Source organism: Rattus norvegicus, chromosome 1, assembly GCF_021556685.1.
Source record: "Rattus norvegicus strain SHRSP/BbbUtx chromosome 1, alternate assembly SHRSP_T2T, whole genome shotgun sequence".
In the NCBI taxonomy this organism is placed as follows: Eukaryota; Metazoa; Chordata; class Mammalia; order Rodentia; family Muridae; genus Rattus; species Rattus norvegicus.
Genome location: NC_141534.1, coordinates 73,905,360 through 73,977,448, shown reverse-complemented (window position 1 = coordinate 73,977,448; position 72,089 = coordinate 73,905,360). Strand labels below are relative to the sequence as shown.

At 37.3% G+C, this 72,089-nt stretch overlaps 1 protein-coding gene and 1 pseudogene across 1 annotated transcript in view; both read right to left on the bottom strand.

The window, feature by feature from the left end:
* Vom2r16 (vomeronasal 2 receptor, 16) overlaps positions 1-1,602 on the bottom strand; it is an 18,125-nt gene extending 16,523 nt beyond the window's left edge. The window contains exon 1 of the mRNA NM_001099655.1: positions 1,406-1,602. Coding sequence (NP_001093125.1) covers positions 1,406-1,602 — 197 coding nt within the window. The remainder of the gene's footprint in view (positions 1-1,405) is intronic.
* A 15,353-nt stretch (positions 1,603-16,955) lies between these two features.
* Positions 16,956-41,785, bottom strand: Vmn2r116l-ps34 (vomeronasal 2, receptor 116 like, pseudogene 34; annotated as a pseudogene).
* Between the last annotated feature and the right edge of the window lie 30,304 nt (positions 41,786-72,089).

The window sequence follows — 72,089 nt, the reverse complement described above, 5'->3', positions numbered from 1 at the left end:
TAAAGTGTATAAAAAACATTCCTGGTTGGTTTTGGTATAAAAATGAGCTACAAGTCAGATGTAGTAGAATAATGCCATTTTGTATTTATTTTCATGAGAAAAGTAATAGCTTCTATCTCTTCCAAGTCATTTTAAATCATCTGAACAGGAAAATTCAGTCATGTTCCTTCATTCTCAAAGATTCACTCATAGATATTATCTGGTTATCCTTAGAAACTATACATATGTGGTATCTTTATATATAAAAAAGAAATACTTTTGAACGTTATTTTATCAACAAAGGAAAGTTATGCCTTTTAAATTTCAATAACCAGAAACACAAATTTGAGGCTAGAACCTCTAAAACTCAAACACTAACACATGCATACTAAATGTAGAAAAACATTGAATTATTTGAGCTGTCAGAATAACTTAGTCTTCAAAAGTGGTTGTTTGAAGACAACAATTCTGAATCCATAATATCAAAATTGTATAGTGCTCAGGTCAGCTATACTTAATGAAAGTTCTGAAGGAGAAATGTGTTAAATGTAACATGTGTAGGATTATAAATATCTTAGACTTATCTAGAAAAGACACATCCTTTTATATAATGGCAAGTATGAACTACTATGTATCTCCTGTATCCTTGTTTTCAAGTCTTGCCAGCTATCAAATGCCACAGCTTTCACCCTTGCAAGTGACAAGGAGAAGATAGTATGACACCTATTAAAAAAAACCAAACTGTCAAAGAATGTAAACCTCACATAAAGACCATACATTCCTTCTTTTTTCAGAAGAGACAGTAAGGTATTCATATTTGTAATACTTAAAAGATAGTGTTTATATATTTACAGCAATGAAGTATGGAGGGAACTATGATCCAAAGTGGAATTTGCAGTGCAGCATCTGAAGTGATAGAGTAATGACATACAGGGAATTTGATATAGTAAATGAATACCTAGATGAAACTTCCATTGAAAGGTTTTGTACCAACAATAGTATCCAATGGACATGCACTATAACCTATATACTGATTAAAGGATCACCATCACATTCAAAAACCATGTGGCTGCACACACCAAGAATAAAACTCATTAAATTTTTGTGGGGAAATTTTTGAGAAGATATCACTGGCTACCTTGCTATCAAACCTGTCAAGAGTAGAGATATATGTGAAAGATCAACAAAGATTTTTTTTTAATTCAGTTATGGTCTTGTCAGTGGGAGGTCAATTTGAAATATTCAAACTGGGTCACTTTAAAATGACAAAATATTATTGAGTCTCTAAAAGTATTTGGTGTTGTTTCCTGAGTAACAGGTATGATGAACATGACAGGAGACTCATAGCATTGCCCTGCTCACCATCCTTAGAACACTTGAGAAACAGGCATGATGACATTTACAAGGAAAATATAAAAGCACATACTGTGTACTGAGAATATTGTAGTAGTACTCTTTCTCCACCGGCCATTTCACAACTCCAAATGCAAAGATACAACCTGTTTTCAGGTTTCCATTCTTCTCTTCATTCTGCTTCATTCTCCAAAAGCACCTGGGATGAATCAAACTGACCACAAGGAGTGGAATATTCAAAAGCAAGAAGAATAAAATTAGAGTGTGCATAGTTTTTCTAAGCCTTGGCAGTAAGAATGGTGAAGTGTCTGGTAGGTCAGCAAATCAAATATTTCATATATTCCAATATTCTTTTCTTTCTGTGGCCAAAGAAGAGTCTGCCTGTATATTCATTCCTTCTTGTTACCAAGCATTTCCTCAACTCTGGGAGTATCTTTGACAGTTTTCCTAGGACTCTGCATCTGATGTCCACAGTGTATGTGAAAACTGGTTGATAAATGCAAATGAAGATGGTTTAGCTAGTTCCATGACATCACCATGTTTTTTAAAATTAAGGTCCCTGGAAGGATGGCTATTTGGGAAAATGTGGTCCCAGAACTAACTCAAAATACGTTTATATGAACTCCTTTAGAAATGATGTCAGTAGATTTTTTATAAGGCATGATTTAATGGTTCAAGAATATTCCACCAAGTCACCATTCATGGCTAAACACAATGTGACAATGTGGGCAAATTGTCACAAATTTCCTGTCAGTGAAAAATTCATCCTCATAGTTTGAAACATACCTTCTTCTAAGAACCTTATGGTACTTTCTCCAAAATTGAGCACATAATCGGTTATAAAAAGGTCTGAACAGACATCAGATGATTGAAATAATCCCATGCATCCTGTCAGATCACCACGAAATAAGAGTGGCCTTCAATAACAACAAAAACAACAGAAAACCCACATAAACAGGAACTTGAACAACTCAATAATAACTTGGTCAAGGAAGAAATAGAGAAAGTCTTTTCAGAATGTAATGAAAAATGAGGGCACAACATACCAAAATTTATGGGACACAAACAATGAAAGCAGTGCTAAGAGGAAAACTCATAGCTCTGAGTGCCTCCAAAAAGAAACTGGAGAGAGCATACATAATAAGCACTTTGACAGCACAAAGAGGTCTACTACAAAAAGAAGCAAATACACCCAAAAGGAATAGATTGCAGGAAATAATCAAATCCAGGGCTGAAACCAGCCAAGTAAATACCAAAAGAACTATTCAAAGAATAAAAAAAAAAAAAAAGAAGAAACCGATTCTTTGAGAAAATCAACAAGATCAATAAACTCTTAACCAGACTAATAATATGGCACCAAGACAGTACCTAAATGAAAAAAAAAAAAAGAAGAAGAAGAAGAAGAAGGAGGAGGAGGAGGAGGAGGAGGAGGAGGAGGAGGAGGAGGAGGAGGAGGAGGAGGAGGAGAAGAAGAAGAAGAAGAAGAAGAAGAAGAAGAAGAAGAAGAAGAAGAAGAAGAAGAAGAAGAAGAAGAAGAAGAAGAAGAAGAAGAAGAAGAAAAAAGATATGGAATGAGAGACATAACAACAGAATCTGAGGAATTTAAAAAATCTTCAGATTCTACTACAAAAGCTTATATTCCACAAAACTAGAAAATCAGGGTGAAATGGACAATTTTTTAGACAGATACCAGGTACCAAAGTTAAATCAGGATAGAAAAACCATCTAAACAATTCCTTAACTCCTCAAGAAAGAGAAGCAGCCCAGACCCCGTGAGAGAGAGACCCAACTGCCTGGTCAGGTGGGCACTCCTGAGGCTGCAGAGCGGAAGAGACCACCAACACTGCTCACCCCTGCCCACATCCCTGGCCCAAGAGGAAAATGTATAAGGCCTCTGGCCTCCCGTGGGGGAGAGCCCAGGAGCAGCAGGACCCCTGCCTGAGACACCACCTGAACCTGAAGGAAACAGACTGGATAAACAGTTCTCTGCACCCAAATCCCATGGGAAGAAGAGCTAAACCTTCAGAGAGGCAGACAAGCCTGGGAAACCAGAAGAGACTGCTCTCTGTACATACATCTCGGACGCCAGAGGAAAACACCAAAGGCCATCTGGAACCCTGGTATACTGAAGCTCCCGGAAGGGGCGGCACAGGTCTTCCTGGTTGCTGCCGCTGCAGAGAGCCCGTGGGCAGAACCCCACGAGCGAACTTGAGCCTCGGGACCACAGGTAAGACCAAATTTTCTGCTGCAAGAAAGCTGTCCGGTGAACTCAAGACACAGGCCCACAGGAACAGCTGAAGACCTGTAGAGAGGAAAAACTACACGCCCGAAAGCAGAACACTCTGTCCCCATAACTGACTGAAAGAGAAGAAAAGAGGTCTACAGCACTCCTGACACACAGGCTTATAGGACAGTCTAGCCACTGTCAGAAATAGCAGAACAAAGTAACACTAGAGATAATCTGATGGCGAGAGGCAAGCACAGGAACCCAAGCAACAGAAACCAAGACTACATGGCATCATCGGAGCCCAATTCTCCCATCAAAACAAACATGGAATATCCAAACACACCAGAAAAGCAAGATCTAGTTTCAAAATCATTTTTGATCATGATGATGGAGGACTTCAAGAAAGACGTGAAGAACTCCCTTAGAGAACAAGTAGAAGCCTACAGAGAGGAATCGCAAAAATGCCTGAAAGAATTCCAGGAAAACATAAATGAACAAGTAGAAGCCCATAGAGAGGAGACACAAAAATCCCTGAAAGAATTCCAGGAAAACATAAATAAACAAGTAGAAGCCCATAGAGAGGAGACACAAAAATCCCTGAAAGAATTCCAGGAAAACATAATCAAACAATTGAAGGAATTAAAAATGGAAATAGAAGCAATCAAGAAAGAACACATGGAAACAACCCAGGATATAGAAAACCAAAAGAAGAGACAAGGAGCTGTAGATACAAGCTTCACCAACAGAATACAAGAGATGGAAGAGAGAATCTCAGGAACAGAAGATTCCATAGAAATCATTGACTCAACTGTCAAAGATAATGTAAAGCAGAAAAAGCTACTGGTCCAAAACATACAGGAAATCCAGGACTCAATGAGAAGATCAAACCTAAGGATAATAGGTATAGAAGAGAGTGAAGACTCCCAGCTCAAAGGACCAGTAAATATCTTCAACAAAATCATTGAAGAAAACTTCCCTAACCTAAAAAAAGAGATACCCATAGACATACAAGAAGCCTACAGAACTCCAAATAGATTGGACCAGAAAAGAAACACCTCCCGTCACATAATTGTCAAAACACCAAACGCACAAAATAAAGAAAGAATATTAAAAGCGGTAAGGGAAAAAGGTCAAGTAACATATAAAGGCAGACCTATCAGAATCACACCAGACTTCTCGCCAGAAACTATGAAGGCCAGAAGATCCTGGACTGATGTCATACAGACCCTAAGAGAACACAAATGCCAGCCCAGGTTACTGTATCCAGCAAAACTCTCAATTAACATTGATGGAGAAACCAAGATATTCCATGACAAAACCAAATTTACACAATATCTTTCTACAAATCCAGCACTACAAAGGATAATAAATGGTAAAGCCCAACATAAGGAGGCAAGCTATACCCTAGAAGAAGCAAGAAACTAATCGTCTTGGCAACAAAACAAAGAGAATGAAAGCACACAAACATAACCTCACATCCAAATATGAATATAACGGGAAGCAATAATCACTATTCCTTAATATCTCTCAATATCAATGGCCTCAACTCCCCAATAAAAAGACATAGATTAACAAACTGGATACGCAACGAGGACCCTGCATTCTGCTGCCTACAGGAAACACACCTCAGAGACAAAGACAGACACTACCTCAGAGTGAAAGGCTGGAAAACAACTTTCCAAGCAAATGGTCAGAAGAAGCAAGCTGGAGTAGCCATTCTAATATCAAATAAAATCAATTTCCAACTAAAAGTCATCAAAAAAGATAATGAAGGACACTTCATATTCATCAAAGGAAAAATCCACCAAGATGAACTCTCAATCCTAAATATTTATGCCCCAAATACAAGGGCACCTACATACGTAAAAGAAACCTTACTAAAGCTCAAAACACACATTGCACCTCACACAATAACAGTGGGAGAATTCAACACCCCACTCTCATCAATGGACAGATCATGGAAACAGAAATTAAAGGTGATGTCGACAGACTAAGAGAAGTCATGAGCCAAATGGACTTAACGGATATTTATAGAACATTCTATCCTAAAGCAAAAGGATATACCTTCTTCTCAGCTCCTCATGGTACTTTCTCCAAAATTGACCATATAATTGGTCAAAAAACGGGCCTCAACAGGTACAGAAAGATAGAAATAATCCCATGCATGCTATCGGACCACCACGGCCTAAAACTGGTCTTCAATAACAATAAGGGAAGAATGCCCACATATACGTGGAAATTGAACAATGCTCTAGTCAATGATAACCTGGTCAAGGAAGAAATAAAGAAAGAAATTAAAAACTTTTTAGAATTTAATGAAAATGAAGGTACAACATACCCAAACTTATGGGACACAATGAAAGCTGTGCTAAGAGGAAAACTCATAGCGCTGAGTGCCTGCAGAAAGAACCAGGAAAGAGCATATGTCAGCAGCTTGACAGCACACCTAAAAGCTCTAGAACAAAAAGAAGCAAATACACCCAGGAGGAGTAGAAGGCAGGAAATAATCAAACTCAGAGCTGAAATCAACCAAGTAGAAACAAAAAGGACCATAGAAAGAATCAACAGAACCAAAAGTTGGTTCTTTGAGAAAATCAACAAGATAGATAAACCCTTAGCCAGACTAACGAGAGGACACAAAGAGTGCTTCAAATTAACAAAATCAGAAATGAAAAAGGAGACATAACTACAGATTCAGAGGAAATTCAAAAAATCATCAGATCTTACTATAAAAACCTATATTCAACAAAATTTGAAAATCTTCAGGAAATGGACAATTTCCTAGACAGATACCAGGTATCGAAGTTAAATCAGGAACAGATAAACCAGTTAAACAACCCCATAACTCCTAAGGAAATAGAAGCAGTCATTAAAGGTCTCCCAACCAAAAAGAGCCCAGGTCCAGACGGGTTTAGTGCAGAATTCTATCAAACCTTCATAGAAGACCTCATACCAATATTATCCAAACTATTCCACAAAATTGAAACAGATGGAGCACTACCGAATTCCTTCCACGAAGCCACAATTACTCTTATACCTAAACCACACAAAGACACAACAAAGAAAGAGAACTTCAGACCAATTTCCTTATGAATATCGACGCAAAAATACTCAATAAAATTCTGGCAAACCGAATTCAAGAGCACATCAAAACAATCATCCACCATGATCAAGTAGGCTTCATCCCAGGCATGCAGGGATGGTTTAATATATGGAAAACCATCAAAGTGATCCATTATATAAACAAACTGAAAGAACAGAACCACATGATCATTTCATTAGATGCTGAGAAAGCATTTGACAAAATTCAACACCCCTTCATGATAAAAGTCCTGGAAAGAATAGGAATTCAAGGCCCATACCTAATCATAGTAAAAGCCATATACAGCAAACCAGTTGCTAACATTAAACTAAATGGAGAGAAACTTGAAGCAATCCCACTAAAATCAGGGACTAGACAAGGCTGCTCACTCTCTCCCTACTTATTCAATATAGTTCTTGAAGTTCTAGCCAGAGCAATCAGACAACAATAGGAGATCAAGTGGATACAGATCGGAAAAGAAGAGGTCAAAATATCGCTATTTGCAGATGACATGATAGTATATTTAAGTGATCCCAAAAGTTCCACCAGAGAACTACTAAAGCTGATAAACAACTTCAGCAAAGTGGCTGGGTATAAAATTAACTCAAATAAATCATTTGCCTTCCTCTATACAAAAGAGAAACAAGCCAAGAAAGAAATTAGGGAAACGACACCCTTCATAATAGACCCAAATAATATAAAGTACCTCAGTGTGACTTTAACCAAGCAAGTAAAAGATCTGTACAATAATAACTTCAAGACACTGCGGAAAGAAATTGAAGAAGACCTCAGAAGATGGAAAGATCTCCCATGCTCATGGATTGGCAGGATTAATATAGTAAAAATGGCCATTTTACCAAAAGCAATCTACAGATTCAATGCAATCTCCATCAAAGTACCAATCCAATTCTTCAAAGAGTTAGATAGAACAATTTGCAAATTCATCTGGAATAACAAAAAACCCAGGATAGCTAAAGCTATCCTCAACAATAAAAGGACTTCAGGGGGAATCACTATCCCTGAACTCAAGCAGTATTACAGAACAATAGTGATAAAAACTGCATGGTATTGGTACAGAGACAGACAGATAGACCAATGGAATAGAATTGAAGACCCAGAAATGAACCCACACACCTATGGTCACTGGATTTTTGACAAAGGAGCCAAAACCATCCAATGGAAAAAAGATAGCATTTTCAGCAAATGGTGCTGGTTCAAGTGGAGGTCAACATGTAGAAGAATACAGATCGATCCATGCTTATCACCCTGTACAAAGCTTAAGTCCAAGTGGATCAAGGACCTCCACATCAAACCAGACACACTCAAACTAATAGAAGAAAAACTAGGGAAGCTTCTGGAACACATGGGCACTGGAAAAAATTTCCTGAACAAAACACCAATGGCTTATGCTCTAAGATCAAGAATCGACAAATGGGATCTCATAAAACTGCAAAGCTTCTGTAAGGCAAAGGACACTGTGGTTAGGACAAAACGGCAACCAACAGATTGCGAAAAGATCTTTACCAATCCTACAACAGATAGAGGCCTTATATCCAAAATATACAAAGAACTCAAGAAGTTAGACCGCAGGGAAACAAATAACCCTATTAAAAAATGGGGTTCAGAGCTAAACAAAGAATTCACAGCTGAGGAATGCTGAATGGCTGAGAAACACCTAAAGAAATGTTCAACATCTTTAATCATAAGGGAAATGCAAATCAAAACAACCCTGAGATTTCACCTCACACCAGTGAGAATGGCTAAGATCAAAAACTCAGGTGACAGCAGATGCTGGCGAGGATGTGGAGAAAGAGGAACACTCCTCCATTGTTGGTGGGATTGCAGACTGGTAAAACCATTCTGGAAATCAGTCTGGAGGTTCCTCAGAAAATTGGACATTGAACTGCCTGAGGATCCAGCTATACCTCTCTTGGGCATATACCCAAAAGATGCCTCAACATATAAAAGAGACACGTGCTCCACTATGTTCATCGCAGCCTTATTTATAATAGCCAGAAAATGGAAAGAACCCAGATGCCCTTCAACAGAGGAATGGATACAGAAAATGTGGTACATCTACACAATGGAATATTACTCAGCTATCAAAAACAACGAGTTTATGAAATTCGTAGGCAAATGGTTGGAACTGGAAAATATCATCCTGAGTGAGCTAACCCAATCACAGAAAGACATACATGGTATGCACTCATTGATAAGTGGCTATTAGCCCAAATGCTTGAATTACCCTAGATCCCTAGAACAAACGAAACTCAAGACGGATGATCAAATGTGAATGCTTCACTCCTTCTTTAAATGAGGAAAAAGAATACCCTTGGCAGGGAAGGTAGAGGCAAAGATTAAAACAGAGACTGAAGGAACACCCATTCAGAGCCTGTCCTACATTTGGCCCATACATATACAGCCACCCAATTAGACAAGATGGATGAAGCAAAGAAGTGCAGACCGACAGGAGCCGGATGTAGATCGCTCCTGAGAGACACAGCCAGAGTACAGCAAATACAGAGGCGAATGCCAGCAGCAAACCACTGAACTGAGAATAGGAACCCTATTGAAGGAATCAGAGAAAGAACTGGAAGAGCTTGAAGGGGCTCGAGACCCCAAAAGTACAACAATGCCAAGCAACCAGAGCTTCCAGGGACTAAGCCACTACCTAAAGACTATACCTGGACTGACCCTGGACTCTGACCCCATAGGTAGCAATGAATATCCTAGTAAGAGCACCAGTGGAAGGGGAAGCCCTGGGTCCTGCTAAGACTGAACCCCCAGTGAACTAGTCTATGGGGGGAGGGCGGCAATGGGGGGAGGGTTGGGAGGGGAACACCCATAAGGAAGGGGAGTGGGGAAGGGGATGTTTGCCCGGAAACCGGGAAAGGGAATAACACTCGAAATGTATATAAGAAATACTCAAGTTAATAAAAAAAATAAAAATAAAAGGAATACTACACAATTCTGTCTATGACCCATGAGTTGCACTGATACCTAACCACAGAAAGACCCAAAAAGAAAGAGAACTTCAAACCAATTTCCCTTATGAATAATGTTGCAAAAATACTCAATAAACTTCTTCCAAATTGAATTCAAGAACATATTAAAACAATCATTCACCATAATCAAGTAGCCTTCATTACAAGAATGCAAGGATGGTTTAATATAAAGAAAAGCATCAATATATATAAACAAACTCAATGGAAAAACCACGTGATCAGATCATTAGATGCTGAAAAGCCTTTGACAAAATACAACACTTCATGTTAAAAGTATTGGAGAGATCAGGAACACAAGGTGCATACCTAAGCACAATAAAATCAATATAAAGCAAACCAATAGACAATCAATGTCAAACTAAACAAAGAGACACTCAAAGCAATACTGCTAAAATCAGGGACAAAGCTACACACTCTCTGTCTACCTATTCAATATAGTACTCAAAGTTCTATCCAGAGCAATTAGACAATGAAAGGAGATCAAAGGGATACAAAGGACACTGTCAATGATACAAATTGTCAACCCACAGATTGTGAATGGATCTTTAATAACCCTACATCCATTAGAGTGCTACTATCTGAAATACATAAAGAACTCAAGAAGTTAGACTCCAGAGAACCAAATAACACTATTAAAAATGCACTACAAATTTAAACAGAGAATTTTCAGTGAGAAATCTCAAGTGGCTGAGAAGCACTTAAAGAAACGTTCAACATTCTTAGTCATCAGGGAAAATAAAAATCAAAACAAACCTGAGATTCCACACAGCAATCAGAATGGGTAAGACTAAAAATGCAGGTGACAGCAGGTGTTAGCAAGGACGTGGACAAAGGAACACTCCTCCACTGCTGGTATGAATTCATGCTCATATTACCACTTTAGAAATTAATCTGGCAGATCCTGAGAAAACTGGAACTAGTTCTACCTGAAGACTCAGATATACCATTACTAAGAATATAACCAAAAGATGTTTTAACATATAAAAAGGACATATTTTCTACTATGAACCTAGCAGCCCTATTTATAATAGCCAGAAGCTGGAACAAACCCAGATGTCCCATAACGGAAGAATTGATACAGAAGATGTGTCACATTTGCACAATGGAATACTACTCAATGATAAAAAACAATGACCTCATGAAATTTGCAGGCAAATGGATGAAGTTAGAAAATATCATCCGGAGTGAGTTAACCCAGTCACAAAAGAACATGCATTGTATGTACTCACTGAGAGGAAGATATTAGCCCTAAAGCTCACAATGCCCAGGATTCAACCCACAGACCATATCAGGAAGGAAGATGAGAGAGTAGAATCTTCAGTCCTGCCTTGACGAGGTAACAGGATCATCATGGGAGTTGGATAAAGGAGGGACCTGAAAGGAAGAGAGGAGTAGGAGGAAATAAGGGGACGGTATCAGGCACAGTAGGGGATGGTTGAGAAAGGTAAAGAGGGTCAGGAATCAAATAAAAATATGTAGCAGGGGTCCGGGGGATGAGGAACGAGGGAGCATCACTGGAGGTTCCCAAACACTGGGGAAATAAGAGGTTCCCAGGACCCAATGAGGATGACTTTAGCAGCAGTGCTCAGAGAAGAAGGAGATAAAAACTGTAGAGACCATCTCCAGGAGAAGCACATAACCCACGTAAAAGGGATCAGGCCACCTACCCATCTCAAAATTATTAACGCAGAAATGTTCCTGTCCAAGGAAGAAAAGGGACAAAAAATGAAACAGAGACTGAAGGAAGGACCATCTGGGAACTGTTCCACCTGGGGATCTAACCTGTCTGCAGACTCCAAACCTTATATACTTGCTATGCTCAAGAGGCAATGGCTGATAGGAACCTGGTGTGGCTGCTCACTAGTCAGCAACTAACCTATGCAAATTGGATGTTTGGAACCAACCATCAGACTGAGCCATGGAAGACTCATTGAGGAATTGATGGAAGAACTGGATATGAGAGAGGGATCGGCATCGGCACCACATAGGAAGAACAACATTAACTGACTGGTTCACTCAGTGCTTCCAGATAGTAGACAACTACCAAGGAGTGTACAAGGAGGCATCCAGGAATACATATCAGATGATGCCTTTGCCTGACAAAAATGGGATGGGTGGTCTTGGTCCTGGGGTAGTCTAAAGCCTCAGCATAGGGAGATGCTGAATTACTGGTGAGGAGCAACCTCATATAGGCAAAGTGGAAGGGGAGGGTGGATGTGGGATGGGTGGTATGTGGAGGGGTAAGTGGGATATGGAATATCATTTGAAATGTAAATGAATGAATGATTAATAGTGAAGGACAAACCATGAAATAACAAAAATAAATATGTATGTGTGTGTGTGTTCTGTGGGGGTTGTGTGTGTCATGTGTGTGTGTTGTGGGGGTTGTGTGTGTGTGTGTGTGTGCGTGTGTCTTGCCACAGTCATTACTGGTGCCTGTGAAATTCAAATATCCTAGAAGTAAATTTACACTGAGTTGTGAGCCATGATATAGGGTGCTGGAAAACAAACCTAATTGTTCTCCAAGAACAGCATGTGCAGTTAAATGGAAAACAATCTTAGTATCTCCAAGAGAATAATATAAATGAATAAAAATGCAACTAAGATCCCACAACCTTTGATTTGAGGTCATATACTTCATGAATTCTCTTTGGTGTGAGTACCTATGTGAAATTATTTGCAGAAAAGACTGAGCCTGTGTAGAAGGGAAGGTGACAACCTCTTACTAGAATTCACCTTTGTGGTCCCACAATTCCAGAGCAGTCACATAAAGATGCAAACATGCAGATAGCAAACTTTAAGGAACAATTGATGTCTAACAAGGGGCAATTAAGGAACTGGCTCTTTTTTGAGAGGACCCCAGTTCACTTCCCAGCATCCCCTTGGCAGATGAAAAAGTATCTCCATTCTAGGTCTTAACATTCAAAGCCTTATTCTTGACTATTAGGTTCCTACATATATATTATTAAAGAGCCTTATAGAGGAAAGTTAATTACTTTTTACAAAAGAAATTTACCATTTATAACACAGGCCCAAGGACATTTAAACCATAAATTTGTCATTACTAACAGTTTCTACATGATATAGTAGTATTGTCGCGAATATTTTACTTCAAAAATAATGTGACAAATGCAGAGGCTTTTGATAGCCAGAGTTGCACAGTGCTATGCAGCAGTTATGACAAATGGCTTTATAACACATAGAATATGTTCCACCTGTTAGTGGAAGTAATAGGCCAAAAAGACTGTTTCCTGAAGACTTCATGATATTTTAGAGTTCTGCTATTTTAGATCTCACCATTTCCTGCTCAATCTGAGAAATGTATGAAAACTCAAAATTGGCTTCCAATCACTCAGTGGGCAGTATCTCTGGCACTCTCAAAACTAATGTTTAATCTCTTTCAGGAATTGCTCCTGGAGCAGGAATGATTTCATCACTATCCTAGTTAAGAACTTAGAGATGTAGATCGGCAGCAGTAACCACCCCACTTAGAAACAATTTGACAAACTAAAATTGTTAGGGAAATTAGTTTAAGATGAATCTGCTACTGGCTCTGATGTAAAAGAAAAATCTAAGGGAATAATTTGAAGTTCATAAAGGCATACTTTGATTAGTGAATCTAGGGACTTTAAAGGTCATGCGACAAGAAAAATGGTAGCACTGCCTGATATAACTCTAACTGAGACTGACTGGTGATGATTGATTTCTCATTCCATTTTTTCCCTCAGGTTCCAGATATGATTTAATAAGAATTGACGATTCTTACTATTTAAAGCACTTAAAGTAAATATAATTGATTTTTATATAAAAGTAAAGCTTTTCAATTCTTATATGGTTACTTTTAAGATAAATCACATGAGAGCAGATGTTAGCAAGGATGTGGAGAAATAGGTACAGTCCTCTATGGCTGGTGCGATTTTAAACTGGTACAACCACTCTTAAAATCAATCTTGTGGTTCCTCAGAAAATTGGAAATAGTTCTACCTCAAGACACAGCTACACCACTCCTGCGCATATACCCAAAATTTAATCCAATATACCATAAGGAAACATGCTGAACTCTGTTCATAGAAGCCTTATTCAAAATAGTCAGAAGCTAGAAGAGCAGAGATGTCTCTCAATGGAAGAATGGATACAGAAAGTTTGGTTCATTTATACAATTCTTAGCTATTAAAAACAACGGCATCATGAAATTTGCCAGAACATGGATGGAACTATAAAATATCATTCTGAGCATGGTAACCCATACCTAAAATGACATACATGTCCTTTGTATGTACTCAATTATAGGTGCATATTATACAAAATATAAAGAATATCCCTGTTACAACTGCCAGATAATATGATGTTTAAGAAGGAAGGCTCAAGTCAGGGTATGTTAATTCTACTAAGAAGGGGGAGAAAGACAACAATGGAAGAACTTGTGTAGGAGTTGGAATGGTTAAGTGGAAAATGAAGCTCAGGTATGGGGAAAATAGGAGAGAAGAGTAGAGGGAAGAGCGAATGAACAAAACTCTGCAGTTGTTGGGGTATGGAGGCAGGAAACAGGAGGACTTCTAGAATATCCCAGATATCTGGGATGTGAGAGTCTTTCTGAACTCAAGATGATCTTAGCTGAAATGCCCCAAAATGGGGAGTTGGAACCTGAATAAAGCGTGTACGGTAGTTAGACAGGGCCCCAAATGGTGAAATGGGGCCACACACCCATCTTCAAAATTTTTGACCCAGGATTGTTAAAAAAAAGTCTAAAGGAAATGCATGGACAAAAAAGGAGCAGAGACTGAATGAAAGGCCACCTAGTGACCAGCCCAACTTGGGTTCCATTCCACATGCAGACACCAAACACTGACACTGTCATTGACGTCATGTTGTTCTTGTGGACAGGAGCCTAGCATAGCTGTCCTCCAACAGTTTTTACCAGCAGCTGGCTGAGACAGACAAAAGTCCTTACCACCAAACACTGGACTGAGGTCAGGGACCCACATGGAATAGTTAGGGGGCAAGATTGATGGAGCAGAAGAATATGGCAACCCCATAGGAAGAAAAACAGTGTCAATTAAACTGGACACCTCAGAGCTTCCAAAGACTCAACTACCAACCAAAGAGTATATATGGGCTGGACTGACTGACTTCAATAGTAGAAGGTGCACCTAAATTTTTAGAGATTTGATGTCCCAAAGAAAGGTAACGCTGGGTGGCTGGGAGTGGTAAGCATCCTTTGAGAGGCAAAGAGGAGGCGGTTGAGAAGAAGGGTTCTAGGAGTGAGGATGGGGAAGTGTAGCAGCATTTGGAATATAAATAAATAAAATAATTGAATCATAAAGAGAAGAAAGAAGATTAATAAAACAATTGCTCCTATGTTTGTAATTGCAGATTTCTGCCTGCCAGTAAAAGAAATTGGCTGAGAAATTTACCATGTTGCCTCACAATTTGCTAACCCATAACTACTTTCTTGTCTTTTCTATCTGTACTATGTAATATTTCTTGGGGAGGTATTCAGAACATACTGTTATTTCATAGTCATTCACTAGTAGAGAACTAAAGCATCATATTATATTACTTAAAAGATATTTCTGGCTACTTAAGCAATAGAAGAATAAAGGGATTGCAACATTGTTCTTTTCACCTGTCAACTCTGTGTATGTATGTAGATGTATAAGGTTTGTGTTAGAGTATTTTGGAAATTTGTACCTTCCAACTTGTTTGTTTGTTTGTATGTATGTATGTATGTATGTATGTTTTATATATATACATATTCGTATATATATATTCGTGTATGTGTATGTGTGTGTGTATAAAGTGTAAGAGTGTATTGGAACTGTGTTACATTCATCATGTCTTCAGATATTTATATATGTCTGGGTATGATTTGAAGCCTGCTTCTTCTACCAATTGCATATAAATATGTATGTGCATTATGTGAGAAATCTTAGGAGTCCCTCTGTTAAAATTTTGTCACATCCACCCACTGGTATGTGTATATGTATGTATGTACAACTATGCAAGTATGTAAATATGTTCCTATGCAAAATGCGTGGAGCCTACCTGTTGGAAATTTGCGGCATTCATCCACTAGTATGTGTATATGCTTATATGTGTATCTGTGTATATGTGTATATATGTGTTTATGTGAACTGCTTGAAACCTTCTTGAAGGATCCTGGCTTAAGCCATCAAATGTATGAATATGTATTTGTGTGTGTCTGTGTGTGTGTGTGTGTGTGTGTGTCTAGATGTATATATTTTTTGCATTATATTGCAGAAAGTTAACTTTGCTTCAACCATTGTGTGTGTGTCTGTGTCTGTGTGTGTGTGTGTTAATGTACATAGGTATGTCTGTTTCCATGTAACTGTGAATGTTTGATTTTTCTTTCTCCTCTTTCTCTTCTCTAACCTATGGATGTCATAGCCAGCAAGTCCTGTGAGTTTCTAGAACAACCCATATCAGCTCCTCTCAACACAACCTGGCTTCCTCCAGTAACTCTGTGGTGTCAATATTTATGTAGTCATCTAAATTCCTCAGATAGAAGAGATTATTTCAACAAGTTGTGCTTTTCCTGAAAATTTCACAAGTCTGTCCTTGATGATATACTTAAAATTGAGAATTCTTGTGTAAAGTATCTGAACATAAACACAGTCATCTCTAAACATATCCAATCCTTTCTCTAGGTTTCTGTAGTTCTGACACTATTGAAGAACATTGAAAAGCACACTTGCAGTGTAAACCTTTTGTAACATTCTTCTATAACTTTTCAATTTAATGTAATTTTAGGTGTGTGTATGTGTGTACGTGTGTGTGTGTGTGTGTGTGTGTGTGTGTGTGTGTGTGTGTGTGTGCTTCATTATGTGCATAAATAGCTTCAGGTAATTATGGAGCCCAGAAGAAAACATCTGTTTCTTTAGAGCTATTGTTACAGTTGTTTGGTAACAGCAGTTGTTGCGCTTCAGTATTGAATCAGTTTCTCTATAAAAGAAGGCCATGATTATGTCTGCAAAGACATTAGTTCATCTTTGGAAATATTCTAACAACATGTTGATAAAAATATTTCTGTCAACTCTAAACTTATAGAAGAATTCATCTAACTCTTAGAATAGATCAGGATTCTATTATCTCCTTCTGTAGAAGAGGAAGATTGTTTTAGAACATTGAGGATGATTATAGGAGACAATGGGAATGTAAGTAGACATGGTTTTGCTGGGCAATACCATTAGAAGAAATAGTGAGAGTCATTCCAAAACCACATAGGTATGGCAAAATTATAAAAAAAAATTGGTGATTACGAACCAACTATATATATGTTTTTCAGAATTTATGAAATGTGGGCATGGGGAGATGATTTTACCTTAATCATTTCAAAAGAATTTCGTTTGGGTCTAAACAATATTGTGTAAAATTTAGGAATAAAGATGCATCCCAGCATCCCTGCAGTAGAGGCCGAAGTGGAGAAGATCTCAACAGCTACCATGATCTTGCCTTTGGTGCTCTGGTAAACAGGGATGAAAGTTACCCAGACACTGCAGAACACCAGCATGCTGAATGTTATAGATTTGGCTTCATTGAAGGTACCAGGAAGGTTTCTGGAAAAGAAAGCCAGAGTAAAGCTGCCAAAAGCCAGGGTACCCAAGTATCCCAGAACACAGTAAAAGGCATTGACTGAACCCTTGTGCCATACAACAATGATGTTGCCTTGCTCAGAGTGTGTATCAATATCGACAGAAGGAGGAGAAGCTCCGAGCCAGATTGCATAGACAATAACTTGAATGAAAGTACAGATGGGAATGATATAGTTAGTTATCCGTGAAACAAGAAAGTACTTCATCATTCTTTGTGAGGCTGTGACTTTGAATGCCAGAATGACAGTTATTGTTTTGGCCAACACAGTGGAAACAGAAACAGTGAATACAACTCCAAATGTGATTGGTTGCAGGATACAGGTGGCTGAGTTTGGATGACCAATGAAGAGCAAGGGACAGAGGAAACAAAAGATGAGTGAGATAAGCAAGATGTAGGTGAGAGTGCGGTTATTGGCCTTAACAATGGGAGTACTGTGATGCTTTACAATGACCCCAAGAACCACAGTTGTAATGCAGAGAAACACAAGGAGATTAAGGAAAGTGTCATCCCCATTGGTTCTTCATAACTAAGAAATACAGCAGTTTTAGGAATGCAGTGATTCTGTGCTGTGTTTGCATATTCTTCCTCTGGACATTGGACACATAAATCCACATCTAATGGAGAAATGAAAATATTAGTGCAGCTTCAGCAATTTTACTGACAATATATTTCATTTAAGCATATAGAAGTGTTGCAATACATGAATCTGGTTACTGAGAATTCATTGAAGACCACAGCTACATAAAATAATTGAATCCGTTTTTAATTATAGCAAAAATATTTTTTGCCTATTTCACTATATTGTTGAAATCATTTATCATGAGTGTGTATATTTATGAGTGTGAGTACAAGAAAAAGTAACAAAAGTTATTGTTAACTTGAGAATGATTGGGTTTATATGGGGAAAGAATGAGGTTAAGACTGAGACTTGAACTCTGTCCAAATATAGTACTGATGTTTGTAACTGCAAAAATAATTTAAAAAAATCATTCTAAGTATTTTCCTCTTATTACTGTAGCAACATAATCTTGTAAGGCCTTTTCATAAAAAGGCAGTAAGCCAATTAGCGAAGGTAAAGTGCTCTGTAATTACCACCATTGTGTGTAGGAAATCTAATTGCCGTTTCACTGAATTGTTGAATGACTGCAATAAGGGATAATTTACATTCAAGATTAGAAGTCTTTTACATGGAGCAGTACACTTGTGGAGAGCAGCTATTTGTTGTTGTTGTTGTTGTTGTTGTTGTTGTTGTTGTTGTTGCTGCTGCTGCTGTTTAAGGGCTTAGGAATTTAGGTTGGTTGTGAGCAGAATGTTTGGCTCTTGGAGAATACTTGAGTTTGCTTCACATCACCAATGTTGCATGCCTCCAAACAGCCATGTTGAATTATTTATCTTTGTGTTTAATGTATAACTGCATGAATATTACAAAGCAACATATAGGAGTTGGTTAACGCTTACTATTTGATGGGTTCTGGAAATAAACCTACAAAATCATACTTAGTGGAAAGGGATTTAACTGCTAATTCATCTTACTGGCAATAAATATACTTTTAGGATGTCTCTTCAGTTATATAGGCTGGCACCAAAAGGAGCAGGAAAATTACATGCCTATAATTTGCACTTATTTCATCTTGACTAAATAGGTATTTGACTAACATGGTCTATTCTAGTGCCAATGGCGTTTGAAATCTATGGTTAATTTCTTTCGGGATAAAACAAGTTCAATGTGTTCCATTGTGGTAAATTTTAACTGGCACTAGGTATAATAGTAATGAATAGAAGACCCCTAATGTTTTCATAACATGAGACAAGAGTGACCATCAGTTTTCTAAATTTTACGTAACGTTGAATATTTGAAGAAAAAGAATGATTTTTATTATGCAAAATATCCTCTAAGGGAAGGAAGTACTCAGTTGAATTTATGATAGTTTTATACGTTATTATTTGCCCACTTCATTCATCTTTCAGAGGACTTACATTTGTTTATCCATAACCACATGCCTTATTTTGTGTTCCATTTGCTTCTATACATGCAAAATATGCATAGACATATGTAAGGGCATATACATCAAGATGAAATAAGTAAATATTTAAGGAGTCTATATTATTTGCCCACTTCATTCATCTTTCAGAGGACTTACATTTGTTTATCCATAACCACATGCCTTATTTTGTGTTCGATTTGCTTCTATACATGCAAAATATGCATAGACATATGTAAGGGCATATACATCAAGATGAAATAAGTAAATATTTAAGGAGTCATGTTTACACATATTTTTAGAGAGGATTAAATACCAGGGAAGACCTTGACTAGAGTTAACTGACACAAAAGATTTCTTATCAAAGCTATTTACTTGAGAATATACCATCTACTATAAGTTTTCAAGGAGTTAAAAATATAGAACAATTAATATTTTTTCTTAATAAGAACATTTTAAGTTACTGTATCCTAAAATGACTAACTTTGAACTGAGATATAGGACTAAGATATATTTCATTTTCAAACTTCCATTTTAGGCCATTTCAGCATTCCAATATGGGAGCCAATTGATACTTATTGCATCAGGACATACTCACTTGTCTCATTAGCAATTTCATTTTCTGGACAGGGTTTGCAATGAAAACAGCATGCTGCCATTCCTTCCTTTCCTGATTTTCTAAATCCTGGACCACAATCATCACTGCACACAGAAGTTGGCATCTAATGAAAAGTAGACATGTGCTGCTAACAGGAGTTTTACTTACCCCTTCCATAACTATATTAGCAAATTATATTAATAAACTAATTATATTATATATGTATATCATATCAATATATGGAAAAAAATGAGGAAAAGTTTAACTGTTTTTCAATTCCTTGAAATTCAGTAACAAAGCCTGCTAGCATTCTGTGTGAAAACTCTACAGAAGTTTCAAGGTGGTTATTCTAGTTAATTCTTGTTATCTGAACACAAAGTACAGTATAATTTCACAGAGAATCCCAATTGAGAAATTATCTCCCTCAAACTAGCATGTCATCATATATGTGAGGGAAAGTTTTAAATATTTAATTCATTTAGGAATGTCCAGCCCATTATGAGCAGTGTTTCTTGTATAGCCAGTGGTAGATTAGAAAACATGCAGAACAAACCAGTAAGCAAAGTTTTTTTGAATGACTATACTTCAGTCACATTTTCCATGCCCTTTCTTCCCTTGAGCATAACCCTTGTCCCAAATCAATCTTTTCCTCATCACTTTGCTTATAATTACTGTTTTGAAGCAGCAACATACAAAGTGGGGTAAATAAGGCCTCATGTATCAGATAAGCAAAGTAACCACAACAACATTAGAACAAAAAACCTAACCAAACTAAGTGAACACAGGAAACAGAAGCATATAACCAGCCCCTAAAATAATTGTGGTTAGCAGGTACAGGGTTGTTGTATAGTGAGAAGGTAGATTGAGGTTTTCCTGAGGTAAAAAAATAAAATTTACGGAGACTGCAAATCGTGTAAAACCCTGAGGAATATTTAGATTGCTTAAAGTTAATTCAAGCATTTCTTAAATTAAAAAAATCTTGGTTTTACAATGAATCTCATCATGGGTATATATACACTGCATTGAATTTTTGCTGATATCTGCATGCTGAAGTTGCATTCTTTGTTTTTGTTAGGTTAATATTGCAATTACAGAGTCAGTTATCCACAGATTTATCTCATGTTCTCCAGAAATATGACTAACCACAATTCTTTTGTTTTTCTTCTTGTTGTTGTTGTTGAAAAAGCTTTCCCTTGTAGTATTAGACCACAACTGTGTTTATAGATTATGGGAGTAGACTTTCCTTCTTTTACTGTTTTTAATTTTTTAATTCATTTTCACACTTACTAAGATTTTTAAATACTATGTTGAGGACAAGTTCCAAACATACATTTCCTTGTCCATACTCTGCCTATCTCATTTAAGGTACATTACCCATTTCATCCCAGTTTGAGTACAGTTAATTCAAAATTCTGAATGACAACCAATGCAGAGAGATTCTCCAGACTCATAGTTTAAAGAAAATAGATTAATTACATGTGCCATAGCTCAGAGCTGACGCAGTGCCACAACTCTCTTTATGAAGATCTAGCTGCGAGAGAGCTGGTTTCCCAAGAGTGCTGACATACCTGAGAGCACAGGTAAGACTACCACTTCTCTGAGGGATGAGTATGGAGTCCTAATGATGAAGGAGCAAAGGAGCAGTCTGGGACAGGATCCTTCCAGTTTCTGTCTGTACCTGAAGCTGACCATATGCCAGAGCTCCCCTATCCAGATCCCACCAGGAGAGAGCTGGTCTCCCTGGAGTGCTGACACAGAGATTTACAGGAAGATCAAGCCACTGTTAGAGACAGGAAGACCAGCTAACACCAGAGAAAACCAGAGAGCAAGACGCACGTGCAAGAACCTAAGCAACAGAAATCAAGACTACTTGGCATCTTTAGAACACAGTTCTCCCACTACAGCAGGTCTTGGATACACCAACACATCTGACAAGCAAGATTCTGATTGAAAACCACATTACATGATGATGCTAGAGGGCTTTAAGAAAGGCATAAATAACTCTCTTAAAGAAATACAGAATAACACAGGTGAACAGATAGAAGCATTTAAAGAGAAACACAAAAATCCATTAAGAAATTACAGCAGGAAAATACAATCAAACAGGTGAAAGAATTGCATAAAACCATTCAGAATCTGAAAGTGGAAATAGAAGCAATAAACAAATCACAAAGGGAGACAAACCTAGAAGTAGAAAACCTAGGAAAGAGATTAGGAGTCGTAGATGCAAGCATCACCAACAGAATACAATGATAAAAGAGAGAATCACAGGGGCATAAGATACCATAAAAAACATTGATACAACAGTCAAAGTAAATGCAAAATGCAAAAAGATGCTAAACCAACACATCCAGGAAATCCAGTGTGCAATGAGAAGATCAAACCTAACAATAATAAGTATAGAAGAGAATGAAGATTCCTAGATTAAATGGCCAGTAAGTATCTTCAACAAAATTATTGAAGAAAACTTCCATGACCTAATGAAACAGATGCCTATAAGCATACAAGAAGCCTACAGAACTCTAAATATATTGGATCAGAAGAGAAATTCCTTCCATCATATAATAGTCAAACCAGTAAATGCACTAAACAAATAAATATATTAAAAGTGGTGAGGGAAAAAAAGTTCAATTAACATATAAAAACAGATCTATGAGAACTGCACCAAGCTTTTTAAAACAGACTATGAAAGCAAGAAGATCTGGGGAAGATGTCCGACAGACCCCAAAAGAACACAAATGCCAGCCTAGGATACTATACCCAGCAAAACTCTCAATGAACATAGATGGATAAACCATGACAAAACCAAATTTAAACAATATATTTCCACAAATTGAGCACTACAAAATATAATAGGAGAAAAACTCCAACACGAGAAAGAAAACTACACCATAGAAAAAGCAAGAAAGTAATCTTTCAACTAACTCCAAAGAAGATAGTGACACAAACATAATTCTACCTCTAACAACAAAAATTATAGGAAACAACAATTATTGGTCCCTAATGTCTCTCAACATCAATAAACTCAATTCCCCAAGAAGAAAGATATAAACAGACTAGATGTTTAAACAGGATGATGCATTTTGCTGCATATAAGGAAAGCACCTCAGTCACAAAGACAGACAGTATCTAAGAGTAAAGGCTGGGGGAAAAATTTCGTAACAAATGGTCTCAAGTAACAAGCTGGAATAGCCATTTAAATATCAAACAAATTCAACTTTCAACCGAAAATTAACTTAACAGATAAGGAAGGACACTTCATACTCATTCAAATAAAAATGTACAAAGATGAACTCTCAATTCTGAACAAATATGCTCCAAATACAAGGCCAACAACATTTATTAAAGAAACTTTACTAAAGCTCAAAGCACACATTGTACCACACACAATCCTAGTAGGAGATATCAACACATCACTATCTTCAATGACTAGATCATGGAAATAGAAACTAAGCAAAGATACAGTAAAACTAACAACTGTTTTGAACCAAATGGATTTAATGGACTTAGAACATGATATCCTAATGCAAAAGAATATACCTTTTTTTTCAGCACCTCATGGTACTTTCTACAAAATTTACCATATAATTGGTCAAAAACAGGCTTCTGCAGATGTAAGAAGATTAAAATAATTCTATGCATCTTATCAGATCACCAGAGACTAAGGATAGTCTTCAATAACAATAAAAATGACAGAAATCCCACATATACATGGATGATGAACACTGCTGCACTAAATGATAATTTTGTCAAGGAAGAAATAAAGAAAGAAATTAACTAGTTCTTAAATTTAATGAAAATGAAGGCACTGCATACCGAAACTTATGGGGGCACATCGAAAGCAGTGCTAAGAGGAAAACTCATAGCTCTGAGTGCCTGTAAAATGAAAACTGAGAGAGCATACACTAGAGGTTTGATAGCACACTTGAAATCTGTAGACCAAAATGGAGCAAAGACACCTAAAAGGAGTAGATAACAGGAAATGATCAAGCTCATGCCTGGAATCAAACAAGTAGAAACAAAAATAACTATACAACATATCAACAAAATCAAGAGCTGGTTCACTGAAAAAATCAACAAGATAGACTAACCGTTAGCCAGACCAGCCAGAGGTCACAGAGAACATATCCAAGGTAGTAATACCAGAAATAAAAAGAAAGACATAACAACAGTTACTGAGGAAAACCAAAATATCCTTGGAGTATCACACAAAACCTATACTCAACAAAACTGGAAAACCTGGATGAAATGAACAATTTTCTAGACTGATATCAGATACCAAAGTTAAATCAGTGTCAAATAAACCTAAAAGCAGTTCTGTAACTCCCAAAGAAGTAGAAGCAGTCACTAAAAGAAGTTTTCCAACAAAAAAGAAAGAAAGAAAGGAAGAAAGAAAGAAAGAAAGAAAGAAAGAAAGAAAGAAAGAAAGAAAGAAAGGAAGGAAGAAAGGAAGGAAGAAAGAAAGAGCCCCGTGTTAGACTAGATAGGTTTAGTGCAGAATTCTACCATACCTTCACAGCTTACTTAATATGAATATGTCCAAACTATTTCACAAAATAGAAACAGAAGGAACACTACCAAATTTGTTCTATGAAGCAACAATTATACTTATAACTAAACCACAAAATGACTCAAAAAGGAAAGAAATCTTCAGACCAATTTCCCCTATACATATCAATTCCAAAAAACTCAATAAAATTCTCACAAACAGAATCAAAGAACACATCAAAAGGGTCATCAATCATGATCAGGTAGGCTTCACCCAAGTTATGCAAGGATGGTTCAATATTCAAAAATCCATAAATATAATCCACTACATAAATAAACTCAAAGAATAAAAGATATATGACCATCTCAGTAGATACTGAGAAAGCATTTGACAGAATTCAATACCCCTTTATGATAAAAGTCTTGGAAAGATCAGGAATTCAAGGCCCACACCTAAAGCTTTTAAAAGCAATATAGAGCAAACCAATACCCAATATCAAGCTAAATGGAGAAAAACTTGAAATAATCCCACTAAAATCAGGGACTGGACATTGCTGCCCACTCTTCTCCTTACCTACTCAATATACTACCTGAACCCTACCCAGAAAAATTAGACAAAATAGTAGGAGAAATGTCACAAATTGGAAAAGAATAAGTCAAAATATCACTATCTGCAGATGATATGATAGTATACTTAAATGACTCCAAAAATTACACCATAAAACTACTACAGCTAATAAACAACTTCAACAAAGTGGCTGGATATAAAATTAACTCAAAATTAGGAAAATGGCACCTTTCATGATAGTCAAAAATATCATAAAATACCTCGGTGTGACTAAAACCAAGCAAGTGAAAAGTCTGTATGACAAATATTTCAAGTCTTTGAAGAAAAAAACTGAAGAAGTTCTCAGAAGATGGAAAGATGTCACATGCTCATGGATTGGCAAGATTAATATAGTAAAAATAGTCATCTTGCTGAAAGCAACCTATATATCAATGCAATCCCATCCAAAGAGAAATTTGCAAATTTCTTTTGGAAGAACAGAAAACACACAATAGCAAAAACTATCCTCAACATTAAGAGAACTTCTGAGGGGACCACCATCCCTATCTTCCAGCTATATTAAAGATTGATAGTGATAAAACCTGTATGTTGTTGGTAATGAGAATGGTAGGTAGATCAATTGAAGATACAGTAATGAACTCACAAATCTATGGCCACTTGATCTTTGACAAGGAATCTAAAATCATCAGTGGTAATAAGACAGCATTTTCACTAAACTGTGCTGGTTCAACTGGTGGTAAGCATGTAGAAGAATGTAGATCGAACCATTCATTTCCAATGTAATCCCTTTTGCTCCTTTTCCTATACCTCTTTCATGTTCCCCTGCTTCTATGGATCTGCTAGACCCCAAATGATACAGATAAGGATGGTGGCAGCTAACCACTGGACAGAACAAGGGGACCCTAATGGAGGAGAAAAGAGTGAAGGAGCTGAAGGGGTTTGCAACTCTATAGGAAGAACAAAAATATCAACCAAACAGACCCCACGAGAATTCCCATGGTCTATAATTCCAAGCAATGAGTACACCTGGAAGGACCCATGGATCCAGTCACATATGTAGCAGAGGATGTTATTGTCTAGCATCAGTAGGAGGAAAAGCCGTTAGTCCTGCAAAATCAAATCATTCATTTTACCTTGCAAAAAGCTCAAGTCTAACTGGATCAAGGGCCTACACATAAAACCAGATGCACTGAAACTAATAGAATAGAAAGTAGAGAAAGCCCTGAACACATAGTCACAGTGGAGAATTTTCTAAACAGATCACCAATGACTTATGTTCTATGTTCCAAAATCCAAAGATGGGATCTCATAAAATCACAAAGCTTGTGTAAGTCAAAGGATACTTTCATTAGGACAAAACAGCAACCAACAGACTGGGAAAAACATCTTTACCAATCTTACATGAGATAGAGGGTTAATATCCAATATATAAAGAACTCAAGAATTTGGATTTGAAAGAATCAAATAATCCTATTAAAAATGAGGTATACAAATAAACAAAATTTCTCAACTGAGGAATATTAAATGGTATAGAAACACCTAAAGAAATTTTCAACACAGTCATCATGGAAAAGCAAATTAAAACAACCCTGTGATTCTACCTCACACCAGTCAAAATTGCTAAGATCAAAATTTCAAGTTATAGCAGATTCTGGCAAGGATGTAGAGGAAGAGGATCACTCCCCCATTGTTGGTCAATTTGCAAGCTGGTACAACTTCTATGGAAATCAGTCCAGGGTTTCCTTAGAAAATTTGACATATATATAGCTGAGGAGCCAGCTATACTATCCCTGGCCATATACCTGAATCATGTTCCAACATATAACAAGGACACATGCTCCACTATGTTCATAGCAGCCTTATTGTTTATAGCCAGATGATGTTAAGAGCCCAGATGTTCTTCTACAGAGGATGGATACAGAAAATGTGGTACATTTACACAACAGAATATTATACAGCTATTATAAACAATGACTTCATGAAATTCTTTGTCAAGTGGATAGAACTAGGAAATATCATCCTGAGTGAGGAAACCCAATCACAAAATAACATACATGCTATGTACTCACTGATAAACAGATGTTAGTCCAAAAGCTCAGAATAAGCAAGAAAAAATTCACAAACCACATGGAGCTCAAGAGGAAGGAAGACTAAAGTGTGGATGCTTCAGATCTTCTTACAAGCAAGAAGAAAAATGCTCACAGGAGAAAATATGGAGACAAAGGTTGGAGCAGAGACTGAAGGTAAGGCCATCCAGTGACTGCCCAACTAGGGGATCCATCTCATATACAGTCACCAAAGCCAAACAATATTGCTGATGCCAAGAAGGGCATGCTGACAGGAGCCTGTTATACCTGTCTCCTGAGAGGCTCTGCCAGAGCGTGACAAATACAGAGGTGGATGCTCATGGCGAACCATTGTACTGAGAATGGGGTCCCCAATTGAGGAAGTAGAGAAAGGACTGAAGGAGCTGAAGGAGTTTGAAATCACATAGGAAGAGCAACAATATTAACTACCTAGAAACACCAAACCACCCCTGCTCCCATGGACTAATCCACAAACTAAAGAGTACACAGGCGGTGATCTATGTCTCCAGGTTCATATGGCCTTGTTGGGAATCAATGGGAGGAGAGGCTCTTGTTCCTTTCAAGACTTGATGCCCCAGTGTAGGGGAATGTCAGGGTGGTTAGGTGGGTGGGAGTGGCTGTGTGTGAGGGACTAGTTGGGTGGTAGAAGGGGCACCCTCATAGAAGCAGGGGGAGGCAGGATGGGATAGCATATTTCTGAAGTAGAAACCAGGAAAGGGGATAACATTTAAAATGTAATTTAAAATATATCCTGTAAAAGAAAAAAAAGACACATTACACTAAAAAAAACCTTGGTCTCATTTCTGATTTTAATGAAATTTATAAAATTCTCAAATCCATGTAGTACAACCTCATCAGTAGGTTTGACATAGACAACATCATTATTGCAACGTGTGTTCTACATTGTCATATATTTGATTTTTAAATTTTGAAATGATGCTAGACTGAATTAAGAGCATGCTGTTGGATAATTTGTTTTATCTTTTAGTTTATTTGTGGTATATTTTAAACTTAACTGTTGTGCTTATGATGAACCACACGTGCATTTTTGAAATGAAGTCATTTTGGCACAGGGACCGATATTTTAGATGTGTGACTGACTTTTATTGGTTGATATTTAGTCAAGAATTATTTTAGGCATGTCCTTAATGATCAATGAGATCTAATTAGTTTTTTTCTGTTCTATTATGTTGTTCCCCTCCCATTTTTATAGCTGTGCTCTGTTGATGTATATAACAGAGTTTTTTTTGCATACATCCCCCTAGGGAGGGCATAAAGGGACATCTATTTTCTGTTGTTGTTGTTGTTGTTAATCATTTTATTTGTTTATAGTTTAAATGTTATGACCCTTCCTGGTCTGGTCTCCCCTTTACAAACGCTGCTCCACAACCACCTCTACTTTCCCTCTAAGAGAGTTTCCTCCATCTGCACTCCCACTGCCACCTTAACCCTCTAACATCTCCATTCTCTATGGCATCGATCCTCCACAGGACACGGGATTAAAATATAAATTTTTAATAAACCAATAAGTCTACCAGTGGCCATATTGATGTGAATTGCCTGTGCTGTTATCTGTAGTCTTGGTGCAGTTTAGTCATTACTATTACCAAGGTACATATCTGGGTCTATAGTCCTATGGCACCCAGAGTCATTGCTAATACCTGTTTTTTTTTGTTTGTTTTTTTGTTTTGTTTTGTTTTGTTTTCGCTAATGTCTCTACAGGTATATGTGGTCACTGATGTCACAATATATATGTGGAGTTTTGAGCTTCTACAGCCAATGCAGTCTTTATTTATGTCCATGAACTATGTGTGATACCACCAAAGAACATGTGGATGCCCTAAGGCTGGGTTGTTACCTTATCTCATGCTATGGTACATGGGATCTACTATTGCCTAGAGCCACATTGAACTGATTTAACTTCATTGTCATAGAGGCAAGGGAGATGTCAGAATCCATGGTGCTCTGGATGGCTCTGTCTGGTCTATGGTCTTACTGTATCAGTGTCTATGTTGATTTCTGTGGAACATGTTATTACTAAAGATTTGGGAATTTTCATGGTCTGGACTGCAGCATGGAACCACGTACATGGGCTGTGCTGACTCTGAGGACATTGTCCATGTCTGTGTCCCTGCTGCATATAAGACCCAGGATTTTTGTCTCTTATAACACTATAAACCTTGTACATCTTTGTTCCTGATACTCTAACAGTTCTAGGAAACTACTTTTGCTGTGATTTGAAGCATTGTAAATTCATAGATGCAAAGGAAAGGTTTATGTAACAACTCGTACTGACATCTTCACCTCTTCCCTTCTACCACCATCCAAGAAAGAGAAGCAGGTTAAAGAGGAAGGAAAAAAACTCTTAAAATATATGGAAAATAAACTGATATTTCTTGAGGGCTTCCAGAGGGACTTAGGGAAAGAACAACTAAGTTCTGTTTTTAGGAAAGGAACTGAGAGTTTTGTCATGCTTCATTGAGTACATAAATAAAAAAAGTGGTCTTCTTCAATTTAATTTTTGAGGGGTGCTGTCATGGAGAGGCAAACATGGAAGAACTGGGAACTAAGTATGAACAGGATGAATTATGTTAAATTCCAAATTAATCCATAAATTATTTTGTTAAAATTAAACCATACATTGTTTGTGGTGTTTGAATAGAGAAGATTACCACTAACACTCTATTACTAAAATAATTAATTATTGTTCAGTTGTTGTTACTTTAATATTTGGTACATTTTATAAGTTGTTCTGTCAAGCATTAGAAAGTTGTTTATATGTTGTTTTGACCCTTGTGCTTATCTTACTTTTATACATGATACAGTTCTTTTAAAGTCCTTCATAGTGCTCATTTATAAGTTATGGCTTATTGTAATTGTATTCATACTGAAGATTTTTCATCTCCTTTTATTATAAGGAATGAACCCACTTGATATAATAATGGGATACAAAATTATATTTCTGAATTTTTGAAAGACAAAATTATTATTCTCTCCATTTAAGAATGTCCATGGTCTCTGAAAATCTCCAAAACTAAAAAAAAAAAATGCTAAGTAAAAAGATAGCAATATTCCCCTGAGATGATGAAATAGAATAGACACAGTGGTTGAAGTGGTTGTGCACTGAAAGGTCAGGGATGAGGATCAGAACAGAAGGGAATGATAGAGGGAGTATAGAGTACAGAATATTTGGAGACACTATTAATAAGGGCGGCATGTCTAAGTCAAATTAGAAAGCTAAGGCTATAGAAACTCTCTGAAATCTACGAGGGTGACTTAAGCTAAGTCTCCTAGCAAAGAGGGATAGAGGGCCTGAAATGTCCATCTCAGAGAACCAGTAATTTTCCAGGGTAAGGATTGAGGCAACATATCATCCACAAAACATTTCATCTACACTTTATTCTGCCTAAAATGTGTGGGAGTAGAGATGGAGCAGAGGCATTGTATGATGGCATAGAAACAAATGCCTGATCCATCTGGAGAGATAACCCATGAGAGAAAGCTTACCTCTGATGCTGGCAATAATATTCTTTTATACTTGAAGGCAAGAGCCTAACATATCCATAATGAGAGAGGCATCACTCAGTAACTAAAAGAAGCTGATGCATTGATCCACACCTAAACAAAAGGTTGAACTTGGAGAATCCTAACAAAATGGGGGAAGAAGGAATGTAGGAACAAGAGAGGTCAAGGAGACCACAAGAATACTTACAAAATCAACCAATCTTACACCATAATGACTCACAGAAACTTAACAAACTACAAGGAATGTTGCTTTAAGATTTAAATAAAGTTCTGTCTTTTGCCCAGCACTAGATCTGACAGCATAGTGTACCAAGATATCTGGTATATATCTTTATCTCTGTCAGCAAAGTGTCTCACCCACTTTGCTCTATCCCATATCACATGGCAGATGGTTACTTTCTGAGTCTGGCAACAATCTCCCTACTTGCCTTGTTCCCAAGCCAGCTTGCTACCATGCCCGGCATAGATAACCCAATTCTATGGTTGCCCATTGTCTCCAGCCACTGCAAACTTTCTTCAATTCAATTAAATTGCCACATGAAAGAACACACAACACAATAACCTCCAATCCAATTGATAAGATATAATTGCCCACCTAGACATACAAAGCTCTGTACACATCCATCCATTGAGAATATTCCTAAAAACCTGTAAATGTGCAGAGAGAAATTTTAACAATTGCATCCATGTTCTCTTGGCTACCTACTCTCTGGTTCCAGTCTCTCCATCCTTTCCAAAAGTCTTCTCCTGCACATCCTTCCATCTCATCCAATGACAGGACTAGTTCTATCTTGTAACTGCCTTAACCTGCATAATGACCTCATCCTATACACAAATAATGCACGGGACTGATTTAGGCATTCTAAACATTTTTAACCATGGTACAGCTTGGTCTTTATGTTGCACTCCTAAGAGCAATACCAATTTTGCTGTCTTGGTCTTTTGCCTTTCTTTGGGATACTTTACCCCTTCTGGGCTGCCTCCCCTGAAACCAATAAGGCAATATAAATCTGGGCCTAGTTGTTTTGCAGCATATTAGGCAAAGCACGTTGATTTCCAGGAGGAGAGGGGAGAGCAGGGTAGATGGCTTCTCTTTTCTGAAAAAGGAAGAAGTAGGGGATGGGAAAGAAGGGAAGGATAGGAGAAAGACTAGAAGCAGAGGACCATGTGTAAATGGTTATTATTATGTAAAGTGAATAGGTGAATGTGAGAATTAACTACATTTGACAATGATTGAGGCTAGTAGAACCTTTTACCAGAGCAAGACTTGCTATGAAGAGGGGTTCTCTCCTGCAGCTTTCATATCTGCTCCTTGTTCCACAATAAACTTTACCAAAAATTGGTGAAGCACTATTTCATTTCAAAAGCTGAGTATTTCCTATTTCAAAGTTGCTATTGATATGCTTCTAACTAGACAGGTTTCTACCCTTCCCACATTATTTTAGCTATATGCAGCTGCAATTTCATGGATATACTTTTGATACATAGAGTGTGTTCTTCTTGGCTTGTTCCCATTCATTTTAAATTTGACCTTTAATCATACTTTGTTGTTCACCTATGAGTTTCATTTTTACCTTGTTGTATGATTTGTCATAGTTAGAGTTGTCTACTGTTCATGTCTTTTTTTTCATGTCTTGCCATCCTGTCCTCACTTTGGAGCATGACTTCTGGAAGACGATTCACTGAGGTATTTATTTGGTTTATTTGGTTTTTCCATATACATATACATACATATAAATATAAAAATTTCTTTATTTTATAATTTTACAGAATACCTATGCCATTTCTGAACTCAGTGTCTCATAATATTATAGTTTGACACTATCATAGCATTCTACTAGAGGTGATTATTTCCCTCTGATTTTTTAAACCATTTTTTAACCATTCTTTTATTTATTGTTTAGTTCCTCATTGAACCTATATCCACTTAAATTTATGATTCTGATCTTGGGAATATTAACATGATGTCTTCACATTTTTATTTATTAGATTTAATAATGTATTTAAAGTATATATGAGTAGAACACTGTTTTCATTTTTAAAAAATATATATTCTACCAGTGAATATGTTTATAAGGCTCATGTGTGGTATGGTTAGAACACATGTGATATTTCAATGCTACACTCCAAATGGATACTCAGTTCTGTAACTTCATTTTCAGCTCCTATGTTTTTTCCCTAACAGTGGAACTGAGGAAAGAATAATGACTTTAAATTTCATACTGTCAGAGCAACATGAGTTATTACTTCAAATAAAATAGGGCAGTTTGAATATGACACAACCAAACTAAACACAACAGAATTCTTACCTGTACTATACCTAGCATGCATATGAGCCATTTAATTTTCAAATTTCCTTCAAAGCAAGTTTTTATTACTAATAATTTCTCTTCATATAGAGAAGGCAACTAGGCACAGACACCTCTATTTGAAAGACTTATGCAGGAATGAACAAGACCAGACAAGTTTACTTCAGTGAGCATCCATATTTAAAACTTATGATTCAGGCCTGGACATATGTTCAAATTCTCAAAAAAATTATTACTCAGGGAAAGAACCCATGTTTGATTTCCAGTAACCCTGAATGGCATGAAGCTCTTGAAAATGGCCTGAGATTTGAATAACTCTTCATCTATCCATATGCACTGCACATATAGGTGTTTCAAAGATATATCTATATCTATATCTATATCTATATCTATATCTATATCTATATATGTATATACATATATATACATATATACATATGTATATATACATATATATACATATATATACATATATATACATATATATACATATATACATATATACACATATATACATATATATACATATATATACATATATATACATATATATACATATATATACATATATACATATATATACATATATATACATATATATATATGCAGACAAATCACCCATACCAAAATAATAATGAAACAGAAAAACCCCACAAATTCTAGTTCAGGGAGTATCTAAATTTCTTACAAAATGTTAATGTATGGTTAGCTAGTGTTGTTGGAAATTTAAGACTAGTTATTAAACAGGCTTAAAAATTACATAAAAGTCGTCGATATGGTTATGATGAACTTAGTTTGTCCTTGCAAAGAACTGGAGTATTTAAACATCGTTTTACAGAGTTTATCATAAGACTGGACATCACTGGAAAAGAAGAAGTCAAAATACCACAATTTGCAGATGATAAGATAGTATATTTAAGTGATCCCAAAAGCTCCACCAGAGAACTACTAAAGCTGATAAACAACTTCAGCAAAGTGGCTGGGTATAAAATTAACTCAAATAAATCAGTAGCCTTCCTCTACACAAAAGAGAAACAAGCCAAGAAAGAAATTAGGGAAACAACATAATAGACCCAAATAATATAATGTAACTCGGTGTGACTTTAACCAAGCAAATAAAAGATCTGTACAATAAGAACTTCAAGACTCTGAAGAAAGAAATTGAAGAAGACCTCAGAAGATGGGAAGATCTCCCATGCTCATGGATTGGCAGGCTTAATATAGTAAAAATGGCCATTTTACCAAAAGCGATCTACAGATCCAATGCAATCCCCATCAAAATACCGATCCATTTCTTCAAAGAGTTAGACAGAACAATTTGCAAATTCATCTGGAATAACAAAAAACCCAGGATGGTTAAAACTATCCTCAACAATAAAAGGACTTCAGGGGGAATCACTATCCCTGAACTCAAGCAGTATTACAGAGCAATAGTGATAAAAACTGCATAGTATTGGTACCGAGACAGACAGATAGACCAATGGAACAGAATTGAAGATCCAGAAATGAAACCACACACATGGGCACTTGATTTTTGACAAAGGAACCAAAACCATCCAAATGAAAAAAGATAGCATTTTCAGCAAATGGTGCTGGTTCAACTGGAGGACAACATGTAGAAGAATGCAGATCGATCCATGCTTATCACCCTGTACAAAGCTTAAGTCCAAGTGGATCAAGGACCTCCACATCAAACCAGATACACTCAAACTAATAGAAGAAAAACTAGGTCAGCATCTTGAACACATGGGCACTGGAAAAAATTTCCTGAACAAAACACCAATGGCTTATGCTCTAAGATCAAGAATCAAAAAATGGAATCTCATAAAAATGCAATGTTTCTGTAAGGCAAAGGACACTGTGGTTAGGACAAAAAGGCAACCAACAGATTGGGAAAAGATCTTTACCAATCCTGCAAGAGATAGAGGGCTTATGTCCAAAATACACAAAGAACTCAAGAAGTTAGACCGCAGGGAGACAAATAACCCTATTAAAAATGGAGTTCACAGCTAAACAAAGAATTCACAGCTGAGGAATGCCAAATGGCTGAGAAACACCTAAAGAAATGTTCAACATCTTTAGTCATAAGGGAAATGCAAATCAAAACAACCCTGATATTTCACCTCACACCAGTGAAAATGGCTAAGATCAAAAACTCAGGTGACAGCAGATGCTGGCGAGGATATGGAGAAAGAGGAACACTCCTCCATTGTTGGTGGGATTGCAGACTGGTACAACCATTCTAGAAATCAGTCTGGAGGTTCCTCCGAAAATTGGACATTGAACTACCTGAGGATCCAGCTACAAGTCTCTTGGGCATATACCCAAAAGATGCCCCAACATATAAAAAGACACATGCTCCACTATGTTCATATCAGCCTTATATATAATAACCAGAAGCTGGAAACAACCCAGATGCCCTTCAACAGAGGAATGGATACAGAAAATGTGGTACATCTACACAATGGAATATTACTCAGCTATCAAAAACAATGCCTTTATGAAATTCGTAGGCAAATGGTTGGAACTGGAAAATATCATCCTGAGTGAGATAGCCCAATCACAGAAAAATACACATGATATGCACTCATTAGTAAGTGGCTATTATCCCAAATGCTTGAATTACCCTAGATCCATAGAACACATGAAACACAAGACAGATGATCAAAATGTGAATGCTTCACTCCTTCTTTAAAAGGGGAACAAGAATACCCTTGGCAGGGAATAGAGAGGCAAAGATTAAAACAGAGACAGAAGGAACACCCATTCAGAGTCTGCCCCTCATGTGCCCCATACATATACAGCCACCCAGTTAGACAAGATGGATGAAGCAAAGAAGTGGAGGCCGACAGGAGCCGGATGTAGATCTCTCCTGAGAGACACAGCCAGAATACAGCAAATACAGAGGGAAATGCCAGCAGCCAACCACTGATCTGAGAACAGGACCCCCGTTAAAGGAATCAGACAAAGAACTGGAAGAGCTTGAAGGGGCTTGAGACCCCATATGAACAACAATGACAAGCAACCAGAGCTTCCAGGGACTAAGCCACTACCTAAAGACTATACATGGACTGACTGTGGATTCTGACCTCATAGGTAGCAATGAATATCCTAGTAAGAGCACCAGTGGAAGGGGAAGCCCTGGGTCCTGCTAAGACTGAACCCCCAGTGAACGTGATTGTTGGGGGGGAGGGCGGCAATGGGGGGATGATGGGGAGGGGAACACCCATAAAGAAGGGGAGGGGGAGGGGTTAGGGGGATGTTGGCCAGGAAACCAGGAAAAGGAATAACACTCGAAATGTAAATAAGAAATACTCAAGTTAATAAAAAAATAAATAAAAAAAAGAAAGATTCGTCATGGAAAACAAAAGGTTTATAATTTTCCAAACAACTCAGGGTAGTGTGGGTTGTTATTTATATGCACTTGAGGACAGGCACAAGCTAAGACAAGGTCTGTGATTGGGCAATGAAAAATAAAGGCAGGGGCATCGTTTTTGAAAGGCAGAAGAGTGAGGAGAAAAAGGAGAAGAAATAAAGAGGGGGAGGAGAAGAATGAACCAGCCCCGTGTGGAATTAATAGCCACAGGTAGTTATGAATATCTTATAAGGGATGGATTATTACAAGACAATTTGTCGTGTCTGGGTGGGCAGTTTATATCAGTATCAATTGGCTGAGTTTGTTGTGTGGACATTTTGTGGGGCGAGAATTTACTAATATAAAATCTTATTGATAAAAAAAAGAGAACAAACTAACAATCAGTTTGAATTGATTTGATATCACATGTACTCAATTTTTACATCCTGTACTAATAGCTGGAAATCAGAAATTATGTAGTGATTGTGTAAAATTTGGTGACAATATCAAATAGAGAAGTTGAAAGGAATTTTCTATAATTTATCATAAATGTTGATAGCAACCACATATTTTTATTGGTCGATAAACAATGATATTGTTTTCTGGCTCAGCTGGATAATTGGAGTGAGTGACTTAATCCCTTGTAAAACCATTAAAGATTTTTGTAAAAAAAAAAAAAAAAGACTGGACATCACCCTGTAGTAGTAATAATTGGGACTAATAGAACATAATAGAATATTGCTCATTATAACGAAAATAATATCACACTGTTTTATAAAAGTTAAGTTAGCATTAAATGCAGGAAAATGTTTTTGATATCATACAAATATATTGTATGCATGTTGGAAATCCTCAATGAATTATTAAAAAGTTACCTAAAACATGAAAAACTAAACATGGTTTAAGATGGTAAAAATTAGTTTCTCACCATTTTTAAGGAAGGTTGGATGCACACATTTGTCAGTACAATTTAAATTAGTACAATTTCTGAACTTACCTGTGTACTTCCTTCTGCCCACTTGATTATATCTTCAGATAAACGTAGCTGTTGACCTTTTGGAAAATATGGACTAAACATTCCTATTTTAACTTTAAGTCCAAGGCTCTGTGGGAAATTCCAAATGTAGAAAATGTCATACTCTTCCTTCAGTTTGTTTCTTTGGTTCATATTCACTCTGTCTCCAACAGGATTAGTGAAGGGGGTCTTCCTCAAAAAGGAACACAGCTGAAAGACATGCAACACACTATAGAGTATACTTTCTTTGTTATAGCAAGAAAATATATTTTTGTTTCATTTTAAAGGCTACTTGATTGACAATATGCAGGTGAATTTTTTCAGTGAAATTAAAGAGATGTACTGTCCCACATGCGACTTTCCGCCGGCAAGAAGCACGCGAGACATAGAAATTCTTGCTATGAGTGATACTTTACTCCTATCTCATGGAGAAGCCCTTCGCGCCGGCCAGGCACGCCTATTTAACCCTCGCGCACGCATCCACACCTGATTGGTTGCTTACTCATGATCTCATCAGGCACGCCCCGGAATGGGCAAAGACCTGGCAGGAAGGCACTCTTGCACATGCGCACAGTTAACTACCTGAAAGGGGGGCCAGCTGGCGCAGCGAAGGCTGGCGCCATCTTGACTGACTTGGCCTTCCACGTGGGGCGCAGTGGAAGCCAGCGCCATCTAGTGGTCGCGCATGTTATTGCGGCCCTCTACAATGTACAAAGTGATAATGTTCTTGTTATTTTAGTTCTTTAAGAGGAGATTACCAATCAAGCATAAACATGCATATAGACAGCAAATATGTGTGTAATATGAAACATAAAGACACATGAAACAGACAGAGTTGTGTCCATGAGAGATACACAAATAGTAGAATCACACAGTTATTTACAAAAACATACACATATATGGCCAAACACAGATGTGAAAATACAGCTGCACACAGAGACAGAATATGCATCTAAATGTCAAACAGATACACAAAAACACATACTCGGGTATGCACACAGAGGGAAACACATGAACAAAGATATATTCATAGATAGATGTGGACATGTACTGACACCCACACAAAGTGACTCTAACACACACAAAATTTTATGATCTCACACACAGACAAAAGGAAAAAAATGAAAGAACATACACAAAAACACACAAAATGCACAGGTACATGCAGACATGTGTATGGATAATTATATAAAGGAATATAAATATTGATAAAATCCAGCATACAGAAAATAAATGGAAATAAACTTATGTTAACTGCCATAAATAGATAGATAGAAGGTAAAAAACTATAAACAATCCATCTCTCTGTATATCTTCATATATTTCTCTATATATCTTTCTGTATATCTCCCACTATATATATATCATCTATATCTAAATATAGGTATAGGTATAGATATTCACACAGACATAAAGATTCACAGAAAAATAAAAATATGCAATGAGAAATATACATTCACACACATGACCACAAAGGAATGCAATGAGTTGAATACTAGCACTATTTTATGTCTAGGTTCTCTCAGACACCAAGTGAGTCCACAAGCCTAGATTGTGAACATCATGTTTTGGGAACTCTAATTAAAGCCATCTCCTTCAGTGATAAGAACATATTTGAGAATTAATGAACAAGGATTAATCATTGAAAGGACTCTTGTGGATGGACTCTATATGGTTTTTGTATTAGCACATACATGATGATATTCAGGTAATTTGTAACAGATACAAAGCCTATAATAACACATTATGCCTTCAAATCCAATCTCTTAATATTACAGGTATATACCAATATCTAGATTTACTTTCTCAGTAAAAATTATTTGCATTTTGGAAATATTTTCTAGCACACTTGGATTTGGTATCTATTGGTCTCTTAAAACTATGGCATTTATAAAACTAAGTATCATGTAAGAGTAGAAACACTACCTTCTTGCATCTATAATTGTAATCTTTGACATTGTTTTTGGGCATGTTATTAAACTTTTGAGAAGTCATCTCATGGAGTGCATGGGCAAAAGCATATACAGCATTGTATATGTCATAACTCCATTCAATAAAGGCCATGTCAAAGTATGTATCATAAGCCATTCCATTGAGTGATTAGATGAACAGTTTTTCAGTGTCTTACACTTAGATGCTGAGACTTCACAGTTAAAGTTCATCCACTGCAGGTTTACCAGAAATTCATCTGAGTATTTGACAGGGTTCAATGTCTGAACAAATTTTTTAAAACCAGAAATCTCACCATGGTGTTGCCCCAAAGCAAAACTTCCATATAAGTCATCAAATGTGAAGTCTTCCTTACTATGAATGAGAGCCCACTTTGAGGTGGTAACCCATACCCTCTGTAGGCCTCGAGATTCCCACATTCTAAAACTCACAGCTAAAGTACTGTCTGTGTCACCATAAATGATAACAACATTTGTGGATGATGTCATGATTTGGTTGTAATACATTTCAGCTCTTGTCATGTATAAATGCATATTCACTGGGATCATGTTGATAAATGAAAAGCAGACTGAACTTTTTTCTATCTCTCTTCTCAAATAGGAGAGAAATTAGGTACCTTGATCATTGTCTGAGATGTCCAACCCTACCCAGTTCCAGCCGAAATGAATTATGAAGGAGACCAGAGCAAGGGCTAGAGATGTATCATCAGAGGCCATCTGATATAGATATGGAAATTTTTCATTATCCCTCAAGACAGGATGAAAGGGTCCATATGTAAGCTGAAGGAACTAGAACATAGGAAGGAGCATGAGACAAAATGAATTCTTAGTACTTGTAAACACGTTTTTCCTGCACAGTTCTAGAAATCTCAACTATCTATTATTTCCTCCCTCATTTTCATTTTATATAAGGGAAAGTGGAAGCTATGTCATGTCTCTGAAATATTACCCTTGATCTACATAGATTATCCCAAGCTTAGTAAGGTCATGCTGGCACAGATATATGATCTCATGATTGAATTCCTACCCTGAGTCCAATAATTGTATGTGTGCACACACCACTCACACACACACACACACACACACACACACACACACACACACGTTTGCTACTTACCCGCTGAGATATGAAGCTGTTTAGGATTGTATGAAGTTTAAGGGTTGATGTCCAATTTAGTCCTGTAAGTGCCATTGGACACTTGTTGAATTCCTTACAGCTATCATTAGGCAGAATATTGTGAGTTTGTAAACTCTTATGAATGACACCATTTAATTGGGATTCCCAATCACAAGTGTCTCTTGAAAATGCAAATATTAGAGACATATTTGGCAAAATATCAGGGTTCCTGTTGATTTCATATATAGAAAAAGCCAAAGCCAGAGCATACTTGAGGTTTTCAGAATGTGTTCTGTAAAAGGTTACAGTGTTTACAATTGTCAGATATTTAGAGAAATCATTTGCAGTCAACAAAAGGACAATCCTGCTCTAGATTGTTTTGTCCACATAAATATTGAAACAATCTGTATAATGTTGTTGAGATGAAAATAGAAGCTCAAAGTTTATAAAATCTTGAAATATTCATGAAAGGTCATTTCTCATAAATGAGATGTCATCACTATTACTAATAGCATCACTTTTCAATTAGTGCAATTGCATCGCTTAGAGTCCATAGCATACATTGTTTCTTTATTCTAAAGAGAGAATTAAAAAAAGAATAACCTGGACTTTGTAAGACCTTAAATGCAATGAATTTGTATAGATCAAAATATGAAGTTCACAGTGGACAGATCCCTTAGTTAAATTGTTGATGCTGCCTCAATACATAAATAGGGACGACATGGAGGAAATTTAAGAACGTAACTGAATATAATACACACACACACACACACACACACACACACACACACACACACACACACATATATATATATATATATATATATATATATATATATATATATATATATATAGAGAGAGAGAGAGAGAGAGAGAAAGCACTCCACAGCTAGGTATGTCTTGAACATTCATGGCCCCAGAACATGTACTGGAAACTGCACTCTGATGGAAGGAATATCAGCAGACTCTTTGGCCCTTTGCCGAAACACACTTAAGATAAGTCAAAGAAAATTTACAGGGACTCTTTCAGTAAGACACCATTGCCTACTATGTTGTGGAACCTGTCTAGGATAGAGATTTGTGAGGCAAATAAAGGTCCAGATTTGTTATATTTTTCAGCTTTCATTCCTGTAATTGTGAGGCTGATAGAAAGAAATATACTCTATGTAAATTTAAAGTGGTAATATAGCATTAAGTCTCTAATAGAATTTTGAATGCTTTTTTTGCAGTGTGAAAACAGTACAAATGTCTCAAAGTTTTGCTTTGCTCCTAATCCTCAGTTGTCTTCAGAAATATTCATGATGACTTTTACATGTGAGACACAAAAGCACTTACTGTGTATTGAAAATATGACTGAAATATTCTTTCTCCACAGGCCATTTTACTGATGCAATAAAGAAGGTACAACCTGTTCCCGGGTTTCTATCCTTGTGGTCATTCTGCTTCATTCTCCAAAAGCACCTGGGATGAAAAAGATCAGCCAGTAGAAGTGGAACGTTTAGGAATAATAAAAGTAAAATCATGATGAACATATTTTCTTGCTCTGAATCTAGGCAATATGGATAGAGAAGTGCCACACAGAGCAGCAAATCTAACAGGTACTAATATATCCCCATATACTATTATCACTGTTGCCAAGTTAGATGTTACATATGTATTCATGTTTCCTTTTTTAGAGGTGTTTCATCACCCCTGGAGGAATCATTGACACACTCTCCTGAGAAGCTTCATCTGATGTCCACTGTCCATATGATAAACTTGTTTGTAAAAAATAAAATATAAAATGAATATAAATATAGATGAAGATCATATTGCTAGATAAATGTCATCATATGTGTTTGTGGAAATGAAAGTCCCTGGAAAGACTCAACTTTGAGAAAATTTGGTCCCAGGACTGTTTCAAAATCTGTTTATATAAACACCTTAAATAATGTCAATGGATATTCTTAGTTGATCTATGTTGAGACCTGCTTTCATGGTTCATGTAGGATGCACAAGGCCTGAGGTCATGGTTCCATACTGGCCATTGTGTTACAAATCTCCAGAGAAGGAAAACCAGCCTCATCTTTAAAGTACTGGATATCTACTTAGAATGCAGTATGCGCAATACTACAGCATTGACAGGTACAGAATATCTAAACAAAATATGTATTTACATTATATTGAGAAATAAAATTAATGACAATATAGAAATGTACTTATACCTGCTGTATTATAACCTATCCAGATCAGCAGAAAAACTAATTTTACTTATGTATATTTCTATTTTTATTAAACTCATTTTATCATAATTTTAATACCCATCTACAAAATTCTCCTGTATTGTTAGAATTTTATTTTCTTCCAACATATATCACGAAGGGTAATATGATTTTTAATTTTAAGTTTTTATTTATTTACATTCTAGTCATGAAACCCCTGTGGGTTCTCTGGCATTTTACATATTCAGCAACATTCAGAGAGAATGTTAATTCGGTGCACTCATTTCAAACACTATTTAAGACCTAGCTCTCAAGATGGATGAAGCAAAGAATGCCAGCAGCAAACCACTGAACTGAGAATAGGACCCCCGTTGAAGGAATCAGAGAAAGAACTGGAAGATCTTGAAGGGGCTCGAGACCCCATATGTACAACAATGCTAAGCAACCAGAGCTTCCAGGGACTAAGCCACTACCTAAAGACTATACATGGACTGACCCTGGACTCTGACCTCATAGGTAGCAATGAATATCCTAGTAAGAGCACCAGTGGAAGGAGAAGCCCTGGGTCCTGCTAAGACTGAACCCCCAGTGAACTAGACTGGTGGGGGGAGGGTGGCAATGGGGGGAGGGTTGGGAGGGGAACACCCATAAGGAAGGGGAGGGGGGAGGGGGATGTTTGCCCGGATACCAGGAAAGGGAATAACACTCGAAATGTATATATAAAAAAAAAAAGAAATACTCAAGTTAATAAAAAAAAAAAGACCTAGCTCTCACATATCCAATAAATATCAATGATAAATTAAGCTGAATATTTATTTGAGTTATAAAACATTACCTTCAAATCTGACCCTCAGTTTTCACAGATCAAAACCTTGTTTAGAGGTATTTCTTTTAATTTTTATTTGATTTTCTACAGTGATTTTTCTAATATTACTTTCCTGTAGTTGCTTTGAAGAATTCTTACAATTAGTGTTTTAGAAACAAATAGTGCTTTCCAGTTTACACCTGTGCCTGGAGCAGAGCCTTTTTTCAGGATCCCCACATACCCTTGATACATCCCAATTGTAGCTCAACTCCCCAGTGTGTTGTCACACAACCAAGATCACAGGTGTACATTAAACCCCATCCTAAAACATAACATAACATGGTTCCCCAGTACCCTTACTTAGCCAGAGACCCATGCATCATCAACTTTGCATGTCTGTCAGGAGCAGAGCCTCTGTGCTGCATTCCCACCCACCCAATCCATATCCTAATTGTAGTTCAACCCACAGTTGTTCTGACACATCCAGGATTACAGGATCATAGGCTGACAGGAGGAACAGTATCTAGTCAAAGAAAGTGAGGATGGTTAAGGCCAGAGATAACTATATGACATGATGCAAGCACAAAAACATAAGCAACAGAAACCAATACTACTTAGCAACCAATACTACTTAGCAACATCAGAACCCAGTTGTCCAACTGCAGTAAGCCATACATACACCAACACATCTGTAAAGCAAGAATTAAGATCTAAGTTCTCTTTTCATGAAGATGATAGAGGATGTTAGGAAATACATAAGTAACTTCCTTAACAAAATATAGTAGAATACAGGTAAACACGTAGAAGCACTTAAAGAGAAAAAAACATAAATCCCTTAAAGAAATAGAGGAGAACACAATTAAACAGGTGAAGGAAGTGAATAAAACCTTCCAGGATCTATAAATAGAAATAGAAACATTGAAGAAAACATAAAGAAGGACAGCCCTGGAGATGGAAAACCTAAGAAAGAGAGGAGGCATCTAAGATATAAGAAGCACAAACAGAATACAATATATGGAAATGAGAATTCCAGGTAGAAGATATCATACACACCAATCAAGAAACATACAAAAAGCAAAATGCTTCTAATTCAAAACATTCTAGAATTATAGACACAATGAAAAGTCAGAACCTAAGAATAATAGCTGTAGAAGAGAGTAAAGATAAACAATTCAAAGGCCCAGCAAGCATCTTCAACAAAATTATAAAAGAAAACTTCCCTAACCTAACAAAAACATGTCCATGAATAAAAAAGAAGCCTACAGAACACCAAACAGATTGGACATGAAAAAAAATCTCCCATCACATAATAATTCAAACAACATGTGCACAGAAGAAAGAAAGAACATTAAAGGTGGTAAGGGAAAAATGTCAAGTAACTTATAAAGGCAGACCTACCAGAATTGCATAAGAATTTTCAACAGAGACCATAAAGCTAGAAGATTTTGGACTGATGTTATGTAGACCATAAGATAAAAAATAATGCCAGCCCAAGCTATTATACTGTACAAAATTCTTATTTTGAGAATGATAATACCGCATGCCTGCAAGCATTATACAGTTTTCAGGAAATGGAAAAATTGTCAGAAGATATCAGGTTGTGTTATGACACAGGAAATTATTTTTAATTGAATATTTCTTTATTTACATATGTAATGCTATTCCCTTTCCTGGTTTCCTCTCCATAAGCTCCCTATCCCTTCCCACTCCCCTTCTTCTATAAGGGTGTTCTCCTCCCCATTCAGCCACCCCTTACCCTCCCCTGACAATCCCCTACACTGGGGGTCCAACAAGGAACAAGAATTTCTCCTTCCATTGGTACCCCACAGGCCCTCATCTGCTACATATGCAGTTGGAGCCATGGGTCAGTTTATGTATAGTCTTTGGGTAGTTTAATCCTCGGGAGATCTGGTTGATTGGCATTGACATTGTTTTCTTATGGGGTTGTAAGCCCCTTTAGCTCTTTCACCCATTCCTTGATTCCTGCAACAAGGAACTCATTCTCACTTCAGTGGTTTGCTGTTAGCATTCGCCTCTGTATTTGCCATGTTCTGCCTGTGTCTCTCAGGAGACATCGATATCCGGTTCCTGGCAGCATTCACTTCTTAGCTTCATCCATCGTATCTAATTTTGGTGGATAGATAGATAGATAGATAGATAGATAGATAGATAGATAGATAGATAGAGAGATAGATAGAGAGATAGAGAGATAGATAGATAGATATAGATATAGATATAGATATAGATATAGATATAGATATAGATATAGATATAGAATAGATATAGATATAAATATATAGATGATATAGATATAGATATAGATATGGATATATAGAGAGATGATATAGATATAGATATGTTTCCACCACATGTGGGGCAGACAATGAATGACTGTTCCTTCGGTTTCTGCTCAAAATTTTGCCTCCCTATCCCCTCCTATGGATATCTTTGTCCCCCATTTAAAGAAGGAGTGAAGCATCTGCATTTTATACATCCTTCTTGATTTTCATTTCTCCTGTTTCTTTTCTTTTCTCTTTTTTTAATCTTTATTAACTTGAGTATTTCTTATTTACATTTTGATTGTTATTCCCCTGCCCAGTTTCTGGGCCAACATCCCTGTAACCTGTCCCCCTCCCCTTCTATATGGGCTTGTCCTCCCCATCCTCCCCCTATTACAACCCTCCCGACAACAATCAGGTTCACTGGGGTTCAACCTTGGTAGGACCAAGGGCTTTCTCTTCCACTGGTGCTCTTATTAGGCTATTCATTGCTACCTATGAGGTTGGAGGCCAGGGTCAGTCCTTGTATACTCTTTGGGTACTGGCTTAGTCCCTGGAAGCTCTGGTTGGTTGGCATTGTTGTTCATATGATGTCCCGAGCCCCCTGAAGCTTTTCCAAACCTTTCTCTGATTCCTTCAAAGGGGGTCCCGATCTCTGTTCAGTGGATTGCTGCTGGCATTCGCCTATGTATTTGTTGTATTCTGGGTGTGTCTCTCAGGAGAGATCTACATTCACTTCCAGTCAGCCTTCACTTTGCTTCATCCATGATATCTAATTGGGTGGCTATATATGTATGGGCCACATGTGGGGCAGGCTCTGAATGGGTGTTGCTTCTGCCTCTGTTCAAATCTTTGCCTCCCTATTCCCTTGTTCCCCTTTTAAAGAAGGAGTGAAGCATTTGCATTTTGGTCATTGTTCTTGAGTTTCATGTGTTTTGTGCATCTAGGGTAATTCAACCATTTGGGCTAATAGCCACTTATCAATGAGAGCATACCATTTGTGTTTTTCTGTGATTGGGTTACCTCACTCAGGATGATATTTTCCAGTTCCATCCATTTGCCTATTAATTTCATAAAGTCATTGTTTTTTAATAGCTGAGTAATATTCCATTGTGTAGATGTACCACATTTTCTGTATCCATTCCTCTGTTGAAAGGCATCTGGGTCCTTTCCAGCTTCTGGCTACTATAAATAGGGCTGCTATGAACATAGTGGAGCATGTGTCTTTGTTATATGTTGGGCCATCATTTGTGTATATGCCCAAAAGAGGTATAGCTAGATCCTCAGGCAGTTCAACGTCCAAATTTCTGAGGAACCTCCACACTGATTTCCAGAATATTTGTACCAGTTTACAGTCCCACCTGCAATGGAGGAGTGTTCCTCTTTCTCCACATCCTTGCCAGCATTTGCTATCACCTGAGTTTTTGATCTAATCCATTCTCACTGGTATGAGGTGAAATCTCAGGGTTATTTTGATTTGCATTTCCCTTCTCACTAAAGATGTTAAATGTTTCTTTAGGTGTTTCTCAGCCATTTGGTATTCCTCAGCTGTGAATTCATTGTTTAGCTCTGAACTCCATTTTTTAATAGGGTTATTTGTCTTCCTGCGGTCTAACTTCTTGAGTTCTTTTTGCATTTTGGATATAAGCCCTCTGTCTGTTGTAGGATTGGGAAGATCTTTTCCCAATCTGTTGTTTGCCATTTTGTTCTAACAACAGTGTCCTCTGCATTTCAGAAGCTTTGAAGTTTTATGAGATCCCATTTGTGAATTCTTGATCTTAGAGCATAGGCCACTGGTGTTTTGTTCAAAAAATTTTCTCCAGTGCCCATGTGTCGAGATGCTTCCCCACCTTTTCTTCTATTAGTTTGAGTGTATCTGGTTTGATGTGGAGGTCCTTGATCCACTTGGACTTAAGCTTTGTACAGTGTGATAAGCATGGATTGATCTGCATTCTTTTACATGCTGCCCTCTAGTTGAACCAGCACCAACAGCTGAAAATGCTATCCTTTTTTCCAATGGATGGTTTTGGCTCCTTTGCCAAAACTCAAGTGACCATAGGTGTGTGGGGTCATTTCTGGGTCTTCACTTCTATTCTACTGGTCTATCTGTCTGTCTCTGTACCAATACCATGCAGTTTTTATCACTATTGCTCTGTAATACTGCTTGAGTTCAGGGACAGTGTTTCCCCCAGAAGTCCTTGTATTGTTGAGCATAGTTTTAGCTATCCTGTTTTTTTTTTTTTTTTGTTATTCCAGATGAATTTGGAAATTGTTCTGTCTAACTCTTTGAAGAACTGGATTGGTATTTTGATGTGGATTGCATTGAATCTGCAGATCGCTTTTGGTAAAATGGCCATTTTTACTATATTAATCCTGCCAATCCATGAGCATGGGAGATCTTTCCATCTTCTGAGATCTTCTTCAATTTCATTCTTCAGAGGCTTGAAGTTCTTATCATACAGATCTTTTACTTGCTTGGTTAAAGTCACACCGAGGTATTTTATATTACTTGGGACTATTGTGAAGGGTGTCGTTTCCCTAATTTCTTTCTCAGCTTGTTTCTCTTTTGTGTAGAGGAAGGCTACTGATTTATTTGAGTTAATTTTATACCCAGCCACTTTGCTGAAGGTGTTTATCAGGTTTAGTAGTTCTCTGGTGGAACTCTTGGGATCGCTTAAATATACTATCATATCATCTGCAAATAGTGATATTTTGACTTCTTCTTTTCCAATCTGTATCCCCTTGATCTCCTTTTCTTTTCTTTCTTCTTCTGCTCCTGAGATTCTCTCTTCGCTCTCTCGATCCTCTTTGTGATGCTTGTATCTACGACTCCTTGTCTCTTCCTTTGGTTTTCTATATCAAGGATTGCTTCCCTGTGTCCTTTCTTTATTGCTTCTCTCTCTATTTTTAACTGCTTCACCTGTTTGATTATGTTTTCCTGTAATTCTTTCAGAGATTTTTGTGATTCCTCTCTACAGGCTTCTACCTGTTTATTTATGTTTTCCTACGTTTCTCTAAGTGAGTTCTTCGTGTCTTTCTTGAAGTCCTCCAGCATCATGATCAAATGTGATTTTCAATCTAGATCATGCTTTTCTGTGTGTTTGGATATTCAGTGTTTGCTTTGGTTGGACAATTCAGCTCTGATGATGCCATGTAGTCTTGATTTCTGTGGCTTGGGTTCCTGTGTTTGCCTCTCACCATCAGGTTGTCTCTGGTGTTACCTTGTTCTGCTATTTCTGATAGTGGCTTGACCCTCCTATAAGCCTGTGTGTCAGGAGTGCTGTAGACCTGTTTTCCTGTTTTCTTTCAGCCAGTTATGGGAACAGAGTGTTCTGCTTTTGGGTGTGTAGTCTTTCCTGTCTACTGGTCTTGAGCTGTTTCTGTGGGCCTGTGTCCTGAGTCCACTAGGCAGGTTGCTTGGAGCAGAAAAGTTGGACTTACCTCTGGTCCTGCCACTCAAGTTGCTCATTGGGGAATGCTTTTGAGCTCTCAGTGAGGGCAGCAACCAGGAGGGTCTGCGCCACCTTTTGCTATAGCCCCGTGCACTGGAGTCCTAGATGGTGTTAGGTGTTTTCCTCTGGAGTCAGAAATGCGGGCAGATTGTAGTCTCTTCTGGCTTCCCTGGCGTGTCTGCCCTTCTGAAGGTTTAGCTCTCCCTCCCATGGGATTTGGGTACAGAGAACTGTTGACTGATTCCCTTCAGGTCTGGGCAGTGTCTCCTATTTCTTTTCACATGCATTCAGAACTATGAGTTTTCCTCTTAGCACAGCTTTCATTGTGTCCCATAAGTTTGGGTATGTTGCACCTTCATTTTCATTAAATTCTAAGAAGTCTTTAATTTCTTTCTTTATTTCTTCCTTGACCAGGTTTCATTGAATAGACCATTGTTCAACCTACATGTATATGTGGGTTTTCTGTCACTATTTTTGATATTGAAGACCATCCTTAGTCCATTTTGATATGATGGGTTTCATGGGATTATTTCTATCTTGCGGTATTTGTTGAGGCCTGTTTTGTGAATGATTTTGTGGTTAGTTTTGGAGAAGGTGCCATGAAGTGTTGAGAAGAAGGCATATTTTTTTGTTTTAGGATGGAATGATTTATAAACATCTATTAAGTCTATTTGGTACATAACTTCAATTAGTTTCTCTTCTTCTCTGTTTAACTCTGTTTCTGTGATCTTTCCATTGATGAGAATGGAGTGTTGAAAGCTCCCACTATTATTGTGTGTGGTGAAATGTATGATTTGATCTTTGGTAAAGTTTCGTTTATGAATGTAGGTGACCTTCCATTTGGAGCATATATATTTATGATTTATTGTTTATCTTGTTGGATTTTTCCTTTGATGAATATGAAGTGTCCTTCCTTTACTTTTTTGATGATTTTTGGTTGAAAGTCGATTTTATTCGATATTAGATTGGCCACTCCACTTTGTCTCTTTAGAATATCTCCTTGGACAATTGTTTACCAGCTTTTTATTCTGAGGTACTATGTGTCTTTGTCTCTGAAGTGTGTTTGCTGTAGGCAGCAAAATGTTGGATCCTCTTTATGAATCTAGTCTGTTAGTCTATGTCTCTTTATTGGAGAATTGAGTCAATTGATGTTGAGAGATAGTAAGAGATAGTGATTGTTGCTTCCTTTTATTTTCATACTTACAGATGGAATTATGGGAGTGTTATCTCTCTTCTTTTGGTTTCGTTTCAAGGAGATTACTCTCTTGTTTTTTCTATGGTGTAGTTTCTTTCCTTTTGTTGACCTTTTCTAAATATTATCCTTTCTAGGGCAGGATTAGTTGAAAGATATCATGTAAATTTGGTTTTGTCATGGAAAATCTTTGTTTCTGCATCCATGTTAATTGAAAGTAGCCTGGGCTGGCATTTGTGTTCTCTTAGGGTTTCTATGATATCTGTCCAGGATCTTATGGCTTTCGTAGTCTCTAGCAAGAAGTCTGGCGTAATTCTGGTAGGTCTGCCTTTATATGTTACTTTACCATTTCCCTTATTGATTTTGATATTCTTTCTTTATTTTGTGCATTTGGTGTTTTGACCACTGTGTGACGGGAGGACTTTCTTTTCTGGTGCAATCTATTTGGAGTTCTGTGAGCATCTTGCATTTATTCTAGAGGGTACTGGCCAGTATTTCATATAGATCTTATTACTTGGAAGAGCAAGGAATCTGTGTAGGCAGATCTCTTAAAAAGGAAATATTGGCAATAGCAGAGCAGTTGGTACACGAACAGCTTGATACTGGCCACCTAGAGCCCTCTAATTCCTATTGGAATTCACCCATTTTTGTGCTTAAAACTAAAATGGGAAATTGGAGACTCTTGCAAGATCACTAGGGATATAAGGAAACTATGAATTTAAGGGAAGAATTGCAGTCAGCTTTGCCAACCCCTTCTGTTGTACCTGAAGGTACCTTTAAGACTATTGTGGATTTGAAGGACAGTTATTCTTCCGTCTCTTACTCCCAAGCTTTTTAAGATATTTGTTTTTAGTGTGCCATTCATAAAATTGCAAGAAGCCATTAAAAGTTTTCATGGTAAGTTTTTAGCCCAACGCATGGCAGAGTCTGTCTTTATGTTAATATTTTGAGGTCCAAGGTCTCATTAAAGCTAAGCAAGCACATCCTGGTTTATTTATTTCATTATATGGATGATAGTATATTAAGCAATAAAGAAGAAGAGCTGCTACTTGCAGCTTATATACGTTTAAGAAATCTTTGAAAGAACAGGACTTAGTAATAGCACCCAAAAAATGCAGATTGATCCATGTTATTCTTGCTTGTGACATAAATTTTTGCCCAAAGCTTTTATGCCCTCTAAACTCCAAATAAGGAAGGATGAATTGAAAATGTAAATGATTTTCAAAAGGTACTGGAATACATAAATTGGCTTACCATTCATTTGAAAATTTCTACAGTGAAGCTAAAACTTCTCTTTGACATTTTGAGGAGTAATGCTTATCTAGTTCCTGATAGAGAATTAATGGCTTCTGGTAAACAGGCTATGTATAAGGTGGAGAAAGCGATTGAGCAACAGGATATTCAATATACAGATTTGGGATAAGTATGTTCTTTTTACAGCCCATGCACATAATATAGTAGTATGACAAGGTACTTTGCTTGTACCTATCTTTTTACCTGCTAAGGTATTGCTGCCTTACTTGAAGCTCTTGTTTCTCTATTATAGATGGTTCGACAGGCATCTAAAAAGTATTTCGGGGCAGAGCCCTCATGTATTACAATGACTTTTGCAAAACAAGTTGATTAGATATTTCAAAATATGAATATATGGGCCTTTGCTTTTGGCAATATCTGGAGTTATTCATAATCCTAATGATAAATTATTGCAGTTTGTGAGTATTCATGCATTAGTATTCCATAAAATAATGTGACAGACTCCTATACCCAGAGCTCAGATAATTTTTACATGTGGATCCTCTAATGGCACCACAGTCTATGGGATACATGATTAAGCCTAAGTATACAACTTTTACTCTGTGAACTTCAGCTCAATTTTTGGAATTGAGAGATGTTGCAAATATGAGGGAATGTTTGTGTGTTTTACAGGATGCTGTAAGTGACAGATGTCTTCCAGAGATTAGTTTCATTACACGGAAAAAGCAATTGATGATGGAGATGCTGATGGTGATGGGCTATTCCCTAATGTAAACAAGAGGAAAGCTTTATTTGACCTATGTTCCTGAAGCCCCAACAAGTATTTTTTCTTTTGGGAAGATCTGGAGATTGTCGTGAGAATGAATAATATACCTTTGCTATGATAGCCACCTATGGGATACTAGCTGAAAGAAGAAAGATTCAACTATACAGGTAATGGGATACGGTTGCCAGTTTGCTTTGTTGTGAATAGAATTTCACCAGGAATGTCTCAATAATAGTCAAATGCACTCTGTGAGGGGGAGCACAAAAAGTGCATATCTGCCACACATTCTCTAGTGTGAACCCTCTCTCAGTCATTTATTCCATGATGAAAGAAGACTTGTATTAACGAAAATAGCATTCCCTGGAGAACATGTCATACTAATGAACCATTCTGATAGAATATGTTTGGCTCAGGCATCTATAATAATAATAATATATATATATATAATATCTATAAATTTTTGACTGGAACACAAAGAAACATTGATGAGTGGTAGAGATTTAACAGCAGATTTATGATAGTTGGACCCTGGATACAGCAAATTGAAGTTTGCCCAGGAAGTTGCTAAGCCAACTAACACTGCTACTAAGTAGTGTGATTCTCTAAGAAAATCTTACCTCTCTTTGTCTATCAAACTCTGTATTGTGGAAGTAACCCATTAGGTTATAGTTTTGAGCTGTATGTGATAAAAATCTTTATTTACATTCCAAAAGAAATGGAGGGTGCACTTACTCATAAGTGGTAACAGGTATAATCCTACCACACAAGGTGAGTACAATAAGGGCCAAATGAGTAAATGAAGGAAGAAAGGCATGTTCTTTCTTATTTGTTCTAACCAATCAGACACAGCCTGTACAGCATTGAATTGCAGGGGTTTAGCATCCCTTAGATTCAAATTTTCCTTATGCAATTGAATTAGATCCAAGAGAATATTAGCATCATGCCAAATACCTTTAATATGTAAATTTATCCTGTCCTACACTTGTTGACTTTCGTTATATGCTTTAGTGGTAATACAAATCCATATTCTATGTAATATCTAAACATGATCTCACCTTCAGCCTTGGAACTTCATCTTCTAAATACTGTACTGTTGTAGGGTTGTGGGTCCGGCATACCCTCTTTCACAGATCACAGCTCTTGTGAGATGCAAGACTTCACTAAACTTACTTCAAACAGATTTTGGTTGGGTGTTGTGCCATAGGGAAGCTGCAGAACCCCTCTTCAGGGTGGGAAAGCACAGACTGGAGTGCAGGATACCCAGAACTTTTTACAGTGTTACTGGGCCTCTGACAAGTCCGAAGCCATCCTGTTTCTCAGGTTCTTGGAAATCCAGGCACAGCTGGGAGCCTGGAAAGAACTGAGAGTGGAGTGGGAGCCCAGAGGCAGTATCTGGCTGGCAGCAATAGGGGAGAGAATAGGGGGAGTTCCCACTGGTCCCATTGGTAGGGTCCTGGGCTTGGTGGCAGGCTTTACCTTAAGCTTGATGTGGCTGGGAACACAGAAATACGTTCTATGAGAGACTAGAAAGCAGATCTATAGGAGAAGGCCTTCATCTTGGCTGGGGCCTGGTACCTGGGAGTAGGCAAATCTCCTAACTTCTTTTCAGGATCTCAGAGGCTTAACCTCTTAGCCCAACCTGGAACCACTCAACCCTTCACAGTCTCTCATATAATGTATTTAACTTACCTTCTAGCTTACATTCTACATGTTAATCCTGTTAGGTTGTCTCATAAGCACTGTAAGCAATGAGAAATATCATGCTTAGTGGCTTCTCCTGTTTGGACAGTCCCATAATGAAACCTCAAAATGTATCTATTGAAACATGTACATACCTTAATCTACCCAATTCAACTAGATGTGTAACAACCATTTGCCACAACTGATTGGAAACTAGACCTCTAAGATTAAGCCCATAATGAGATAAGGAATAATATTCAGGACAGGAGATATATTGGCAAACAATTTGTCATAATCCTTCTCTAGAAATATGAAATTGTTTTAGGAAACTGACAATTTTGATGATACAAAACATCTCATTGTTTTGATAGCTCATCTTCTGAAAGACCTATCACTTGTCCAGCTTTATCTTTAGTACTACTGCAGTGAGCAAGATGCTCTGGGAGTTCTGAATGAGTTGGAATATGCCCTATCTGGTGGTGGGTACATTCTAGGAGACATCATTTTACTTCAGAAAAAAAGATCTTGAGGCAAATTATTAGTTTCTAAAGCCCTGGAAATATATTGACTACCGGTAAACAAATTAAAAGGAGAGTCATTCGTCTTTTGAAATATAGCCACAACAGCTATGATGAGCTCTACAAATTTAGTGAAGGTGATGGAATAAAAATTTTATATATTTGGGGACATGAGGACAATAGGACAATAGGACATGGGAACATGCAAAGTTTATATTTTAATTATATAGATTCTAACTCCTATTTTATAGATTTAACTCATTTGACTCACAATTTAATGTGTATAATTTATCTTAGATAATTTATATTTAAAGTAATATTTATGTATATGTTTATTATATACTGTATAAACAGTATTTATTGGCTTATATAATTCATATTTTAGAGTATACAACTTGTAATCAATGCATACAATTTATATTCACTGTGTATTATATATACAGGCAATGTAAATAATTTATATTTAACACATATAATCTGTACTTATCCATTATAGTTTATATTTAGCATATAATTTATATTTAATCGTGGCAATTTATATTCATCATAACTAATTTGTATTTAATGTTGATAATTTATATACGTACATACATGTGTGAATAGTGTGTAGTTATCAAGAATGGTAATTTTCTGAGAACATGTGAATAAAATATACATTTTATTTACATGTTTTATATATATGTCTAACTTGTAAAATATATATTAGTTTATATAACATGCATCTTAATGTATAAAATGTATACACTAATACAGTGGACTGTTTTGCACCACTATCATTACATTGTCTTCGGAAGAGGGGTTCTAGCCCAACCATGATGTTTGTAGTTTTACTAGCCCTCAATCCTGGAATCCATTTAAATGATCCCACAAATACCCATTGAGGTTGAAGAACCTTTAACTGCTGCACTTGTACAGAAAATGAAATGAAAGTGTTTCACAGTCACTGTATTACCTCCATTACTAACATATCCTTGTATTTGCATGTTTTGCCAAGGTGGTGAAGTACTTTCCCGCCCATGGCTTCCTCCTACAACTGCTCAGCATCCACCACATCCAGGTTCTCCTACCACCCCTCACAAGGTGGCAGCTCAAATCCTGGCTCCACTGCAGGAACTGACAGTTTAGTTTCACTTTCTACCTTCATCAAAATGTCCACAGATTGGGGCTGCTTCCCAGAAACACATTACTCCTTTTTATCTTGATTCTAAATTATCCCAAATCAAATGAAAAACACTCAAGTTTTCTCCTATATTTACTATATCTTCCTCAGGAAAACAAGGATAAACCTTCTGAACAAAAATCGAAAAAAAAATAAGAAATTGTTGTTGCCCTTCTTGGCTTCCAAGAGGAAAAAACATATTCTTCAGCATTTGTACAAAAACTTAACAACTGTTAATATTTCTTATTTTTTCTTCTTTTTCTCCCCTATGTCTTTTACATTTTCTGAGGCTTCTTACTTTGTCTGACCTTCCATTTATGTTATTACCTATGTCTTTTACTCCAAAGAAATACTCACCACACCATTAATTTTCCCGAGTGATCACTTTTTATGCAGTGGCCTTTACTCGATACCCCAACACTCAGAGCCCTAGGGTTTGATCACTTCCTGTTTCAATGTATGTCAGCACAGATTGAACAGTCCCTAAATGTGGACTGAGGATTAAAGATAGAAAAGTCAGAAAGATGACACAGAGAGAAATAGATTCAGCAGCCCTGAGTTTATTTTGCATAGCATTTTTATTTCTCGTGATGCCTTGAAAAGCAATTTGACAAGCTAGCAGAAACAATTGCTAACATGTTCACTGGCTATCTATTCTTATCTAGAGACTTGCCTGTTCCTCCCACCAAGGTCAATATAAAATTCATCCCCTTGCCTTGAGTGTCAACTGTATTCCTCCTAACCTTCCATGCTTGAGCAGGCCAGTATGCAGTCAGAACCATACATGCTGTGACTCTTCAAGTAGAGATGCTTTTGTTGAGAAGCAGGCAAATGCTCCTGACAACGGTTCCTAAAGTACATTTATGTCCATGTAGTAAGATGACATAGCCCACTTCTAGAAGTTTTCTTCTGACCTGAATGCCCTCCAACTTACAACATACTCCTTAGTAATTAAACTTAGTGTAATAAAATTATATTGAATGCAACACAAGTAGGAAATTGAATATTGTGTGTACTGTGGAAAACATAATCAAAGATTATTTTATTGGTACTTAAATAAGTGTATGTATATGGAGTGAGTGATTATGTATATGCAAGTGCATATATAAGTGAGAAGCATCCAGTGTCTCTGGTGTGGAACACCTAATATGTGAGTAGGCAACTGAAATCAGTCCCTATACAAGAACAGTATATTGTATACACAGCAGAGCCAATACTAAAGTTAACAAATTAACTGTTTGCAGATGTACATTAATGCATTGACCTATAATATAGTATTTCAAGTTCTGGAAGTGAATTATCCGTCTCTGCATGTATGTAAAAATTTACCACAATTGTAATCATGTTTTAAGACTTTCAATAAAGAAAATTACAACACATGAATGGGCTAATATTAGTAAATGCAAATATATTACAACTCTTGTTCAGTGGTCTTGTGTTTTCATAACATGGTGATTTATTAATACCAACTTCACTCAAGCATAACTCAAAGTTTGATGGTCTCACAGAGTTAGCAATTAAGGAAAGAAAAGGTGCTATCTTCTCCTAAAGATGATAGAATCAATATGTTGGACTTTTCACTGTTAAGTAGATACTGAGTTTTTAACCTTCAGTGATAGTGTTACTATTTCCTGTGAACATGACTCAAGAATTAAGTGTCCAGACTGCAAAAATGAGCACCAAAGTGAGGGAGTATTTTTTGCAGTGTTCAAGCATTACTATTACTATATTTACAAAACCTTCACCTTCATTTTGCCAATTTTACCTCTCCCATAAAGGCAAATCATTCTGAAAATTATGAACTTTGCTTACTTTTGTATGTAAATACACATGAAATTAATCACACAAACATGTACAACATATTGATTTTATTTGCCGTTGCTTGCATTTCAATGCAAATGGAATGGTGAATTATAACTAGAAAAAATATCAGAGGTCTTATTACGATAAAAGATAAACTTTCCATTTCTCATAGAGTTAGAATTCATAAAGTAGAGAAAGAATGCAAGACACATGGAGTCCTAGGGATCTGTGACATTAAAATACACTAAAATTTCCATCAAGGTAATCCACTACATAAACAAACTCAGAAAAAAATACATGATCATTTAATTACATGTTGAGAAAGCATTTGACAAAAATCATTAATCTTTCATATTAAAAGTCTTGGAAATCGTTGCTGTTAAACCCTACGTCATTATTGTCTGTTTAGGAAGCTTTCCCCTGTGCCCAAGTATTAGAGGCCCTTCCATACTTTCTCTTCCATTAGATTCAGCATATCTAGTTTATGTGAGGTCCTTAACACATTTGGACTTGAGCTTTGTGCAAGGTGATAAAAATGGATTGATTTGCATTCTTCTACACACAGATTGCCAGTTGAACCAAGACCATTTGTTGAAAATGCTGTCTTCTTTGTGGTGGATGATTTTAGTTCCTTTGTCAAAAAACAAGTGACCATATTTGTGCAGGTTCACTTCTGGATCTTAAATTTGATTTCTTTTATCTACTTGCATGTATATGTACGAGTACCATGCAGTTTGCAATCATTATTGCTCTATAGTATAGTTTGAAGTCAGGGGGAGTGATTCCTCTAGAAGTTCTTTTATGGTTGAGAATAGTTTTCACTATCTTGCATAGTTTGTTGTTTGTTTGTTTGTTTTGTTATTTCAAATGAATTTGAGAATTGCTATTGCTTAATATGAAAAACTGAGTTAGCATTTGGTGGGGATTGCATTGAATCTGTGCATTGCTTCCAGTATGATGACCATTTTTACTATATTAGTCCTACCAATCCATGAGCATGTGAGTTCTTTCCAGATATGGAGTTGTTTTTTTATTTCTTTCTTCATGGATTTGAAGCTCTTGTCATACAGATCTTACATTTTCTCTGTTAAGAGTCACATCAAGGTATTTTATATTATTTTCGACTATTATGAAATTTATTGTTTCCCTAATTTATTCTCATCCATTTTATCCTTTAAGTAGAGGATGGCTACTGATTTATTTGAGTTAATTTTTTATCTAGCCACTTTGCTGAAGTTGTTTGTCACCTTAATAGAATATATGCTTGGATTTTTGGGGATCAAAATACTACACTATCTTATCATCTGCAAATACTGATATTTTCACTTTGTCCTTTCCAATTTGTATCCCTTTGATCTCTTATTGTTGTTTAGTTACTCTGGCTAGAACTTTGAGTACTATATTGAGTATGTAAGGAGAGAGTAGGCAGCCTTGTCTTTTCCCTGATTTTAATGAGAATGCTTTGTGTTTTTTTCCATTTATTTTAATGTTGTCTATTTTTTTGCTGTCTATCTATCTATCTATCTATCTATCTATCTATCTATCTATATCTTGAATTTCTGATCTCAATAATATCTTCAGCATGAAGGAATATTGAATTTTGTCAAAGGCTTTCTCAGCATTTAATGAGATGATCATGAGGGTTTTTTGAGTTTGTTTATATGGTCAATTACATTGATGGATTTTCATATATTGACCACTTGGATGCATCTTACTTGAACATGTTAGATAATCATTTTGATGTGTTCTTGGATTGAGTTTGTGACAGTTTTATTAAGTTTTTTTGCATTGATATTCATATGGGAAATTGGTTTATAGTTCTCTTTCCTTTTTGGGTCTTTTTGTGGTTTAGTTATCTATATAACTGTGGATTCCTAGAAAACATTGGGTAGTGTTCCTTCTATTTCTATTTTATGGAATAGTTTGAGGAGCATGAATATTAAATACACTTTGAATATCTGATATAATTCTGCACTAAAAACATCTGGCCCTGAATATATGTGTGTGTGTGTGTGTGTGTGTGTGTGTGTGTGTGTGTGTGTGTGCATGTCTGTGTGTGTGTGTGTGTGTGTGTGTGTGTGTGTGTGTGTGTGCATGTGTGGTGGGGGAGACTTCTAATGACTCTTCTATTCTTTAAGGGCTATGGGACTCTTTAAATGGTTTATCTGATCCTGATTTAACTTTGGTACCTGGCATCTGCCTAGAAAAATCATCCATTTCATCCAGGATTTCCAGTTTTGTTGAGTATAAACTTTGTAGTAGGATCTGAATTTTGAATTTCCTCGGTTTTTGTTATTATGTCCCCCTATTCATTCCCAATTATGTTAATTTGGTTACAGGCTCTGCTCCCTCTGGTTAGTCTTGCTAATGATTTGTCTTTCACGTGATTTTCTCAAAGAACAAGCTCTTAGTTTTGTTGATTTTTGTATAGTACTTTTTGGTTTCTACTTGGTTGATTTCAGCCCAGAGATTGATTATTTCCTTCTGTCTACACCTCTTGAGTGTGTTTGCTTTTTTGGTTCTAGATCTTTCAGATGATCTGTTAACCAGAGCAACAATTAAAAAATGGAACCTCACCAAATGGAAAAACCTCTGTAAAGTAAAAGACACTATCAATAGGACAAAATGCAACCCACACATTTGGGAAAAGATGTTTACCAACCCTACATCTGACAGAGGGATAATATCCAAAATATAGAAAGAACTCAAGAAGATAGACTCCAGACAACCAAATAACCTTATCAAAAAGTGGAGTACAGAGCTAAATAAAGAATTCTGGACTGAGTAATGTAGAAGTGCTGAAAAACACTTAAAGAAATGTTCAACATCCTTAGGGATGTTAACATCATCTTGGAAATGCAAATCAAAATGACCTTGAGAAACCACCTCACAGTAGTCAGAATGGCTAAGATAAATAAATGCAGGAGACCGCAGATATTGGTGAAGATATGCAGAAAGAGTGACCCTCCTCCATTGCTGTTGGGGCTTCAAGCTAGTAAAATTACTTAGGAACTCAGTATGGTGGTTCCTGAAAGAATTAGAAACAGTTCTACTTGAAGACCCAGCTATATGACTCCTGAGCATATATCCAAAGATGCTCCATCATATAGCAAGGACACATATTTCATTATGTTCCTAGCAGTTTTATTTATAATATCTGGAAGCTAGAAACAACCCAGAAGTCCCGCAACAGAAGAATGAGTATAGAAAATGTAGTACATATACACAATGAAATATTACGCAGTGATTAAAAACAGCTTCCCAAAACTCATAGGCAAATGGACAGAAGTAGAAAATATACTGAGTAAGGTGACCTAGACACAAAGAACACATATGATATGTAATTACTAATAAGTGAATACTAGTCCAAAGGCTCACAGTTCGCACGATGCAACCTACACATTATATGGAGCATAGCAGGAAGAAATACCAGGGGCTGGATGCTTCAGGACAATTGTTGGAGGTAGAAGGATGGGGGAAAAAGAGGAGAAAGGAGGGAGAAGAAATAAGGGTGGCAGTATCAAAAACTAGAAGAGATTTGAGAGGGATACAGAGAGGTCAAGAAATCAAGCAATATGGGGGATGATTAACTAGGGATAGCTACTGGAGGGTTCCAGCCTCCTGAGAAACATAAGGTTCCCTTGACTCAATGGGGTTGACTTTGGCTACAATACTCAGAGAAAGTGAAGATAGAACTTGTGAAGACCACCCCCAGTATATAGGCACAGCCCCTGTTTGAGCGATGGGACCACCCATCAATCTCAGTGTTTTTTATCCCAGAAATGTTCCTGTCCTAAGGAAGAACATGAACAAAAAAATTGAACAGAGACAAATGGAATGACCAACCAAGGACAGCCCAACTTGAGAACACCAAACTGAAAACTGTGTCATGGCTGGGAACCTAGTGTGACTAAAATCAACAAAGTAGAAACAAAGAGAAGTATACTAAGAATCAACAAAACTAGGAGCAGGTTCTTTGAGAAACTCAACAAGATGGACAAACCCTTAGCCAGACTAACCAGAGGGCACAAAGGCAGTATTCAAATAAGCAGAATCAGATATGAAAATGGAGATATAATAACAGAAAGAAGGACATTCAAAAAGTAATCAGATCCTACTACAAATGTCTATATTCAACAACACTGGAAAATCTAGATGAAGTGGATGATTTTCTAGAAAAATACACGTGTTCTTCTATGTTCATAGAAGCCCTGCTTATAATAGCCAGAACCTGGAAACAACCTAGAAAATGTGGTATATTTACACAATGGAGTACTACTTAACAATTAAAAACAGTGACTTCATGAAATTTGCAGGAAAATGGGTGGAACTAGAAAATCTCATCCTGAGTAAGGTAATCCAGACACAAAAGAACACAAATGGCATGTACTCACTCATAATTGTATATAAACCCCAACATTCACAATGCCCATAATTCACCCCAGAGATCACACAGAGCATAGGTGGACAGAAGTCCAGGGAGTGGATGCTTCATTCTCGTCTTGAGGAGTGAACTGGATCATCACGGGAGGTAGAGGGAGAAGGGTACCTGGGAGGGAGACAGGAGTGGGAGGTAATAAGGTGGCATTATCAGGTACTGCAGGGGATGGAAAAGAGTTACAGAGGTTCAGGAAATCAAATAAAATTATGTAGCAGGGTGGGGGAATGGAGAGCTGGGGATAGCCACTGGAAGATCTCAGATACCAAGGAAGCAAGGGGGATCCCTGGACCCAACAGTGATGACTTTAGCCGAAATACTCAGAGAAGGAGGACATAGAAACTATTATACCTCCAGCAGATAGTCATGCCCCCATTCGAGGGATGGTGAAACTCATTCATCTCAAAGATTGTGACCTAGAAATGGTCCTGTCCAAAGGAAGAAAGGTGACAAAAATAGAGCAGAGACTAAAGGAAGGGCCATCTGGGGACTGCCCCAGCTGTGGATCCATCCTGTCTGCAGACACCAAACTTTACACTGTTGCTGTGGTCAAGAGTCACTTGCTGAAAGGAACTTGGGTATGACTGCTCCTTGAGAGGTCCAGACAGCAACTGACCAATACAGATGTGTATGCTTGTAATCAATCATCAGACTGAGATCAGACTGAGATCAGAAGGACTGGAGGAGTGGAGGGGGATTGAAATCCCATAGGAAGCACAACATTAGGTGGCTGGACGACACAGTGCTCCTAGACACTCAACCCCAAACCAAGGGGTATACAGGGAGAGATCCAGAATTCCAGATACATATTAGCAGAGTATGGTCTTTCCTGACAGGAAAGACATGGGAAGCCCTTGGTCCTGTAGTAATTTGAAGCTTCAGTATAGGGTGATGCTGAAGCATTGGAGTGGGAATACCTTCATACAGACAAAGTGGAGAGGGAGAGGGTGGATGTGGTATGGGTGGTTTATGGGAGTAACCAGGATGTAGGATATCATTTGAGATGTAAAGAAATGGAATGACTAATTAAAAAAAGAAAAAATTTACATTCAAAAGAAAGAAAGAAAGGAAGAAAGAAAGAAAGAAAGAAAGGAGACAAAGAGAGAAGAAAGAAAGAAAGAAAGAAAGAAAGAAAGAAAGAAAGAAAGAAAGAAAGAAAGAAGTGTGTCTGGTGGTGGTGGTTGTGGTGGTGGTGGTGGTGGGGTGTGTGTGTGTGTGTGTGTGTGTGTGTGTGTGTGTGTGTGTATTTGTGTCTTGCCCAGGCATTGTTGGTGCCTATGCAATTTAAATTTTCCAGAACTAAAATTACACTCAATTGTGAGCCATGATATAGATGCTGGAAATCAAACATACTTATTCTCCAAGAACATTATGTGCTGTTAAATGCTAAGCCATCTTAGAATCTCCAAGAGAACAGTATGGAAGAATCTAAATGCAAATAGTTTCATAAATAATGATTTGAGATCATACACTATATGATTTCTTTTTTTGTGTGAGTACATGTGTGAAGAAATATTATTGGAAAGAACCGAACATGACTACTGCAGAGGGAAGCGTTCTCTGTTAGAGTTCACTTTAGTGGTCCCACAATTTCAGAACAGTCATATAAAGATGCAAGTATGCAGATAAAAAACTTTGAGAGACAAGTGAGTTCTAATAAGGAGCACTTCAGGGAACTGGCTATTTCATAAAAGGACCTTACTTCACTGCCTAGCATGCCCTTGGCAACTAAAAATTATCTCAATTCTACATCTTGTGATTCTAAACTTTATTCTTGACTCTGTCAATAATACATGTGTATTATTAAAGAACCTTATAGAGGAAAGTTAATAAAATATTTTTTACAAAAGAAATTTATCATTTATAAACTAGGCCCAGGAATATTTAAAGTATGGATTCTTCATCATTGATACTTCCTATATAAAATAGTAATATAAAACAATATATATAGTATATAAAACAAATGTTTTATTCAATAGTAATGTGACAAATGCAGAGTTTTGATGGATCGAGTTGTACAGTGCCATGGAGTAGGAATGACAAATGGCTTTAGAACTCATAGAATATGTCCTACCTTTTAACAGAAGTACTATGGGTACACCTTAGTTAAGGCAAGGTACCATGGACTGTTTCCTTAAGATTTCATGATGTTTTAGAGTTGTGCTTTGCTTGATCTTACCACTTTCCTCTTATCTAAGAATTGTATGAAAACTCAAAATGGGCTTACAACACCTTACTAGGCAGTATTTCTGGCACTCACGATAATAATTAATTTTTTTCAGGCAATGCTTCTGGAGTGGAGGAATGATTCAATCACCACCCTAGGAAAGAACTTAGAGATGCAGATTTTCAGTAATATAAAGTTGTTAGTGAAGGCAGTTCGAAATGATTCTGCTACTGGATCTGATGTACAAAATCTAAGGGAATAATTTGAAATTCAGAAAGGCATACTTTGGTTAGTTAATCCAGTGAATTTTAAAGGTCTTGGGCAAGAAAAGTGGCAGCACTGCCTGATGTAACTCTGAATCTGATTGGTAAGGGTTGGTTTCTCATTCTCATTTTTACCTTCAGGTTCCTGATATGACTTAATGAGAATTTCTGACTCTTAGCATTCAGAACATTTAAAATTAATATAAATAATTTCTATATGAAAGTAAAGTTTGTGATTCTTATAAGATTACTTTGAAAGGTAACTCAATAGAAAGCACATTCTGGCCAGGATAAAGAGAAAGAGGACCATTCCTCCATTGCCGGTATGATTTGAAACTGGTACAATCACTCTCGAAAACAAAAATGGTCATTCCTCAAAACATTAGAAATAAATCTACCTGAAGACTCAGTTATACCACTCTTGGGAATACACACAAAAGATAAGATCACCTGCTCTACCCTGTTCATAGCAGACTTATTCATAATTGTCGGAAACTCGAAAAAACACAGATCTCCCTCAATGGAAGAATGGATACAGAAAGTTTAATTCAACTAAAAAATGTAATTAAGCTATTAAAGACAAGGAGAGTATGAATTTTGCCAGAAAATGAATGGAAGGAAAAAATATCCTTATGAGCAAGGTAACCCAGATATAAAAGGACATACATGATATACCCTCATTTATAAGTGCATTTATCCCATATATAAAGAACACCCATGATACAACTCATAGGCCATATGAAATTAAACAAGAAGGAGTGCCCAAGTCAGGATATGTCAATGCTACTTAGAAGGGGAAAAAATAAGTATGGGGTGGGGTGGGGACGAACTTTTGTGGGAGATGGGAGAGGTAGGGGAAAAGGGAGACAGAACAGATATGGGGATATACAGGAGAGAAGCCCGGAGGACAGGGAGAAAGAATAGAAATATGCAACTGGAGGGTATGTAGGCAAAGGGGTGGGGGAACTTCTAGAAATTCCCAGATATCTGGGATGTGAGTGTCTTTCTGAACTCAATATGGATGACTTTAGCGGAAATGCCCAAAAAATGCAGAGATGGAACCTGAATAGAGCACCTCAAGTAGCTAGACAGGGTCCTCAGTGGTGGGATAGGGTCACACACCCATCTTCAAAATTTTGGCCCAGAATTATTGTTTCATGCCTAAAGAAAATGCATGGACAAAAATAGAGCAGAGACTGATGGAAAGGCCATTTAGTGACCAGACCAACTTGGGTTCCATTCCAAATGCAGGCACCAAACTCTGACACTATTATTTATGTAATGTTGTTCTTTCAGACAGAATATTAGCATAGCTGTCCTCCAAGATTTTCTACCAGCAGCAGACTGAGAAATATGCAAATACTAACGGCCAACCATTGGACTGAGGTCAGGAACTCCTATGGAATAGTTAGGGGGAAAGATCAAAGGAGCAGAAGAGGATGGCAACGTCATAAGAAGAAAAATAATATCAACTAAACTGGACTCCTGAGAGATTCCAGAGACTCAACCATCAACAAAAGATTTTACGTGGGCTGGACCATGGACTCTGGAACATGTGTAGCACAGGACTGCCTTGACTGATTTTTGTGGTAGAAAGTGTCCCAGGGAAAGAGGACTTTGTATGGCTGGGAACAAGGACACCTTTTCAAAGGCAAAAGGGAGGGGTTTGAGATAAAGAGAACTAGGATGAGGACATGTATTGCAACATCATTTAGAATATAAATAAATAAAATAATTTATTTAAAAAAAGAAAAAAAGATTAAGAAAATGATTTTTCAGGGCTCCAGGAAAAGGCGGTGCAGGCCCTCCTGGTTGCCGCCTCACGGAGAGCTCAAAAGCAACACCCCATGAGCAAACCTGAACCGCAGGACCACAGGTAAGACCAACTTTTCTACTCCAAGCCACGTGACTGGTGGTCTCAGGACACACAGAGGCAAAAGTCCTCTGGGACCTAACACTCCCGGTTTTTAGCTGGATTCCCAACCTCCCTGATCCCCAGTCACAGCTCACTGCTCCCAAACCCCTTGGGAGAGAGAGCTCACTGCCAACAGGTGGTCACTCCTGAGACTGCAGAGCAGGAGAGACCACCAATAGTGCCCACCCCTGCCCAAATCCATGGCCCAAGAGGAAACTGTATACGGCCTCTGGGAACCGGAATATAGGGGCACTGGAGCTGCAGGTCTCCTATGCTCCAGACACCGCAGGGACCTGAAGGAACCGGATCAACAGTTCTTTGCAGCCAGATCCCGTGGGAGGGAGAGCTAAACCTTAAGAGAGGCAGACAAGCCTGGAAAGCCAGAAGAGGCTTCACTCTGTCCACATTTCTGACTCCAAAGGAAAACATTTAACGACATCTGGGACCCCGGTGCACAGGGGTTCCTGGAGAAGGCAACACAGGCCCTCCTGGTTGCCTCTATCACGGAGAGCTCAACAGCAACACCCCACGAGCAAACTTGAGCTGCAGAACCACAGGTAAGACCAACTTTTCTGCTCAAAGCAACCTGCCGGTGAACTCAGGACACAGTCCCACAGGAAGAGCTGAAGACCAGTAGACAGGAAAGACTACACACCCAAAAGCAGAACACTCTGTTCCCATAACTGGCTGAAAAAAACAACAGGAAAACAGGTCTACAGCACTCGTGACACACAGGCCTATAGGACAGTCTAACCACTGTCAGAAATAGCAGAAGAAAGTAACACCAGAGATAATCTGATGGTGAGAGGCAAGTGCAGGAACCCAAGCAACAGAAACCAAGACTACATGGCATCATCGGAGGCCAATTCTCCCACCAAAGCAAACATTGAATATCCAAACACACCAAAAAAGCAAGATCTAGATTTAAAATCATATTTGATCAGGATGATGGAGGACTTCAAGAAAGACATGAAGAACTCCCTTAGGGAAAATCAGGAAAACATACATAAACAAGTAGAAGCCTATAGAGAGGAATCACAAAAATCCCTGAAAGAATTCCAGGAAAACACAATCAAACAGTTGAAGGAATTAAAAAAGGAAATAGAAGCAATGAAGAAAGAAGACAGGAAAACAACCCTGAATATAGAAAACCAAAGGAAGAGACAAGGAGCCGTAGATACAAGCATCACCAACAGAATACAAGAGATAGAAAAGAGAATCGCAGGAGCAGAAAATTCCATAGAAATCATCGACACAACTGTCAATGAAAATGGAAAATGGAAAAAGCTACTGGTCAAAATCATACAGGAAATCCAGGACTCACTGAGATCAAACCTAAGGATGATAGGTATAGAAGAAAGTGAAGACTCCCAGCTCAAAGGACCAATAAATTTCTTCAACAAAATCATAGAAGAAAACTTCCCTAACCTAAAGAAAGAGATGCCCATAAGCATACAAGAAGCCTACAGAACTCCAAATAGATTCGACCAGAAAAGAAACTCCTCCTGTCACATAATAGTCAAAACACCAAATGCATAAAATGAAGAAAGAATATTACAAGCAGTAAGGGAAAAAGGTCCAATAAAATATAAAGGCAGACCTATCAGAATCACACCAGACTTCTCAAAAGAGAATATGAAAAACAGAAGATCCTTGACAGATGTCATACAGACCGTAAGAGAACACAAATGCAGCCTAGGTTACTGTATACTGCAAAACTCTCAATTAACCTAGATGGAGAAACCAAGATATTCCATGACAAAACCAAATTTACACAATATCTTTCTACAAATCCAGCACAACAAAGGATAATAAATGGTAAAGTCCAACATAAGGAGGCATGCTACACCCTAGAAAAAGCAGGAAACTAATCATCTTGGCAACAAAACAAAGAGAAGAAAAGCACACAAACATAACCTCACATCCAAGTATGAATATAACAGGAAGCAATAATCACTATTCCTTAATATTTCTCAACGTCAATGGTCTGAACTCCCCATAAAAAGACATAGATTAACAAACTGGATACACAATGAGGACCCTGCATTCTGCTGCCTACAGGAAACACACCTCAGAGAAAAAGACAGACACTACCTCAGAATGAAAGTCTGGAAAAAAACTTTCCAAGCAAATGATCGAAAGAAGCATGTTGGAGTACCCATCCTAATATCAAGTAAAATTGATTTTCAAGTAAAAGTCATCAAAAAAGAAAAGGAATGACACTTTATATTCATAAAAGGAAAAATCCACCAAGTTGAACTCTCAATCCTAAATATCTATGCTCCAAACACAAGGGCTCCTACATACATAAAAGAAACATTACTAAAGTTCAAAACACACATTGCACCTCACACAATAATAGTAGGGGATTTAAACACCCCACTGTCATCAATGGACAGATCATGGAAACAGAAATTAAACAGAGATATAGACAGACTAAGGGAAGTCATGAACCAAATGGACTTAACAGATATTTAACGAACATTCTATCCTAAAGCAAAAGGATATACATTCTTCTCAGCACCTCATGGTACTTTCTCCAAAATTGACCATACTTGGTCATAAAACAGGCCTCCACAGATACAGAAAGATAGAAATAATCACATGCGTCTTATCAGACCACCACGGGCTTAAGCTGGTCTTCAATGACAATAAGGGAAGAACACCCACATATACATGGAAGTTGAACAATGCTCTACTCAATGATAACCCGGTCGAGGAAGAAATAAAGAAAGAAATTAAAGACTTCTTAGAATTTAATGAAAATGAAGGTACAACATACCCAAACTTATGGGACACAATGAAAGCTGTGCTAAGAGAAAAACTCATAGCTATGAGTGCTTGCAGAAAGAAACAGGAGAGAACAAATGTCAGCAGCTTGACAGCACACCTAAAAGCTCTAGAACAAAAAGAAGCAAATAGTTCCAGGAGGAGTAGAAGGCAGGAAATAATCAAACTCAGAGCTGAAATCAACCAACTAGTAAGAAAAAGGACCATACAAAGAATAAACAGAACCAAAATTTGGTTCTTTGAGGAAGTGAACAAGATAGATAAACCATTAGCCAGACTAACAAGAGTGTGTACAAATTAACAAAAATCAGAAATGAAAAGGGAGACATAACTACAGAATCAGTGGAAATTCAAAAAAAAATCATCAGATCCTACTACAAAAGCCTATATTCAACAAAACTTGAAAATCTTCATGAAATGGACAATTTCCTAGACAGATACCTGGTACCAGAGTTAAATCAGGAACAGAAAACCATTTAAACAAGCCCATAACTCCTAACGAAATAGAAACAGACATTAAAGGTCTGCCAAACAAAAAGAGCCCAGGTCCAGATCGGTTCAGTTTAGAATTCTATCAGACCTTCATAGAAGACCTCATACCAATACTATCCAAACTATTCCACAAAATTGAAACAGATGGAGCACTATCAATTTCCTTCTATGAAGCCACAATTACTCTTATACCTAAACCACACAAAGATCCAACAAAGAAAGAGAACTTCAGACCAATTTCCCTTATGAATATCGACGCAAAAATACTCAATAAAATTCTGGTAAACCAAATACAAGAGCAAATCAAAACATTCATCTACCGTGATCAAGTAGGCTTCATCCCAAGCATGTAGGGATGGTTTAATATACGGAAAACCATCAACGTGATCACTATATAAACAAATTGAGAGAACAAAACCACGCGATCATTACATTAGATGCTGAGAAAGCATTTGACAAAATTCAACACCCCTTCATGATAAAAAGTCCTGGAAACAATAGGAATTCAAGACCCATACCTAAACATAGTAAAAGCCATATACAGCAAACCAGTTGCTAATATTAAACTAAATGGAGAGAAACTTGAAGGAATCCCACTAAAATCAGGCTGCCCACTAGACAAGGCTGCCCACTCTCTCCATAGTTATTCAATGTAGTTCTTGAATTTCTAGCCAGAGCAATCAGACATCAAAAGGATATAAAGAGGATACAGATTGGAAAAGAAGAAGTCAAAATATCACCATTTGCAGATGATATGATCGTTTATATAAGTGATCCCAAAAGTTCCACGAGAGAACTACTAATGCTGATAAACAACTTCAGCAAAGTGGCTCCGTATAAAATTAACTCAAATCAGTAGCCTTCCTCTGCACAAAAGAGAAAAAAGCTAATAGAGATATTAGGGAAATGACACCCTTCATAATATTACAAATAATATAAAGTACCTCGGTGTGACTTTAACCAAGCAAGTAAAAGATCTGTACAATAAGAACTTCAGGCCTCTGAAGAAAGAAATTGAAGAAGACCTCAGAAGATGAAAAGATCTCCATGCTCTTGAATTGGCAAGATTAATATAGTAAAAATGGCCATTTTACCAAAAGCGATCTACAGATTCAATGCAATCCCCATCAAAATACCAATCAAATTCTTCAAAGAGTTAGACAGAACAATTTGCAAATTCATCTGGAATAATAAAAAACCCAGGATAGCTAAAATTATCCTCAACAATAGAAGGACTTCAGGTGGAATCATTATTCCTGAACTCAAGAAGTGTTACAGAGCAATGGTGATAAAAACTGCATGGCATTGGTACAGAGACAGACAGATAGACCAATGGAATAAAATTGAAGACCCAGAAATGAACCCACACACCTATGGTCACTTGATTTTTGACAAAGGAGCCAAAACCATCCAATGGAAAAAAGATAGCATTTTCAGCAAATGGTGCTGGTTCAACTGGAGGGCAACATGTAGAAGAATGCAGATTGATCCGTTCTTATCACCCTGTACAAACTTAAGTACAAGTGGATCGAGGACCTCCACATCAAACGAGATACACTCAAACTAATAGAAGAAAAAGTGGGGAAGCATCTGGAACACATGGGCACGGGAGAATATTTCCTGAACAAAACACCAATGGCTTATGCTCTAAGATAAAGAATTGACAAATGGGATTTCATAAAACTGCAAAGCTTCTGTAAGGCAAAGGGCACTGTGGTTAGGACAAAATGACAACCACCCAATTGGGAAAAGATCTTTACCAATCCTACAGCAGACAGAGTGCTTATATCCAAAATACACAAAGAACTCAAGAACTGAGACCACAGGGAGACAAATAATCCTATTAAATAATGGAGTTTAGAGCTAAACAAAAAATTCACAGCTGAGGAATGCTGAATTGCTGAGAAACACCTAAATAAATGTTTAACATCTTTAGTCATAAGGGAAATGCAAATCAAAACAACCCTGAGATTTCACCTCCCACCACTGAGTAAGATCAAAAAAATCAGGTAACAGCAAATGCTGTTGAGGATGTGGAGAAAGAGGAACACTCGTCCATTGTTGGTGGCATTGCAGAGTGGTACAACCATTCTGGGAATCAGTCTGGAGGTTCCTCAGAAAATTGGACATTGACCTACCTGAGGACCCAGCTATACATCTCTTGGACATATACCCAATAGATGCCCCAACATATAAAAAAGACATGTGCTCCACTATGTTCATTGCAGCCTTATTTATAATAGCCAGAAGCTGAAAAGAACACAGATGCACTTCAACAGAGGAATGGATACAGAAAATGTGGTACATGAACACAATGGAATATTACTCAGTTATCAAAAACAATGACTTTATGAAATTCATAGGGAAATGGATGGAACTGGAAAATATCATCCTGAGTGAGGTAACCCAATCACAGAAAAACACACATTGTACGCACACATTGATAAGTGACTATTAGCTGAAATGGTTGAATTACCCTAGATGCACAGAACACATGAAACTCAAGTCAGATGATCAAAATGTGAATACTTCACTCTTTCTTTAAAACGGGATCAATAATACCCTTGGCAGGGAATAGGGAGGCAAAGTTTAAAACAGAGGCTGAAGAAACCCTCAGTCAGAGCCTGCCTCACATGTGGCCCCTACATATACAGCCACCCAA